Here is a 72,089-nt window from a genome sequence, read left to right as displayed (position 1 = left end):
CACTAGTCCTTGGCGTGGGGGACTACTTTTAGAAGAGCGAAAACAATCTTTTCTCGACTTGAAAATTCATGAACAGAAAAATACCCATCTATCATATTTAACCATTTATCTACGGCATCTATCTATTTGACCCTTGAATATGGGGATTTCAAAATTAACTTGTACCTTAAAGGGCGTGGCGTTTCCAGAGTAGCTACTAGAAGCCGATGCATCGGCTTTGGGTAGCCGCTGAAGGATCTGCGCAAAGCTATCCATCATCGCGTTCCTTTATCGCTCAAGAGCTTCTTTGAGCAAGATTTTGATAGGATCTCCTGCCCCCTCGTCTTTCTTCTCATCTGCCATGGGAGGCTGTCAGGATTTTCGAGGCTGGTCTTGCAAAGGTTTGACCAGTTCAAGCCCTAACTCCTTATATCCTGACCTCGTTGGGGACATGCAAAGAAAAACAGAGAAAAAGCACACCGCTCTGATACCACTGATCCGGATTTAAACAGGAACGCTATAAATTATAGAGATAACCATAAACACAGATATGTAATGGAAATAATAATTCATTTCATTAATGTAAAATACTAAAATATGCTTACAAACAGTAATGGAAATAAACTAGCTAGGGTGATGGTAGCATATCTCTGAGAAGAGATGTGGTGGCTACATGCCTCTGAACTGTGTTACAATGAGGCTTGAAGGCCTATTTATTGTTGAGAAACAATGGAAAACCCTTAACATCTCAAAACCTAACCCTAGAAGATGAAACGCCAAATTGTGGGCCCCGTTTGGGTAAATTGGTACATCAATTTCCCGGGGTCATAACTTTGGCACCCGATCTTCATTTGGTGCGTACAATAGCTCATTAGAAAGATCTATCCAAGAACTATAACTTTGGGAAGAGCAACATCAGTCCATGGACCCATGTTGCTCCCAGATTTCCCAAAAAACGTTGTTTAGGGCTTCAAAATGGCTCTCGAAGTTCAGGACACGAAAAATTGCTAAAAATAGTAAATTGTGCTACAATTGCGGAAACTGAAAAACTGAAAGACATAGTTGTGGGGGTCCAAATGGGATAGGTGGGTGGCCACTAACATCCACCTGAATCAGCAATTCTTCAAAACATCTGAATCTTTCTCACATCTTCATCAATCACAAATAACCATTTGTAGTGCTTTAGATATTCTATGATCTCAAACATCCTCATGGTATTTACATCAAGTTATCAATTGGAAGAGATTTACTTTTCAATCAAGCTCCCTCTCAACTAGAGGACAAGTCCATTAACAACTTTATTCTTCCATCCATATATTAGGTTCTTTCTTTCACATCATCATATCATCGAAGAACTTCGACCTTTTAAAACTTCATTCCTTTATGAACTTAATTCTATATCTTCATATGGTGACAATGTCATCTATCAATTATCAATGTAAACTTCAATGTCATCACGATTCTCATAGCTCGCTCTTTCCATCATGCTTAAAATCATCATTAAGTCATCATCAAGTAATAATCTTTAACATCTTGAATACTATGTACTTGCAAACTTTTAACAACAAACCAATCACAAAGATATGTACAGGAGCATGAAGTCAATTTTATTAGCGTGTCATCACAATGGGAGCAACACTGGTTATTAAAACAAGAAATCAAAATTTAGACATCCAAAACCCAAACCAATTTAGTTTTACAATCAACAAGGGTTGCATCTTTCATTCCCTAAATTTTCCCAACCATCTATGCTAGGGTTTTTGTCACAAACCCTAGGTTCAGTTTATCTATACTAAATCCTTAGATGTCAACAACTATATCATGTTATAATTTCAATCATAGCAAAAGAATTTTACATTTATGGTTTCATCATCATTCCCTACAAACTTATATCAATCTCTACTAGGGTTTTGCCATAAACCCTAGGCACAAACATAAAAACTTCAATTTTAGTATACAGCCACTCGACCAAGCCAAGTTTTCAAACATACGAAAGGACATACACCTAGGGTTTCATTCCTAGGGATTTACATTAACTATTACAAGGGTTTTGTCAAAAACCCTAAAAAACTAAGGTTTTATCATATAACCTAGACGTCAACAACAAACCCTAAAAGGACAGGGTTCCATGACATCAACAAACCTTAAAAATAAAAGGAGTAGAATTTCATCATAGGTTCTAGACTTTATCAAGAATCCCTAATTAGTCTAGTGTTTGATTATTATTATCAATATACCGATAGCATCAAAAGGATAGGGTTTTTACAGTGATCCCTAAAGGTTAGGGTTTACTAAAGTGAACAAAAGATAGATGGTATATTAAGAATTGATTTAAACCAAATATTAATCATCCTAAATAAGAATCTTGATGATTCAACACCCTAAACATGAGAGAGTTAGCAATATAAAGAAAATTTCAAAATGATCGTACCTTTTTATAAAGAATACTAGCTACATACCTTGAGTTATTTCTTTTACAAACCTTGTAGGGTTTCCTTATTGAAGGGATCCCTCTGAGCCTAGCCATAATATTCATATCTACAAGCTTAGTCCTTCCGAGGAGAATACAAGAGAAAGGATAACAAAGATAATACTTAACATTTGTAAGAGGGTGGACGCCTTTTTTTTAATGGCTCCTTCTTTCAATATTCCTATATGTACCTGCAACATTTACTTGATAGGTACCAAAGGTATACAAGTAAAATATTATGACAACAAATTCTAAACCCTAAGTCATATTTCAAGGTGTTAGTTCCAGGGTTTTGAATTCAGTTCTATACTTTACTAGTGTAACTTTTCTTTAGAATATGTACAAACCCTAAAGACTATTAAGCTAGAGAACAATTAGAATAGAGTTAGGTTTTCTTAACTAGGGTTTAGAAGAACTTAGATTTCAATAAAACTAAAAGCCATAGAATCAAGAAAATGAGATTTCAAAACCCTAATCTCAATTGATTTAATGATTGTACGTACCTTAAGGACTACTTACCTTATTCCAATAAGTCTGTTGCAATGATTTCTTGAAGTTTCCATGAAAGTTCCAAAAATGTTGAGGTCAAGGTCTTCTTCTTCCAAAGATGACGAGTTAAAGGACTATCTTAGGAATTTCTTCAAACATGATTCCTTCCATTTGAATGAAACATATTAGAGGAAATTTTAACCTAAAAGTAGCCTCCAAAGGAAAAATCGAAAAATTAATTAAAAAATGCCATGTAGATAACTTTTTAATATTATTTTATTTTTATCTATGTTCCACAATATTTATTAGCAACAAGTAAGGGGCTATTAGTTTAGGGGCTTAGGGGGTAAGGGGTTATTAGTTAAGGGGCTTAGGGTGTTAGGAAACAAGTAAGGGGCTATTAGTTTAGGGGCTTAGGGGGTAAGGGGTTATTGGTTAAGGGTTTATGGTTGAATGGTTTAGGTGTTAAGGGTTAATCGGTTATAGGTTAGGGTTTTAAGAACTTAATTAAGGGGAATGGGGTTAATTTGTTAAGGATTAAGGGGATAGGATCTAAGGGGTTACGGGTTAGGCCATATTAAAGGGTTAGGGTCGGTTAATGGTTTATAGGTTAGGGGTGGGTTAACGGCTTGAAATTAGAGGGAAAGTTTCCATGGACTTAAAATCCTGCACGGTCACCATGTGAAATCAATGAAGAATATGAAATAATGATGAAGGAAAAAAAGAATAAGTTATTTTTGTTCTGGCTATGTATTGCACAAAGTGTCTCTAGAATTTCTATATGTCAAGAAAAATAACATTTTCCCTAAAAAATTTTAACATATTCCATAAACATTCTGATAAATTGCACAAGATTCATCATTGGTTTGTTGTTTTTGTTTCTTGCTCTCACCTAGGTTGATTGATCCATCTATACTACCAACTCATAAGTACCCTTGACGCTTGGATGCCAATAACATCTTAACCCATAATGTGTTAACCTCTAATCCCTTAGATTTGAACCCCTTATAACTTAAAGTGTGGTCTCCAATTAGTTTGGTTGGGGAAAGTTTCCATCCACACCAAACTTGTGGTCTCCAGGTGAAATCAAGAAAGAATATGATATAATGATGAAGGTGAAATAAGAATATCTTGCTTTTGCTAGTTGTGAGTATATATCACACAAATTGTCTCTCTTTCTACATGTCAAGAAAAATAACATTTTTCATATATTTTTTCAACATATTCATAAACATGTTTATAAATTGCACCAGCTTCATCATTTATTTATTGTCTTTGTTTTCCTATATTATATTTTAAATTTTTTTTGTATATTTTTAATATTAGTTATTTACACTAGGATGATGGAAAATGGACGTCAGCATGAACACCTGGTTGAGGAAGAAACGGAGCCGGAGAATGCGAAACCAGCGGGCGCCGAGGAAATGACGTTTAGACGGTATGGGCTGAGGAAACGCGGACAGGGTGATGACAAAGGGGAGGACAGGGCCAGCAAGAGAGCCCGCGGTCGTAAGGGCCAGGGAAAGGAGGTTGGGGAAACTTCCAAGCGGGGCTCGGGAAGAAGCAGGAAGATGAAGGAGACGGTGACGGACCGGGTGCGCAAAGCCGAACAGGCCTTCCTTCGTTATTCAAACCAAGCGGTTCGTAAGGTTATGCAGAAGCTTGAGGATGAAGCCACTCAAGACCAGTCTGATGAGGAAGTTGAAGACTGGACTTTCCTGTTGCACGACCCGGGTCAAACCAGAGGCCGAATGTCTCTTTACAAACAGTCCCTTCATCTCTACTGGGTGATGAAGGGAATCCTGGCCAAAGCGCTGCTTCAGGTGGCGAAGGAGATGGTGAACTTATCCAAAGGAAGCCCTGACATCCGCTTGGAGCTAAGTTTTCTGAGAGTGGCCATGCTGAAACAAGAGGAAGCTATGATGAGGATGGAGGAGAACCTGCACATCATCCAGAACATGCTAATCAGGGACCAGCCGGATCAAGCGGAAGAGGCGCTGCAGCAACCTGCAAAGGACCATGTCTAATTCAAGATATGTTTGGAACTAGTTATAATTTTTGTAGTTTTAGCTCTGTTTCTGTCAAAAATAGGAGAATGCATACCCATCATGACAGTAGCTTTTGTAATAGTCGTGGCAAGATGCAGGATTGCATCGTTTATTTAGCAAACTCCATTAGACTTTGGACTTATTTTTTTTGGGCTGCCATCAAGTATTACAGATGGCATTATGACCTGGTTTCCCCTAGAGGGCAGGCATTTACTGTTTTCTGAACTGTTGTAATGTCTTTTTGATCGAAGTAATAGAATGAGCACCACCTTAGCCTACAAAAAAAAAATATTAGTTATTTACACTAATATCACTTGATTTTTTTAATTATAAAAAAACAATGCCCTAGAGCACTCGCCATGGATTAGGATGACATGGCTTTGTACACACGCTTGCTCAGGAACATGGAGCGAATATTGAAGATCAAGTTAATGATCCTGTGGAAGAAGATGACGATGCAAATAACACAATTGAAGAAGAGGGAACAAATATATTGATCCAGGATACATTTAATAATGTTGGAATCGATGATGATGATGACCATACAGATGGTGTTTCTGATAGACCTATGATTGAGAAGACAACTTAACCTCTTTATGAAGGCTCCAAAATAAGCCTTCTCTCTGCTATATTACTGTTAGTGAACTTAAAGGTTAAGAATGGTTTGTTAGACACTTGTGTCACACAACTCTTAAGATAAGTAACATATTTTGTGACATTTAGTACATGATGATAAATTGATCCATAAACTGTCGTGGATATTCCACTAGACAGTTCGTCACAATAGATTTAATAATATTATATTAAAAATCTGAAAATTCTACACTATTACAGTTTATTAAACTTTAAGATATATGGATTTAACTGTAATTAGTGCATGCATGTGAATGGAAATTATGCATAAAAGTAGGGAATGAAAAAATAAGCACACACACACACACACACACAAGACACAAGATATGCTCTTTGGGAAGCACTTTCGAGAGAAAACCCAGTTGGAAGGTGAGACCGCTTTGCTCTCTTTCTCTGTCTGGAAATATGGCTATAGGTGCAAAGAATTAATGCCTGTGGCCCGTGGACTGCTATAGTGCACATATTCTCACTGTGTGTTCTACCTCCTATCTCTCCTAGATATTTTTTCTCAGCTATGGAACAAAATTATCTTGAAAGAATGGAAGGCCTCTTCCTCTTAGTGGTTCAGTTATAACACAGTCTGATAGCCTACTAGTGGTTAAGTTTGACTACATCAACTCTTAACTAGAGTTACAAAATAAACTCTTCTAGATTATTTTACATCACAAACACGTGGCATGCCCCTTTTCCATGAATAATGGGGGCTAACGTGACATCCTCCCAAACTATAGGTGTGAAAATAGGAAGGTCAACATCTGAGTGGTATAACTTTTGCATACAAACTCTTATTGGCACGCTTCTTATGTCATTGGAAAGGTATTTGTGTGTAGAAAATAATGAAAAGGTGTTGTGCGTAAGCGCCAAATTTTTACCTCCCAAAAAACATCGTTTGATGTCTCAAAATGCTCCCAGAAGGTTTCAGACCTAGTTTCGCCAAACTAGGTCCTGCTGGTAAAAATGCCCTCGTGAGTTGATTCCTCCACTTTTTCCACTGCAAATGCATTGAGATGGATGAAAAACAATATAATGATCCAATTCAAATCACACCTCCCCATTTGGGGAGGCTTTTGATCCCCAAAATATTTTATTGAATGAGGTGAGGAAATTTTTCCTCCGCCTTCTCTCTGGTGTACCATTTAGCTTTGCATGGAATTTGTCCCTTCAACCCATTATGCAAAAGGTCATGCTACCCCTGTCTTGTAGTTCTAGACCTCTTCTAAAAAATTGTATCTTCAGTCAACTCTGTTTGAGCGTCTGGTTCCAAATCCTCCACAGAGGGTAGGACCCGTTCCTCTTCTTGATCTAGCATGGAAGGTTCATATAGTTTCAAATTCATTCACAACTGAATAAATGCACATATATGGTGGTAAACTAAGTTGATAGGCATTATCACCCACCTTTTCCAGTATCTGAAAGGTATCATACCTTAGAGCCTTGATTTTTTTGCTAGGCCCCTGCAACCTCTCCTTGTTCAACTGTATCCATACTCAGTCTCCCACCTTGAATGATTTATCTGTTTTGTGTTGATCATGCTTGACCTTATACTTATTCTGCAAATTTTGTAGTGTTTCTTGTACCTATATATGAATCTGCCTGATCTTCTCTATAATTTTTTCATCCCTCAAAGCATCTCCTGTAAGATCTTCCCTCACCCCGCCTTGCTGCCCATATGCAATATCCAAAGGTGAAGGTGGAAAATATCCAAAACAAGTCTCAAATTGGGACTTTCTCGTGGAAGTGTGGACTACTTTGTTATAAGAATGTTGTATATATACCATATTTTCATCTTAGTTCTTCGGATGCTTCTATTTGTATCCCCTCAGAAGCTGCACCAAATTCCTGTGGAATAGTTTTGTTTGCCCATCTATCTGTGGATGGAATGTTGTAGATCTCTTCAAATTTGTGTCCATATTCTCCCACAATGTAGTCCATAATGCATTGAGAAATATTGTCTCCCTCTATGAAATGATGCTCCTTGGTATCCCAAAGTGCATCTAGACTTTTCCAAAGAACAAGTTTGCTGCTTATTTTCCATTTATGATCTTTTTACAGGGCATTAGAACACACATCTTTTTGAACCTGTCAACTACCATGAACAGGCAGTCATGTGCCTTCCTAGTTGTCGGTAAACCTCCCACAAAGTCTATGGAAATTCTTTCCCAAGGACGAGTAGGTATAGGTAAGGGATGATACATACCCTATTTCATGTTTCTAGGCTTGCTGGTACTACAAATCATGCATCCTCCTATGAACCTAGTTACCTTCTCTTGCATATTGGGCCAATACACATACATCTGCAAGTTAACCATGGTCTCCCCTACACCAAAGTTCCCTACAACCTTGGAGGTGTGAGCCTCTCTAATCAACTTCAAACACTCACCTTTAGGAACATATAACTTATCCAGCCTGTACAGTAACTCATCCCAGAGATGGTAGTCAATGATGTTGTCACCATCTAACTTTGCAACTGCTAGTACACCCCCTTGAAGTCCTCATCTTCTGAATATGCCTCTATGTATGCACCATGGGTGAATGGTGCCATGTGCACAAGAGTCCCCAAAGTTGTAATCTTTGATGCAGGTGGCCTTGAAAGCATATCAGGCAACTTGTTTGTGTTTCCCTTCTTATACTTGATCACCAAATGAAACTACTGGAAAACCCCATGCACCTGTAATGCTTGGTCTGTTGTAGCTTACTTTGGGCCTACAAGTATTATAACGATTGGTGATCTATGTGTATTACTGTCTACTTTCCGATCAGATAGTGCTTCCACTTCTTCACAGCTTGTACCATGGCATAAAGCTCCTTATCGTAGGTAGGGTAGTTAAGAACTGCCCCATTAAATACTTTAGAATAGTAGAAAATTAGCCTTCCTCCTTGCATCAAGACAACTCCCATAGTATACCCACTCACGTATATCTCCACTTCAAAGGGCCACTGCAAGTTTGGTAATGCCAGAACTGGTGCTTGATTAATCTTCTTCTTTAGCTCCTCGAAAGTCTTATGCTAACCTTTTACCCACTGGAAAATCTTGCCACTTGCTGTTAAGGCGTGGAGCAGTGCTGCTACCACTGAAAATGAGGCTATGAATTTCCTCAGGCAATTTGTTCCCCCAATGAAACTCCTAACCTTAGAAACATTAGTAGGCACTGACCATTTCATAATGGCCTCCATCTTGGAATGATCTATCTTTAGCTCTCCTCCATCGATCACATACCCTAGATACACCAAGGACTACTACGCAAACTCGCACTTCTTGAGATTTGCTAGCAATTGGTGCTTCTTCAATGTTTCTAGCACCTGCGTCAAATGTAAAATATGCTCCTCTGAGGTAGCACTATATACTAGTATATCATCCAGATAGACAATAATAAATGAATCTATAAAAGGGCACAATATATCATTCATTAATCCCATAAATGTAGTTGGTACATTACATATGACAAATAGCATAATGAACCACTCAAATAAACCTTGCTTGGTTTTTAAGGCAGTCTTCCATGTATCTTCTTCTTTGACTCGGATTGATGATATCCAGACTTCAAGTATAGCTTGGAGAAATACTTTTCTTGATGCAACTGATCTAGCAGACTGTTTATCCTAGGTAGGGGGTATCTTTTCTTGAGTGTGATTTTATTCAACGCCCTATAATCTATACACATCCACCAAATCCCATCCTTCTTTGACACAATGATGATGGGTGACCCACATGGTATGTACTCGAGCGAATGACACCCTATTCCAGTAGCTACTACAATTGTTTCTTGACCTCACTTGCTTCTATAACAAATTGTCTTTATAGCCCAATATTTGGTGATGGGGAATATGGAAATAGATGGATCTCGTGCTCCACTTCTCTCTTAGGTAGTCACCCTTTAGGCTCTCGGAACACATCCTTGTATGCCTGTAACAACTCCTCCAATTTTTGTTTTTTTTTCTTAGTACACTCATCCAAGGAGGCCCTTCCCCTTATTGACTCCTTTTTAGATTGAATTTCCCTTAAAAACAATAAAACTTACTTCTTGATGGAACTGATAAATTTCTTGGCTTTGTTGACACTTCCCAATGAAATTTTCAACTTGCCTTTGTGTGAGTTGATGATTAACGATTTTCTATCCTTGATGAGTCAGTACTGGTTAACTCTCCTCATGAATATTGCATCATGCATGTACATGTATTGACTCCCAAACATGACTCCACATACTTCAAGGGGAACCACATTCATATCTACTTCATCAATAAAATTAGCATTGATAGCAAATCTAATTTTTCACCTTTTTTTTTACCTTCAATTTTGCATCCTTATTTACCCATCTGAGTGGATATGGATTTGGATGATCACGAACTTCTAGCCCCAATTTCTTGACCAAATCTGCTGCAATGAGGTCCACCTTAGATCCTGAGTCAAACAGAGCATCAATCTTTGTCTCTTGACTTGTATCTTTATATAGAAGAGTTTGGTAATTTATTTCTCTTCCTATTGATGAAAGCTACTCAGATTCACCTCCTTCTACACTGATGTATAGAAGATATTCTCATCCATGTCTAATATGCTTCAACTTCATCGCTCGAATCAGTGCCCATGAGATTCTTCTTCTTATTATCTTTATTCTTGTTCTTTAGGTTTAGCTCTGGATGTAACTTCCAACACTTTTCCTCTGTATGGCCGTCAATGTTGTAGTGCTTGCAATGGTTTCTAGGATCTTTGGACTGGTGTGTTGTGGCTTTTGTATTTTTATCTTTTCCCCCTTTTTTCTTATTCTTCCCTCATAAGTTTCATGTTGATCCTTTTGCTTCGATCCTCTTGATTTTGTTATTTTCCAGGCCTATGTTCTCCAGGTACTATTCTTCTACACAAGCATCGTCCACTGATTTGGGCTTGAAAAACATCACTTTCTCATGCAGATGATAGTGCAGACCCACCAAATAATTGAGGAGTACATCTGGGTTCTTTGGAGAGATACCCAACATTATAGCCATGTTTCTGAATTTTGTGGTGTACTACTACATGATTTGGCCCAAATTTTTCCTGAAGTAATGCCACTAAATCCATTGGTCCTCCACGTACCCAATGGGATAAAACTGTGACATAATGAGGGTTTCAAAATCCTCCCACTTAGTCACTGGAGGTTCTCCCTCCAACCTCATGGTTTCTATGTGGCTCTCCATTCAAGTTAGTGCATGGCCCTCTAATTTCAATCACATGAATGAGATATTTTTCCCTTCCTTGATATGATGGACGTTGAAATAAACTTCCAATTGCTGAAACCAGTGGTTCAGATTCAAAGCATCGATCTCACCATGGTATGGCTTGATATTGAATTTTGCTTCCATTTTGAATAGGGATTGATTCACGACACTCGAATTGGGTTGATCTTTTTCGAGTTCTTTCTTTGGCTGATTCTCCATGTCTTCCTAATCTCCAAATCCCCCCTCTAACTTGTCCTCTGCATTTGAACCCCCATCTTCTCCAAATATCCCTAGCTTATTCTTTAGGGCCTCCATGAGGAGGTTTACATTTCAGTTTATATCCACAACTTGTTGTTCAAGTTGCGAAAACCTCACCTCTACAGGATCGTGCGGTTAATTTACAAATTCATTGCCCATGATTAGGGTTTTACGATTTCCAACCTCGCTGACCTAGATCCCCTGCAAATATCCAAAAATACCCAAAGAAACCTACTCTGATACCAAATGATCCATAAAATTCCATGGATACTCCACTGGACAATTCGTCATACCAGATCTAATAATATTATATTAAAACTTTGAAAAATATACACTATTACAGCTTATTAAACTTTAAGATCTATGGATTTAACTCTAATTATTGCATGCATGCGAATGGAAATTATGTAGAAAAGTAGAGAATGAAAAAATAAGCACACACACACACAAGACACAATATATGCTCTCTGGGAAACCCTTTTGGGAGAAAACCCAATTGGAAGGTGAGGTCGCTTCACTCTCTTTCTCTATCTAGAAATATGGCTATAGGTACAAAGAAGTATTACATGTGACCCATGGGCTACTACAGTGCACATATCCTCTCTGTGTGCTCTACCTCCTACCTCTCCTAGCTATCTTTTATCATCTATGGAATAAAATGATCTTGAAAGGATGGAATTCCTCTTCCTCCTAGTGGCCCGGTTATAACATACCCTGATAGCATACTAGTGGTTAAGTTTGACTACATAAACTCTTAACTAGAGATACAAAATAGAAACTTCTATAATATTTTACATCACAAACACATGGCTAGCCCCTTTTCCATGAATAGTGGGGGTTGGCGCGACATCCTCCCGAATTATAGGTGTGAAAACAAGAAGGTCAACTTATAAGTGACATAACTTTTGCATACATATTCTGATTGATGCGCATCTTGCACTTTTGGAAAGGTATCTGTGTGTAGAATAGCATGAAAAGGTACATGCAAGAGGGTCAAAGTTTTACCCCCCAAAAAAAATTGTTTGATGCCGCAAAATACTCCTGGAAGGATTCAGACCCCGTCTCACCAAGCTGGATCCCACAGGTAAAAACAATCATGTGAGATGATTCCTTCACTTTTTCCACTCCCAATGCATTGATATGGATGACAAACAATATAATGATCTAATTCGGATGATAAATGTTTTCTTTTTTCCTCTTTTTTTTTTAGTTGATCATCTATAAAATTTGGATGCAATATGTACGATTAATATTTTTTACATTAAGCAGTACTGATTTTTTAATTATGTTGTAGATTGTTAGGTGAATTTCTATTACCATCATCAATTTTTTTACCTTCCACATACCATGATTTTCATTCCATTGTGAAAGATATTGGAATGGAGTATCGAGATATTGATGCATGTCTTGATGATTATATTTTGTATTATGGAGAACATGAGCTGAAAGAAGAATACCTGAAATTTCAAATTAGTAGATATCGAACTGATCAAGCAACAAAAATGTGCCTTTCAAGGTTATTTTTTATATTCCCATAATTCCACATTTGCGGCAATTGTTTAGGTCCAAAAACATAGAATAATTTATGGCTTACCATGCAAAGAACAAAATTAAAGATGATGTTCTTAGAATGCCTACAGATGGATCTACATTTAAGAAGATAGAGGAAATATGGCCATATTTTAAATATGAACCTTGTAATCTTAGGCTTTCATTGGCAATTGATGGTGTTAATCCATTTGGAGAGCTCATATCCACTGACTTGGTGTGGTATGTTTTTGTTATCAATAATAACATTCCTCCATGGATGTCAATAAAGAGGGAGCAAATAAGTTTGGCAATGATTCTTCTAGGTATTTTGTTTAGAATATTTTTTCCAACATGGTAACATTTCATTTTTCATCTTTGTTTCATAAATATGTTTTATTTACCAATATATGTAGTAATTATGTATTATATGTTCAATTGATAGGTAAGTACCAAGCCAAATATATGAATGTATATATCTATCCTCATATTAATGATTTACTAGAGTTATGTAAAGGAATCACTATGTATGATATCTCTAGACTAGTAGGTACGCAAAAGGAATTTCAATTCCTTGAAATGCTTATATGGATAATTCATGATGCCCCAAGGCTAACACATTTCTGTGGTATTTTGTAATGTTACATTGCACTTTAATAGTGCTTTATTTTATGAATTTCATGTCATACATAATTTTTGAATAACATACTTCAAATAATTGGTATATAATTTAAGCCATCTCTTGCAGTTCTTCAAACAAAAGGTAAATTTTCATGTCTAGTTTGTGGTCCTAAGATGAACTCTCGTCATTCTATAAGTTTAGGAAAGGAGGTTTTTGATGAGTATAGGCACTTCCTCTCTAAGAACCATAGGTATCGAAGTACCAAAAAACCATATTTTCAATGGGAAAGAAGAGACTATATTACAACCACGGAGAATGACACCTCATATATGGAAATTACAATATAATAGAACTAATTGTCAAGGTATGGAACAACAAATTGTCTATATATCATGCATGAAATGTTTGGAATATTTTATATTATTATTGCACACTTTCCACTTTACTAATTGACAAGCATTGTTGTAATATCTTTAATTATGCTTCACCTTGAAGGTCGTGATCATGAAAGCATTAACAATGGGGCACTTCCATGATGAATGAAAATTTATCCTGTGAAATTCAGTAGTATCCCCTACTATGAGCACCTGGAAAATTTTCATTTGTTTGATACAATGCACATTGGGAATAATGTAATAGGAACATTATGGAAAATCTTAGATGGAAGGAGTGACGAAGCCTAAAACTTGTCAAGATTTGTAATGACATTAAGGAGGCCAATCATACAATGCAAAGCATGATTCATTCAAATAGCAATGGAGACCAAAATATAAGTGTCCTTCCATGGTTATTGATAGAGCAACAAAGCAAGGATGTAAAATAGGTCATTGAAAAAATTGAATTCCCCACTGGATTTTCTTCAAACATAAAGAATATCCTAACAAAGAAAGGTGAATTAGGTCGGGTAAAAACTCATGATTGGCATACCTTGATTAAGGTAATTATTTTGGTGTATATATTTTTGTATTGTTGAAATGTATTGTTAGTGTTTTTTTCTACTAATTTTGGAATAAATAATGATTCATTTTTTTGTTACAACATGTTCTACCTCTATCTCTCCCAAAGAAATTTGACAACAATGTCAAACAAGTTATATATAAGCTTAGAAAATACATAATGTAAGTGGAAAATTATATGCATATTGTAATTTAATTTGTTCAATTTGTCGCACAACTTATATTTGAATACATGTGCTTTACTTATAGTGTACTTATATATACTTTTTTGTTGAAACATGTGATTTTATTGCGTCAATTGTAGATGGTTTTCATTTAGATAAATCAATAAAGAAGAAATAAAGTATTTGAGGAGACAAATTCCTCGTCTAATGTGTGAAATAAAAAAGTATCTGCCTCCAAAATTTTTCAATATTGCACAAGAATACTACCTCATGCACCTAGTTGAGGAGATTGAAAAGTGTGTACTTGTACACACAAGGTCAATGTGGATGGTTGAGAGGCACTTGAAATCATTGAAGACTTTAGTTAGACAAAGAGTGTGTCCTTAGGGTTCTATGGTAGAGGGAGATATGGTATATCAAACCATGGATTATATTACTAAATATATTCTTAAGTTTTTTTCAAGTATTAATGTGGATCACATTTGGGATGTCAACTCCATCAACAAATTTAAAGGGGGGCACCTATTGGGGAAAGGTAGAATGAGGAAAGTGACATGTAAGTAGATGGTGTAGATTTATAAAACATTTGAATTTTGGTTTTCATGTACATCATATTTATTAAATTTTTAGCCTTCCTGCATAATCCATTATTATGAAGGTATACTGTGGTGAATAATTATATGTGAATTATTTTATTTTAATATAGTTTGATGAGAGTGGGATATAATGCATTTATACATTTCAAACAATCTTGATTAGACATGTATGAATTTATAATGATGATAGCTTATCATGGAATGGTGTGGCTACATTGGTCAAAGAATCCAAATGTGAAAGAGATACCAATCTTACAGAGAGGAAAATTGATTTAGCAGACGATTTAAAAGATAAACATGCAAGCATTTCCACCCATACTATTTATTTTTTCTTAATATTATATTGATGTATATGGTGTGTTTTTTTTCTTGATTTGCATAATTTCCAGGTATAAATATGTTTACCAATTGAAAATTCATTTTTTATGTGCCTAACATATTGTAGTTGAAACACTACAAGGCTATGTGGTGCAATGGCTGCAAATTTCACATCAAAAAATTGGATGAAAAGATGAAAACTTCTAATAGTGGGATTACACTAGTATTCTAGGTTACTAATGTTTCCTCTAGAAGTGACAGACATCTGTAAGTGTTGTCACTCCAGGAAACTCTCTGAGGTTGTAAATCAGAGATGCCTGGTAACATATAATCTTCAATATTGTTCTCTGAACTATTGGAATGAAATATGGTTTGGATCAAGTCAGATAACCATTCCAGCTCTATTCACACTCAAGACATGCATGAACACCCCCAACAACACAAGGCTTTAGACTGCTAATGCTCAATAGTTTGTAGATTAATGGATAGATGGAGAACACTGACTATGCCGACAAATAGCATACATGGACCTATATGAATGGCTAGCTACAGGCAGTAAAAGAACTCACTAACTATACTGGAAGATGCACATATAATCACACATATAAATGGCTAGCCATAGGCAGCAAAGAAGTTGCAAATCTAGTATATCAAAGCAGATATAAGATGACAGTTATCTGGCCTTAAACACACAGAAAACCTGAACAAACTGTTTAAGTGCAAGCATAGAACAGAAGAGAAATGGACATTAAACATGTAGCAGTAAAAGAATCTTGTATTACTAAAGATTGCAGATGAGAAGCTTGAGAAAACAGGGGAGGACTAATCTCCAAAAGTTGAACCCTTGTTACATTTAGTTTTCTGCCTTTTATATGCCCTTTACAATCCTCCTGAGCTCTCTAGAAGGCTCAGAGTCTTAGACTTGTCTGATTTGTCCCATAACCGTTTGATTCCCTCAATAGGTAGGCATGGCTCAGAGGTTTTCCTCTTCTGACAGAGGAATAACCATATTCAGATGTTTAGGGCGGCCTATTGCAATGCATGGGAGCTCCCTCGTGCCAAATATGCTCCATCATGTTTGTTAGGATGACTGCTGTGATGGCCGGACTGTTAATGCTTCATGATTTGATTTGATTTGGGTTGAGGCGTGTAGTGGCCCTTCTCCTTCCCTTTCCGGGCTCTGTTTGTCGGCCGCTGTCTCTCCGCCGAATCCTTTTTCTGGTATGTAACATAACTGCATGATTCCTTTAAGGATGGCTTGTCGCTTAAACCTGCAATGGAGTGGCGATCGTTCCTATGAAATCCCTGCACCGGCCCCTTTCAGACAATAGTTGTGAATGTTTCTTTTCTGTTATTGTGTCTGTTTTGGGTCACAATCGTACATGATAGCCGGTCGATCCCCTGTTTCCTTCTATTTGCAAATACATGCAAAACACTGAACATCACGAAGAATTGCCTCTGTCGGATCTGAATATATATATATATTTCACTTCCTAGGCCCTTTCGGGTCCGGGCTTCATCGCTATAGGCGCTCACCAAGGTTTCCTTTGTAATTCCTTTATACATTGAAAACACACAAAAATATATTGAAAGTGGCCTAAGCGCGGACCTGAGATTTTATAAAAAATCACTTATAGCACCATCGGGTCCGACTCACCGGGTCGCAAGCATATCTTAAGTGAAGGCTCTGCCCCTTTGTTTTTTCCGATAGTGAAATGCCGACTCGCGACCTGCCGATGCGATATCCACCGATGCGATACACTTTGACTTATACTCGAAAAACATTGCAAATACGGGAAAAATGGCCGCTGGCGGAACTGAAAAAATATACAATGGAGAATATATAACCGTCGGGTCCGGTTATCGCATCGGCAACATGTATGTGCAAAAAGGCCCCGACCTCCTTGTAAGTCCTCCATTGCGACCCGCCGATCCGATCATCGGCGATCGCTGATCGGCGGTGTCCCGCGTCGCTGCCGCTGCCTGCCTTCGCCGATTGCGACCCGCCGATGTGATCTGGACCGTTGATCGGCCAGATCCAACGGCTGTCGCGAATTTGAATGTTAAGCCTGCGATTTTGATTTTTTGACTGTTTTGGAGTGTTCTTTGCCTCCCGATAGTGTATTTCCGCCTTCCCAAGGGCTTTCCTCTTGTGATGGTTTTGATCGGTGGAAGGCCTTTAACCCAAACTTGAAGATTTCAACAACATGCATGGATCCTTTTTTATCCTCTTGTATAGCAGCGCTAACAGTAAGTACCTAAAAATTGATACTATTAAGATTTGGAATATATACTTGAGTGTGACTTTAAATCCTTAAAAATATTTTATGATGGACGTCAAATGGTACATGATACGAATGAATGAATGTGATACCGAGAGAAATGTTATTGAGCATGCTAATGGATTTACCATCATTAATACAAGGAATATTGAGTGAAGATTAGAGCCCTATGTTCTTCCATGAGATTATGAACAAGTATTTTACTCAGAGGTTCCAGGTAGAGGGGTTTGGTCATATGTTGTTAGATATGATCCAAGAGGAAGGACGGTAAAGTATAATCTAGTAGAAGAAGATGATGTAGAGGAACAATTAGTTCATGTGTCAGACAAAGGCGTCAAATAATTTCAAGAAGATGTTAATAGAGACAAGTTATGGATGAGGATGATATCGAAAATGTACTATCAGATAAAGAACTTGAATAAGTCAAACCAAATGTAGGAATAAATATTCCTCATGATGATATAGACGATGATATGGTTGGAAATGATGAAATTGATGATGATGTTGATATTTTTGAGTATGTTTTCATTAATGTCAAAGCGAGTGCAATAGGTGTAGGATGTTATCATTAATGTCCTCGGTATGTTGGCTGACATGGATGAGATGATGCAGTGATGAAATCCTATCTCTAAGGTTTGGACTCCCTGGATGATGTTCATACCTCGAACTTGGAGGTTTTTGATGATGCAAATCACCAAATTTGTCTTTGGTCAAAGTTCCAAGCTCCTTGATGTGGGTAAAAACCCCAAAGGTTGTTGATGTGGCATCATATTAATGGTTGAATGATGTGGTAAAAATGGATGAACTGTTGAAGTAAACTTAATTTAATAAAGGATATATGGTCCAAATTTGAAATGTTGGAAGGATAAAGTTGATTATCAAATTTATTTAATCAAGGATATCGACCTCAAATATTATGTCTCCGGAATTAAATTTTATATTAAATGTTTTTCCTCCATCTTTGGCATGTCAACCTCATTATATTTTTGTCTCCATTTTAATTTCGAATTTGAAATTTAAATATTTCCCTCTAAACATGAAGTAGGCTTCCTTCCTATTGCATAAGTTGCCCCTTTCAACCATTATAAAAGGTTTCACTCATCTAATCACAATGACATGGATCAAATGGCTCTATAATCTCATGTGATCCTACTCAATGGAGCTGATCAAACACATGAAGAAGTTTGGGTTAAGTGCCTTAGGGTATTGGCTGGGACTTTGTTTACATAAGGGTTTCGATGGGTTTTAAATTGAAGGTAGATCATATATTCCTCCTAGAGAAAAAAACTTGAAGCACAGACATGTGGAAGCCCTCCCATTGACACAATTAAAACACTAGTTTTTCTCTGAAATATTTTGTGGTGAATGTGAATTCTGAGCGAGATCTTTCATTGGGTTTCAAGATTTTATTGCTGAGAATGAATGGTCAAGTTCATCCATTTCATTGAAGCATTGAATGCCTTCTCGTTTTGTTAAGGGTAAATCTCCAGGGCACTATTTTCTTGACTTATGGGATATGTTGGGGTTTTTGGAGAACTTCCTTATCATCATTGAACAAGAAAATTGTTGAAGTAAAATGATGCCTTCGAACCTTGAAGTCTATAATTATTTTTAGTCTCCTTCTCACCATCACCTGCAACCTTGAATACTGATGACATGTTTTGCAAGGCCCATGAAGAGATAAAGTAAAATTTTCATGAAGTTCTGAAGTAGCAATAAATGGTGCAATGTTTAAAGGTTCTCAGCATTCATCTAAGCCCTAATCTTCGCGGCCTAGTTAACTAGCGGTCGTGTTGACGATGTCTTTTGACACACTTCTTTATTCAAATATTCTTCACTATATGTGACATTTTAAAAAATATTTTGGGTAGCATTGAAGTATTCCTAAAGGACTTATATGTAGCAACAATCCTTGTAGCCCTAATGAAGTATGAATATGGCTCTTCAATTAAGAAGTTTTGAAGCACTCACATTTTTCACTCTTGAAAAATGACAACAATCAACAATTATGTATGACAAGGACATATTTTGACTATTACTACTCTAGGCCCTTACATTATTAAGTCCATTTCATGAAGCATTGATGATTTGTCTCTTCTGAAGCTTAACTTATCTAACAACCAATGATCTATGTACCTAGTATTTGTGTAAATTCCTGAGGCTAAAAATACTACTTATGTAACCTACAAGAAAGTCATCATCAACAAATTTTGAAACCCTAATCAAAGATGAGTAGAGGATAATCTCATAAAGCTTGGTTGCATGCTTTTTACTCTATTTACGCCAGGAAAATAAAACATAAAACAATATTTCCTTTGTTACTAGCTTATTGCGGTATGTTGTAGGTGCCACAAACATGAATTGAACCCAAATATACCATGATCATTACACATGTTGACGTAGACATGGTAGTGATCATGTTAACGTTAAAACAATAAGCTTGTTTACAGTCACCTATATGAGAATAAGACCATGAGGAAGTGATCTACAAGATAGTGTGACCATGACCTAAGTAACAATATTAATCTTGATGACAGTGATGACACACCCTGGGTGAAAATAACATTTGATATACAATAAAATTGGTAGTGACCTTTGTGTATTGGTGGTTGTGATTGTTTTATAGTGACATTGTATCTCTTTGATAATATCTCCTTGACAATGATTTCATAGGATAGCATGAACTTGTAGACAGTGATATAGTGAGATTTGAGGCATATATATATATGTAGCTTGGATGCATGACTATGACATATAACCAATATCTACATGATAGTTGGTATATGACAGACTCACTCTATAATTATGACTATGACAATATTTATCAGACAACAATAACGTTAATTTTCATAAGATGAAATTACTTTGATGTCAGTACACTTTTCATGACAATGACCCTGATATATGACTTGTTTCTATGATGATGAGAATGGGCAGTGGAAATAGATGGAGCAGTAGACAAACACACCAATGATTGGAAACAATAGCAACATTGGAAATAGGTGCAATAGTAGAAAAAATGGACAATGGAAACAATAGAAGTGACAATGGACTGATGGAGAAACAATAGTGGAAGTGGAAATGGATAATAGGAGTAGTGGTAGTGTTGTGCAGTAGCAAAAGTAGCGGCTTATGATGAAAATATAATTGTAGTTGGGCCATTGTCCTTGGTACGAGAGACCAAACTTAGGGAGAATTTGCTTCCTTCAAACCTTGTCAGTAAAATCCCTTGAGTAGTCTTGTACTTCCTTATAGTCAACTGAAAAAATTTGTATGTACATCATACATAGCAAAGCACTTGGTTGAAATGAAATTTATGTGTACTGTTCATGTGATGTTTTATGTTTCATATTAATGATTTGAATAATTAATGGAATCTAACTAATTGAAAATATTATAGGAAATATTGATTCACCTCCTTCTCAATATTTCCAATAATTGGTATTAGAGTCATGCCTTCTTTGAATCTTAACTTCTTGAAGGCAGATCCATAACATTCAGAATTGATTGGTGGAGACTGCAGTTGAAGATAAGATGGTTGTTGATCCCAAAGAAGATGTTAGTTCCTCAAAGAAAAAGGTCAAAAGGTGGAACGTGATATGGATTTGAATATATTTTTGTATAATAAGCTTCATGTAGAACATGAATAGTTAAAGAAGGAAAATACGAAGCATTACGATAACTGGAGACTGTTTGTAGTTGAAATCACCTAGCTTCAAGATCAAATTAAGAAACAACAAATGTCAGGAAATGATCATTAACTTGATGAATCAAAGAAGCGAGTGGATCACCTCAAAAGAATGCTCAAAGAGGAAAATAATAGGGAAAGGACTTTGACAAAATAGCTCAAGGAGAAGGAGAAATCAAATAAGTGGAATAAGCAAGATAAATAACTTGGCAAGAAAATAACTACCTTGAAGAGGGAACTTGAAGAAGAAAAAAAGATTGAGGAAGTATTAAGAAGTCAAATGATGCAGAAGGAAGATGATTGCATAAAAAATGAATAAGGAATTTTCACCTTGAGAGCAAAAGTGGACAAACTGAATCATAAATTGAGGAGCTCATAAGTCTTGGATGACATTTTTCTGCCAAAGATCACCACTTATCAAGATAGTTCTTGGATATGTTGGTGAGTTCTCATGTTGTGAGGATGAAGATGTCAAAGAGGAAATATGTCACATTATGGAAAGTAGCCTCATGAAGAGAAGCATCATTCCAAAGATGAAGAGAAGCCACTTGCCAAAGAAGAAAAGAAACCTCATGCCAAAAATGAAGAGAAACCTAAATTCAAAGTTTTACACAAGTAAACCAACACTAGAAGTTGGAAGACAAATTCCTCAAGAAGTCAAGATGATGCATTCAAGACACCAAATCATAGAAGAGTAGGAAAAAGTGGAGAGAAACAAGGCTATTCTCAAGGACAATACACCTTTAGGAGATCATCACCTTATACACCCAAGTATGCAAGCACATTTCATGGTTATTGCTATGCATGTTGTAACTATGGAAATAGACTTGGGGAGTGCAAGGAATATAATAGGTGTATTGATAGAGGATTTTATCAAATCCCTAGAAGTAGATTTTCTGGAAGAAAAGACAGAATCAGAAATGCTTATGAAAATAGAAGTTAGAACACCTTTGCCCCATTATTCAGGACATATGTAGAGTGCTACATATGACATAACTTTGGCCATCTTGCATGAGATTGTAGAATCAAAAATACAATATTGCAGCAGCTTGATGAGATTGTAGAACCAAAAAGGAAAAACATTCACCAGGTAGGAAGATAAGACCACTAGGGTCTAGCAAAGAAAATAGGTTTCACATTGAATTCTAGTGCATTTGGAAGATTACAAGCATGGAGGCAAGGGGAGCTACATCATAGGATTATATGATTCCACATGAGGGCATGTTGTCTTGGGGAGTCTATGAAATGGAAGAGATGATGTAGCCAGAAAACACATTTCCAAGGGGATCCATGTCAAAACAAGATATCAGTTAACATTTTTCAATGATGTCAAATGGGGAGAGAATATTGGAAAGGATCGAAGAAAAGGAGCATGGAGCTTATGTAGCATGTCAGTAGATGGTTGATGTGTTGACATCAATGACTGGGGGTGAGATTGTTGAGAATATTTTCATTGATGTCAAAGCGGGTGCAGTAGGTGTAGGATGTCTTCATTGATGTCCTCAGTATGTTAGATATCATGGATGAGATGATGCAATGATGAAACCTTAGCTCTAGGGTTTTCACTCCCTAGACCATGTTCATACCCGACAATTGTTGGAGGTTTTTGATGATGTTGAACACTGAATTTGTCTCGGAGAACCTTGCCAGTCGATTTTTCTCATCATAATGATTCCTTTGATATGTGGAGTGTCTCAAGAAGCCTCACAGTTAGAGGGATATTCTTGGTCAAAGGTTCAGGCCCCTTGATGTGGGTAAAAACCCCAAAGGGTACATGATGTGGCATCGTATTAATTTTTGGATGATGTGGAAAAAATGGATGAATTGTTGAATTAAAGTTAATTTAATCAAGGATATATGGTCCAAATTTGAAATGTTGGAAGGGTAAAGTTGATTATCAAATTTATTTAATCAATGATATCAACCTCAAATATTATGTCTCCAAAATTAAATTTTAAATAAATGTTTTTCCTTCAACTTTGGCATGTCAGCCTCATTATAATTTTTTATCCATTTTAATTTCCAATTTGAAATTTAAACATTTCCCTCTAAACATGAATTCAACTTCCTTCCTATTGCATATGTTGGCCATTTCAATCTCTATAAAAGGTGGCACTTGGCTAATCACAATGACAAGGATAAAATTCCTCTGTAATCTCATGTGGCCCTACTCAGTGAAGTTGATCAACATAGGGAGAAGTTTTGGATAAGTGTATTTAGTTATTGGCTAGGGTTTTTGTTTACACAAGGTTTTCGTTGGGTTTTAAATTGCAAATAGCTATTTTATTCATCCTAGAGAAAATACTTAAAGGACAGACTTATGGAAGCCCTCCCAATGACACAATTACAACACTAGTTTTTCTCTGAAATTCTATGTGGTGAATGTGAATTATGATCTAGAGTTTTCACTAGGTTTTCAAGCTTTTATTGCAGAGAATGAATGTTCAAGTCCATCCCTTATCCTGAAGTAGTAAACACTAATTCTTATTCTGTAAATTTTAAAGGCAGATATCTGGGTCACACTATTTTCTTGGCTTATGGGATATGTTGGAGTTTTTGCATAACTTTCTTATCATCATTGAAGAATAAAACTATTGAAGTAAAATGATGCCTTCAAACCTTGAAGTCTGTAATGATTTTCAATCTCTTTATCACCATCACTTGCAACCTTTAATACTGATGACACATTCTGCAAGGATTGTGAAGAGATAGCATACAATTGTCATGAAGTTTTGAAGCAGTAAAAAATGGTGCAATATTTAAAGGTGCTCGACCTGCATCTAAACCCTAAACTCTATGACCTAGTTAACTATAGGCAAGTTGGTGTTCACGGTGACTTTTGGCACACTTCTTGTTGCAAATATTCTTCACTATTCTATGACACTTTGGAAAATATTTTGGGTAGCATTGAAGTATTCTTGAAGGAGTTATATGTAGCAAAAATCCCTGCAGTCCTAAAGAAGTATGATTGTGACTCTTCAATTAAGAAGTTCTGAAGTACTCACATTATGCACTCTTGAAATATGACAATAGTCAACAATGATGTATGACAAGGAAAAATATGGACTATTACTTCTTTGGGACCTTGAAATATGAAGTTTTCTTCCTGAAGTATTGATGCTTTGTCTCTTTTGAAGATAGACTGATGTAAGAACTAGTGATCTGAGTACCTAGTATTTGGGTACAATCCTGAGCCAGAAAATACTACTTATGTAACCTACAATAAAGCCATCATCAACAAGTTTTGAAACCCTAATCAAAGGCGTTGAGAGGCTAATATCATCAAGTCTAGTATCATTCTTCTTACTCCATTTACCAGAGAAAAATAAAACACAAAAAAAATATTTTCTTTTTTACTATCATATTGTTGTATGTTGTAGGTACCATAAACCAACCTTGAACCCAAATCTACCATGGTCATTGCAAATTCTAAGGTAGACATGACAATGACTTTGTTAATAGTAAAACAATAAGATTTTTGATAGTCACCTATATGACTGTAAGGCCGTGGGGATGTGATCTAGAAGACAATGTGATTATGACCTAAGTGACAATATTAATCTTGATGACAATGATGACACAATCTGGGTGACGATAACCTTTGATATATAGTAAACTTGGTAGTGACCTTTGTGTATTGGTGGTTGTGACTACTTTAAAGTGGCATTATATCTCTTTGCCATTATCTCCTTGGAAATGATGTTGTATGGTTTCATGAACTTGTAGACAGTGGGCTTGCATTATTGTGACTTATATATATATATATATATATATATAGATAGCTTAGAGGCATGACTATGACATATAACCGAGATCTACATGATAGTCATGCCTCTAAGCTATATATATATATATATATATATATATATATATATATATATATATAGCTTAGAGGCATGACTATGACATATAACCGAGATCTACATGACAGTTGGTATATGAACAAGACACTTTATAATGATTATTGTGACAATATTTAGCAAACGGTGATGACAGTGATCTTCATATGTGATAGTGTTGTATATGTTAATATGACAGTGATCCACAACCTAGAAATTCGACAGTGACCTTGACATCTGGTAGTGAACTTGTTACATTGTTGTATATGTGTTACCTTTGCTTTAGCAGAACACTGTGAGGTAAATTAATTAAGTCAATAATGCTACAATATGAAACAATAACGTATGACTTGACTGCGACATAATAGTGATGTATGACTATGATGTTTGGATAGTGGCCTATGGAAAATACTTTCTACAGTGACACATGGCAATGATGCTTGTACTCCTAACAATCATTCATGACAATGTGGGTCTTGTAGAAGGCTTGCTATATATGAGAGTAGTTGAACTTCATAGGATTTTCAGTCAGGGGTTAAATGAGAACTTTATGTTGACCTTGATGACAATGACGAAATGCATTTGATGTCGGCACACTTGGCATGATAGTAACCTTGATATATGATGTGTTTTTATGATGATGATAATGGGAAATGGGAGAAGATGGAGAAGTATATAGAGGAAACAATGAGTGGAAATAGTAGCAACAAAGGAAACAAGTGCAACAATGGCAATAGTGGACAATGGTAGTAGTAGAAGTAATAATGGACAAATGGAGTAGCAACAATAGAAGTGACAATGGATAATTAGAGTAGTGGCAATGTTAGTGCAACAACAGAGGTAGCAACTTAGGATGTAAAGCTAATTTTAGTTGGGCCATTGTCCCTAGTATGGGAGCCTAAACTTAGGGATAATTTTCTTCCTTCTAGCCTTATTGGTAAAACCCCTTAGGGATTCTTGTACTTCCTTCCAATTCAACTAGTAAATTTTTAATGTACATCATGCATAACAAAGCACTAGGTTGAGACAAAATTTTGTATATTGTTCATGTGATGTTTTATGCTTAGTCTTATTGCTTTGAATAATTAACGAAACCTAACCAATTGTAACTATTATAGGAAATATTGATTCACCCCTCTTTTATTATTTCCAATATATATGGCCTATCCTTTCAACACCAATTTTGAATTGGATGATACAAATATTGACTTGGATGAAGAATAATATTAATGATATCAAAATGTTAAAATGTACGAGGCATGTGTTTATATGTTTTCAATTTATTTTTTCTCTTTCATTTACCTTAAATTTTTGTTTTCTTAGTTTGTAGCTATGCTTTATTTTTACTATGTTGCTTTCAAATATTTTATAGTAGATAAATTAGGTATTGGGGAATTGAGAATGATGTGAGGGGTGGGGGATGGGCCATATGTGATTTCACCTTCACGTGGTTGACCTTTTCCAGTAGATAATATATTATTCTTGAAACCAAGAGAAGCTCATTCAAGTTTATACCATCAACTTCAATTGGTCGAGCACCCATTGTTAAAGCACCTTAATTTTCCAACGAGAGGTCGTAGGTTGAATTATCTCCATGCTCCGAGGGATTAGATAAATGTTCAATTCACTTAGCATTTACCAATGAGTGGAAATTATGCTTTCATTAAATGACCCCACACAAACGGGGTTGTGAATGGGGCCAACATTGAAAAATTTTCAATTTATGCTTGTATGCACTAAAATTTGACATGGTTATAGTAGATGCATGCATTGATGGTATGGGAGGGTTTTGGGACTCAAATATAACTCACATGAATAATTTTACAATCAAAACAAAAAAATTGTAGCATAAATGTAAAGGAGGTGAAATTATTTATTATTTTTTAGTGTCCTTATCATGTTATGTATATATCCCCGATGGTTAGCTCAATTGGTCGAGTACCCATCGTAAAAGTAGGTTAATTTGCTATTGAGAGGTCATGGGTTAAAGTATGTCCATGCTCTTGGGGTTAGGTAAATATTCAATTCAATTAACATTTACCAATTAGTGGAAATTATGTTTTCATTAATTGACCCCGTTCAGAGGGGGTTTTCAATGAGGCCAACATTGGAATTTTTTTAGTTTGTGCTTGTATGCATTGAAATTTGACATGGTTATAGTAGATGCATGCATTTACAATATGGGAGGGATTTTAGGCTCAAATACCAATCACTCGAATAATTTAACAATCAAATGATAAAATTATTACATAGATGTCAAGGAGATGAAATTATATATTATTTTTTAGTGTCCTTATCATGGTATGTATTTAGCCCTAAGGGTTAGCTCAATTGGTCGAGTACCCGTCATTAAAGCGCATTAATTTGCTAATGAGAGGTCATGAGTTGAATTCTCTACATGATCTCGGGGTCAGGTATGTTATAAATTAATTAACGGAGCAATGAAATACACAAAATATTGCAGAAACATAAATACAAAAATGCATAGAACAAGAGAGACACATATATGCGTGGTTCACCCAATTTGGGCTACATTTATGGAGAAACAACCAGTCCTTCCTTTTATATTATCCAGCAAAATGAAGAGATAAAACCTACAAAAGATCCACTGTAATTTCCTATTCGCTCTCACACAGTATCCTCTCTCTTTCTCACTTAGAATAATGATACCTATCCGTAAAACAATTCCCTTGTATAAACCAAGGAGTTTCCTTCTAGGGAAAAAAGCCATAAATTAAACATAACTTCTACCATCGGATCATCTGCCTAATGAACGAACCAAATTTATTATGAACTTACAATATTTTATAAGGAAAATTTTCATTTATTTCTAGCTTCATGGGCACTGCCATCGAACCCCCGTCGGACCCCCCAGAAAATAATAGTGGGGGGGAAAGCCACCAACACACCCCCCCTGATGGGGATTGGGATCCAAACGAGGCTTAAATAAGACCTATGAATTAGGAAGATAATTAGTCTCCACATCCAACAATCTCCCACTTGGAGACTAATTAAATCAACTCCATCGTTGCTTCACTTACCGGAAAATGCTTCCACTTTGGACCTAGTTGTTTCTCATCGTCATCATCATTCTTAAAGGCCAAATGAAACTAAGAATCAAATCAATTTATCCTTTGTTACAACTTTTGTCAACATATCTTCAGGATTTTGGATAGTGTGTATCTGTTTCATCTTCAACTAACGATCATCCAAAACTAGCCGTATGAAATGATACCCGAGTTGTATATGTCTTAGAATGAAAGGCTGAATTATTTGCAAGATGAATGGCACTTTGGCTACCACTATATAACCTACTCATCTCTTTATTCTCTCCTAACTCATCCATAAAACTTTGTAACCAAATCATTTCTTTACTAACCTATGTAGCAGAAACATCTTCTGCTTCTGTTGTTGAAAGTGCAATAATGTTTTGCAATTTTGAAACCAAACTGACAGTTGTTCCACCTAAACTAAACACATATCCTATGGTGCTCCTCCTGTTATCTCTGTCATCTGCCATATCTGCATCCACATATCCCTGTAGATCAATGTTCGAATCTCCAAAACATAATTCTTTATTTGTGGTACCTCTCAAATACCTGAGAATCCACTTCACTTCCCTCCAATTCTCTTTTCCTGGATTGTTCATATACCTGCTTACAACTCCCACTGCATGTGTAATATCAGGTCTTGTGTAGACTATTGCATACATTAAGCTTCCAACAACGTATGGAACTTTACACATATAATCCATCTCTTCCTGGGTCTTGGGACACATGTCCTTACTTAGTTTGAAATGGCTAGCTAACGGTGTATTGATTGGTTTTGCATTCTAAATATTAAATATTTCCAGCACCTTTTCTATGTACTCACTTTGAGAAAATGTTAATTTACGATTTTTCCTGTCTCTAGTCATTCTCATACTAAGTATTTGTTTTGCAACACCCAAATCCTTCATTATAAATGAATTTTCCAGTTTTCCTTTGAGTACATTTATTTCCTGCATGTTAGACCCTGCAACAAGCATGTCATCTAGATACAATAGAAATATAATATAGTTTCCATCATTTTTCCTTTTAAAATAAACACAACGGTCAAAGTGACATCTAGTATAAGCTTGTTCAGACATAAACCTATCAAATTTTTGATACCACTACCTTGGAGCCTGTTTTAAGCCATACAAGCTCTTCTTCAATTTGTGCACTAATGTCTCCTTCCCTTTGAAATGATACCCTTGTGGCTTCTAAATATATATTTCTTCCTCCAAATCCCCATGGAGAAAGGTTGTATTTGCATCTAACTGCTTAAGATGCAAATTTTCTACTACCACTAGACTTAAAATAGTTCTGACTGAAGTCATTTTAACAACAGGAGATTTTTTTTATCAATGTTTATACCTTTATTTTGTGCAAATCCATTCACCAAAAGTATAGCCTTATACCTCTATTTACCTACTTGTAAACCCATTTATTCTGCAATGTTATTTTACCAGTAGGCAACTTGACTAAGTCCTAAGTCTAGTTATGCATCAAGGAGTCAATCTCTTCTTCCATGACTTCCTCCCACTTCTTCTTGTTTTTTATGTGAATTTCTTCTTCATATCTTTTCGATTCAACTTCTTTCCTGTCTCATTCTCAACCAAATCTTTCCATTTCTTGAAAGTATCAAATACATCCAATTTATTTTGAACACAATAAATCTAGTTTTTCCTAGTTGCATCATAAATAAAAGTAACATAATAGCGAGAACCACTGAGAGATGATATCTGAGCAGGTCCCCATACATATGTATACACAAGCTCTAATTTTTTCTCTTATTTTCCTTCCCAACTCTGATAAATCTGACTCTCTTTTGTCTTCCATAAACACAATTTTCATAAAAATACAAATGAACATGCTTTAGACTTGGCTACAAATTTCTTGAGTGAAGAATTTGCATCCCCTTCTCACTCATGTGCCCAAGCATATGATGCCAGAGTGTTGTATCTGCTCCCCTGGAGGTCAAAGCACTAACATAATTAGAGATAATATTGCATAAATACAATATATCAACCTTTTCTCCTTTTTCTATTACCTTGGCTCCTTTTTCTATTACCTTGGCTCCTTTAGTAACCTTCCAAGTTTTGTCTGTAAAAGAAGTTACACAACCTTCACCTCCCAACTGTCCTTTTGAAATTAGAAACAAATTATTATTATTATTATTATTATTATTATCTTCAGATCTCAAATGTGCCCTTCCTCCTTAAATAGCCATTGGTTTCCATTATGTTTCTTTATAAAACCCTTATCCATTCTAATGATTTTACTTTCAATAGCCATTGGTTTCCATCATGTTTCTTTATAAAAACCTTATCCATTCTAATGATTTTACTTTCAATAGCCATTGCTTTCCATTATGTTTCTTTATAAAAACCTTATCCATTCTAATGATTTTACAAGGTTTTCTTTTCTTTTCTTTTATTTTTCTTTTCTTTTTTCTTCATATCTAGAACATGCCCTTCCTCCTTCAATATCCATTGGTTTCCATTATGTTTCTTTATAAAACCCTTATCCATTCTAACGATTTTACTTTCAATAGCCATTGGTTTCCATTATGTTTCTTTATAAAAAATTTATCCATTCTAATGATTTTACAGGGTTTACCATCACCCAAACGAACCTATCCAAAATCTCCTTGAACATAGTCATGAAAATGTTTCCTATTAGGTGTGGCATGGAATGAGGTCCCTGAATATACCTCCAAGGCATCAATAATATTCTCGAATGAAAGAATCAAATCATATTGCAACACATAACCTATCACATTCGATTCATGAGTGTTCTCTTGTTGTCCATCTCCTTCTTTTCCCTTCTAATATTTGTAGTCTTTCTTCAAGTGTCATTTCTTCCCACATTTCTAGCACATTATCCCTGATCTGGATTTGGATCTTCCTTTTCTTGACTTACTATGATTTCCTGGGCTCCTTCCTCTTTCCATTTTTCATCCCCCCAGTCTCTATTGTCAAATCATTATGTGATGTCTCATCGAAGCTTTTATGTTGAATTTCCTCGCTAAGGATGACCAACAACATCATCAAACTTTAAAGTACTAGATACATAGATAGAGTTACTAATTTCCATAACTAAACCATTCCAACTTTATAGTAATGAGCACAGAAACAATATATCCCTAACTTCATCATCAAAATTTACCCCTATAGAACTTAACTGGCTAGTAACCATCTTAAACTCATTTAAATGATCAACAATAGATCCACCTTCTGACATATTCATATTAAACAAACAATTCATAAGAAATACCTTATTCGAGGTTGAGGGTTTTTCATATAGTTTCTCCAAGGCCCTCATTAGACCTTCCATTGTTGTTTCCTTTGAAATATTGAAGGCTACCAACACCGCCAGGCACAACCATATTGTTCCTAATGCTTTTCTATCAAGAATCTCCCATTCTTCATCTGACATACTCATTAAATTCTTTGTCCTTCTACCCAATGGTAGGTAAAAATCTTTTTTATACAGATAATCTTTCATCTACATCTTCCACAACTGGTAATTTTGACCGTTAAATTTCTCGACCCTAAACCTACCATCTTCTGCCATTGCTCCCACTCAAAATAGGAACCCTTCTCTTGTGCGTGTTTATCAGCCAAATAAACCTTTGAATCTGATACCAATTGTTGGAAATTAATTAATGGAGTGATGAAATACACAAAATATCACGAAAACACAAATACGTGAATGCATACAACAAGAGAGACACAGATATATGTGGTTCACCCAATTTGGGCTATGTCTACGGAGAAACAACCATTCCTTCCTTTTATATTATCCAACAAAATGAAGAGATACAATCTACAACAAATCTGATGCAATTTCCTCTTTGCTCTCACATAGTCTCCTCTCTCTGTCTCACTCAGAATAATGATACCCATCCACAATACAATTCCATCATATAAACCAAGGGGTTTCCTTCTAGGGAAAAAAACCCTAAATTAAACATAACTTCTACCATCAGATCATCTACCTAATGAACGAGTCAAATTGGCTATGAAATTATAATATTTTACAAGGAAAATTTTCATCTATTTCTAGCTTCGAGGGTGCTTCCCCCAAATCCTCGCCAAGGGGGGGCTCCAAACATGCAGCCGCCCCCCCCCCCCCCCAACCCCCCTGCCCCCAAGACCCCCTCAACAGCAATAGTGGGGTGGAAACACCCCCCACACTCCCCCGTCGGGGATTGGGATCCAAACACAACTAAAACAAGACCTATGAATTAAGAAGATAATCAAGCTCCACATCCAATAAGTTAAATGTTAAATTCACTTAATATTTACCAATTAGTGGAAATTATGATTTTATTAATTCACCACTTTCAGAGAGGGTTGTGAATGGGGCCAAAATTGAAATTCTTTTATTTTGTGCTTGTATGTACTGAAAATTGATATGGCTATACTAGATGCATGTGATGATGGTATGGGAGGGTTTTGAGACTCAAATATGACTCACATGAAGAATTCTATAATCAAATGAAAAAATTATAACATAAATGTCAAGGAGATGAAATTATTTATTACTTTTTAGTCTCCTTATCATGGTATATATTTAGCCCCTAGGGTTAGCACAATTAGTCGAGTACCTATCATTAAATAAAATTAATTTTCTAATGAGAGGTCATGTGTTGAATTCTCTCCACACTCGCGGTTTCAGGTAAATGTTTAATTCACTTAACATTTACCAATTAGTGGAAATTATGATTTCATTAATTTACACCTTTCAGAGGGGGTTGTGAATATAGTTGATGGTATGGGAGGGTTTCAAGACTCAAATATGACTCACAAAAAAAATTTTACAACCAAACAAGAAAATTATAACATAAGTGTCGAGAAGATGAAATTATTTATTACTATTTACTATCCTACTTATCATGGTATGTATTTTTCTTGGATTAGTTTATGTCACCTCATGTGCTTGCACTAGATCAAGGTTACCCTATATCACCTTCATGCTCATGATATCCCAAGATTAGTAGGCCACCACTTTTAGTATAATTGGCTCGTATTCAACGTATGCCACCTCATGATGTTTGCAAAAATATTTCTAGTGTCACCTCATGCTTTTTTCCAATGCCATGCCAATGTTGCCTTCTTATTTCTCTTTTTTTTGCTAGAATCACGCTACTATGATCACTTCCCATATAACATTTTTTATCTATCCTGCATCCCTTATCTATGAGTTGGTGTTGCTATCCCTACTCCACCTTGAGGAAATTCATTAACCTCTATGATGTAGACATCTAGCTCATATCAACATGTTCCTAAACTTTCATGCCTTGCCTATAGATTAAGTATAGGTATGGTCTTCTTCTCTCTTGTTGATGATTTTATAATCAAGATTCTATTATTATTATTATACTTGATCATGATTTACTTGCATGTTCAATTCATTGTATCACTTACGTATTAATCATAAGATATTGTACTAATATCATAGTTCAGTAATTGCATCACCTACGTGGTAGTTAGACTTATTGATCATAATTTCATATTTAGATTTCATAAGTTAGTTTTTGTAATTATTGTGTAGTAATCAAACATGTTTTTCCCTTATCCCAATATTAATAATAAGATATTGTACTAATATCATAGTTTATTTATTGCATCACCTACATGGTAGTCAGACTTATTGATCAAAATTTCATATTTTAGATTTCGTAATTTAGTTTTTTATCATTATTGTGTAGTACTCAAACTCGTTTTTCCCTTATCCCAATATTCTTTCTTGCTTGATGTTTCTTTCTCATTTTTCTTATGCATGCCTCACGTCATACCCAGCTTGCAACTTTGACTTGGGTCAATGCTCAAGGTATGTGGGCCTTCACATGTCTTACAACATATGTAAGCTTGACTAGTGGAGGATTTCCTCATGATATTTGATGGCTTCCAAATTGATATATATATATATATAAACCTAGGGGAGAAAAAATTTCATTGTATGTCTATAAAAACCTACAAAGCCTCCAAATGGTGAAAGAGCCCCTGGCATTGAGCCAAAATTATATCACATAGGAAGAACCTTACATAGGGGTAGGAGGAGAAGTCAGAGGTATGAGAAGCCAGAGCAATGATAAGCTAGAGGAGTAATAAGCCATGGTAAAAACCCTAATTTTTTCACCCTTCACATGCATGGTAAAATCCCTAATTATTTTACATTATGTGTGAACAGACAGACCCAAAATAAATTTCATTAAATCATAGCATTGATATGTTAGACGGGCTTATAGATATGCTAGCAATAGACCTACTGCATTAACCTAATGCTCCCTAAATTGACTTACTTAGAGGTTTCATATCATTCTATTCCTTTTATTGCTCTGGCTTGTGGTACTTTGCAGAAAATTATAAAGCACAAACTTTAGACACACCATACAGTATAAAAGAAGCAACAAGACCAACACATTTAGAGAAAAAATGGGTGCTTGGTAAAAACCCTATTTTTTGGAACAAAATATTTGTTTGCATATTAATTTATTTGTTATAATGTAGCCATGAGAAAATAGCTATTAAGGCCACGACTCAAGCCCTTAATTTTAATTCTCTCAGAATGGACAATTCGGCCTCATTGTCTGTATATAATGATTTATGGTTAATACATTGAATTATTTGAGTTAAATATTTGAAGGGGGTCATTTCCCAATTGTTTGTCTCAAACATTTTTCAAGTTTTCTTCAATTATATATTTATATTACCCTTGCTTGGTTTTGCATGGCATATATGTACACGGGATCTTTGTGGATAATTGTTGTCATTGTATTATCCATTGTCTCACTATACAAAGACTAGATTTGATACTGTTATAAATTAAAAGGATTTACCCTAATTCCTTACTGCGTCATTTTTGTATATATTATTCTTCTAAGACTATACTACGGGAAATACGTAAAGGTTGAAATTTTAATATTTACCTTCCCAGAAACAATATTTTATTAATGTACTTCCAATGTATGTACATATATCTCATAAGATACAACTCAATTTCTAGCTAGCTATTTCAAATCTTTAATACCTGAGGGTACATTAAAATAGACCATAGTTTTGAAGAAATGATTCATTTATACTAGTCTTTGTCTCTAGTTCTACTCGGCCACATCAGAATGATAACATCACCCTTATCATCTAAGTACAATTGATTTTTATGTTTTATGTCTATAAATATTATTTTTTATTCAAAAAATTAGCTCTCCTTTCAAGATGTTTTGTCCTGAAAACATAGTTAATAAGACTTCCTATAGTTGAGCATGCCTTGTTAACACATCATCTTTATCTTGTTGCAAGGGTTTGACCCTATTCTTAATCAAATATTGACAACTAGTAAGGTTCATTTATAATGTGTTCACCATACTTTGAATTTATTCGACCTAGTTATGTAACACGAAGCCTTGATACTCATTCATATAATGCATTCTACCTACCTTAACGTTAGAATCATTGAGTTGATTTTTATATGTCCTTTGATTTCCTTTTTGTCTATTTCCTTGAACTTATCCTTTAAATTATGAAGACTCTGCTTGTATAAAAGGTTTTCAAGGCCATATAATTAAAAAAATTACGTCTCGTCAATAAAATTCCATTAACTATTCTTTTTTAATGGTGGTGGAACCACCTAATGAAACAAACATTCAATTCTTCATTCAGTATCTATTCCATATAGTAGTAAAGCATAAAACCCTTTTTTTAATTCCAGATTTTGTATTTCTATAGAAATTTGATCACATATATTTGTCTCCTTGACCTCTTCTCCATTAGTTACAATAATATTTACATCCTTGGTAGGATACACAAAAATGATTTAAATTCTTAATGAAGTTGATTTCTACATAGTTATGACTACTTCCAAAAATCAACTAGTATCATTACCTCCTATTTTCTATAATTCCTCTAAGTTTTAGGGTTATGGTTTATAATATTTTTTTTAACATTGTTACGAGTGAAACTCTAGGGTTTCATCCTCATTTCCTGTTGTCTTAAACAATATGAATGTTCATTAATTTATGTGGAATGCACTTTGCATAATTTAGGTTTCGTTTTTCTTTTCGAGTAATAGTTTCTTCTTGAGTTACGCTTCCTTCATTCATGTTTTGTTGGGACCAAAAGATTGAGGTTGATGATATTTTTCACATGGATTTATCATTATCACATTCTAATTTCAACCCATATGTGACTTTATTTTATAAGTATAATATTTCCTTTTTTACTTTCAATTTATAACTTTGCAATGATGTAGTGATTTTTATCTTCTTCCTAACCTTTTTCTTCAAATCCAATCTTTAACTCATCCTCTTTTTCTACCTTTATATATGTTTTTTGATATCTTCTTTCTTGTATCTATGCCTTGGATCCCATTTCTTTATAGATTTCATGCATTTAACTCATTTTGTCTTTAATCTTCCAAACTTTGTTTACTTCCCTCTCAATGATGTGTGAAAGCCATCTTGATTTTTTGGTGTGTGGTTTGGGAGGATGTTTGACTTGAATAAACATTGTGATATTTTTTATATGACTGACTTAGTTTCACTTCCTTCATTTTCACCTTATATACATCTCTTTTCATGGTTTTAATAGCAGGCACCTCTAATGTGAGGCTTTATCACAAAGAAATTAATCTATAATTGATCTCATAATAACTCAAGCACTCTTGTCATAAGTGTTTCTCGATCTTGAATGTATTGGTCAACATCTCGTTTTGGATGTAATCTAGTAAGTTTTTTCCAATTTTTTCTTGTATACTATAGAATCTTTTAAACAATTACAAATATTCAAGTTGAATGAGATACACCATTGAGGATTTCCAACACACATACCATTTTTATGTTCTGTCATTAAAGGGCATGGATGATATTTGATTTTTTCTTCTTCATTTTGAACCTTATATATGCCAAAATTCTTCTCCACCGTTTATCTTTTCCACTATCTATTTTTCATTTTCATTAAGTATCAACAATTATACCTTCATGATTAATAGTTGAATGTACCTCGGTGGGTTATTATGGCCTATGAGGATCGTGATGGAAATTGTGGATGAATTGGGAAAAATAACATTTTGGTTGGATCCTGTGCTCACTTTGACAAGCAATTTATGTATTTGGAATACGGTTGATTTTAAGTATCATTTTCTTGTTTTATGTTTTTATTTAATTCACCTTGGATTTGGTTGATTTCAACCTTGAATTTCTCTATTTCTAACATGTTTTTCCCAAATTGCTCTTCTCTCTTTTAAATTTTAGTCTTTATTCTATATTAGTGACCATTTTATTTCTTGTAGTGTCTAGAGTCTAGAACCCCTAAACATGATGGTTAATTGGTGCTGCTATTGTATGGAAAAGCTACTAGCCTCCAAAAGTCATAACCTCCACAACTTTTGGGCTCCACAAAATGAATAATATGTATGTAAATGTATAAAATTATAATAAATAGTGATATACAATATTTTGGTTTAATAGCAAGATAATCATAATACTATTTTATTTTTTGAACTTATAATGATAGTTTCATGTATATTATGATTTCAAACTTGAAAAATCTGATATAAATATTTGTTTCATAGAAAAAAGCAAATATATAATTATATATGAATAATGATTTGCATGAATGGGATAAATGAGGCCATGGCTTTATATGCCCATGGTAAGCAAATAAATTTTAACTATTACCTTCCATTTACATTATATCCTAAATATGATTGTGTTCTTCTGAAGGAAAATGTGAAGAACTATGTTTCTTAGTTGACTAGGGTTTTCAACAGAATTTCTTCCCTTATTCAACAATGAAGTAAACAGTGACAATATTAATGAATAAGTATAACAATCCTTAAACCCACAGTAAATTATGAATGACCATCCATTAACAAGAATTGCAATTTAAATATAATACTAGCATTTGCACCAGATGTTGCAAAGGAAACGCCGTAAGGCATAAAATGCGGAAATTCATTATCCATGCAGTGCGTGTGTTATGTCAATGACCTAAATATCAACATATCTATTCACTTTTTCTAAATGTTGTAAACAACCAGAATTATAGAAATATTCTTAAATGTGTACCAATATTTATAGGCACACTCCCTATACCTTAAGATTTTTGGCTGCAGCTTCAGCATTGGAAGCCTTGAGATTTACCAAAGCTTCAATTCTTGCTTCTTCTGGCTGATGTTTGAAATTTACAGAAAACTTGAATGCTCACAAATTTTGCTATGAGAATTATAGATAACAAATGCTAGCAATCTATTAATTTAGAAAAAGCTTTGTCGGAGATAAAGGTCTTATCGTAAATAAACATGTTTATGGATACATAGCATTGTAGGCTAGAGCTCATTTCAACTTTAAAAACTGGAAATTGAAACTAGAAAAAGAAAAAGGAGAAAACATAAAAGAAATTTCACAGAATTCATTAGTAGAAGAGAATTCTGGAATATTTGCGTTTTTACCAACTGAGTTGATGTTTCACACTACCAATCAAGGGCCCACTTACAAATACAGTGGAGAAAACTGTGTTGGCTAAAATGAAAGAAAACCTAAACCAACACCAAAGATAAAAAGTCAAGCTAAACAAGCTTAAAGGAAGGAAGAAAATGATAAACAAGAAGCTAAAAAAAATTAACACCTAAGCAACAAGAAACAATTAAAAGTTAGAGCAGCGCTAGGGGATTGCTCAATCAATTGAACCAAAAATCTGAACACCTAAAAAGAGCCCCAAGGGTCAGCTCAATCATTTGAACCACCTGCCCAAGTATTGTTGCAGATAGGATAAGCCATAAGTCACATGATCAAATACAGTAGAGTCCCTCAGGGTTACCAGCTGTGGTGGCTCACAGTTGAGTTGCCCTCTATTTTGATATTCTAGGGAAAAGGGGGGAATCATGAGAAGTTTTCCATAGAAAACAAATATAGAAGCTAAAGGAATAAAGGCTAAACTTAAAAAACAAATTAAGTAAAAATATAAACTAAAACTAAGAAACCAAACTCTAAGGTGGCAGGTGTAGTAGGGATCGTCCTTGATCCCAGAGGAAATCAAGAACTAAGTTTAAGAAAGGGGTTTAGGAGAATCCACCAAACATCAAGCAGAGGTGTGCCATTGTTTCAAGGGTTGAAAATTCCCATGCCAATGTTTCAAGGGTTGAAAATTCCCAAGCCAAAAGAAATAAATTGACTTACAGTACTTGGGGACTCTACGGTTATAGTTCAGCATACACAAAACCAATCAAGCCCTCGAGATATGTGTCTAGGTAGACTCATTCGTAGTGCTCAAATGCCAGCAAGGAGCTTCAAAAAAATAAAAATCTACCAAGTTTAAACCTTCAGGAAAATGAAGTAACTTTGATGGACAATGGAAAGTTATGAATAAATGGGCAGGCTCCAACTATTTCACATCTTCTTTTAACATTCAAAATACACAATATATCATAAGAATGAAGGAAACACGCATATTCAAGAGAAGTGGAGGAGAATCATTATGGTGAAAGAATGGGCACTAAAGCCCTCCCAGTGTCTGGTAACCTGTCATTTACTCTAACGCATGGTGAAGTTTATCAATTCCAAGTGATGGATTAAAGGCTGAGGGTGGGATTCTCAATCTCTGGAGAAGTCGATCACTAGTCAATGATCAACTGACCTTGTATCCATGTGTTCTTTGTGGCATGGTTTGGGTTTCTCTGGTATTTGGTTCCTCCGTCTGTGGCAGGACATGGTTGGTCTTAAGTATCATTTGGCTCTGTGTTTTCAGATTTTGCAGTCCAAAGTTGGATTGAGTAATGTTGGAGAATGTAACTATGTTCAGTATTCATAATATTATTTTTTTTTAAGTTACTTTTGAATAATTAAAATTATTATTGACAAGCATGTTCTTCATGCTTTGTATTGGTCAAAAGAAAAATATAGAAAGGCATGTTCATCGTGACCCTTTCAAAGGAATAAAATTGAATTTTGTTAAGTGTCATTTACCCTGCCAAGTGGCCAAGTAGGCCCTCCTAACCCTCATGTCGGATCAGCTTAAGTGGCACCCTTTCGCATGGCTTGGAGACCATACATATAGCCCTCTCGCATTCATCATTTGATACATCTCACACACATATATTTATGATCTCAGAGGCCGAAATCAGAAGTAAAACATATCTCTGATCTGCCCTTGCTCAAGGAGACTTGCAAGGTCAAGTAGAAGACAAAGCCTGAGGCATAATTCGCTGGGGTATTGTGGCTCCTTCTTATGGAAGTAAGTGTGAAGTCTGAGTGAAATAATGAGAAGTGGAACCATCTGAAGTTTGAGGCTTTTATTTTGAAATATAGTGCTAAGGTCTGTGGCATAATCTGAGGCTGAGGCAGAACGAAAAATTCGGCTTTTGGAGAACTGAAGCAGACCTCCTTTATGGATAGATTTGGAAGCATTTTCTCTTGGTATGCTCGAGGGTTGGTATGCTCGAGGGTTGAGTTGGCACTTGGAGGTTGGTTATCTTAGCTACATTACTGGTTGGTTTGTATATGACTTGATGTCTTGTTGACTTGATTCCATAATGAAAGGATTGCTGGGTTTCTCCCCTTGGAGTGGTGTTTTCCCGTGTAATTTCTTGTGTCCCTGTCTCTTCATGTTTTTCTGTTGTACTTCTCTGTATAATTGTTTTATGTTGCATAATAAATAAGAGAAAATATCAACCTGAGTATAAAATCATAACAAACAATTATTGAGTTAAGAGAACTACAAAAAATTCAATAGGTAAGCTGTCCTGTGGCAAATTGAATTGATTTAAGTGAAGGTCCTCTTCTCAGCAGGTAACACAATATCTGTTGGGGAGATCTAGAAAAGAAAGGTGGGACACGATCATTTGGGTCGGTGTATTCTTTGCGAGTCCTCAGACCTTTGAAGAGCCCATATAATAAATAATCACCAAGTTGAGATACGCAAGTAGCCCTTTCATACCTCAACAGTAGACTGGCTATTCTTCTATGTGCATATAGAGAAGTCACGCAGAGATTTCTGGGAAATTGACATGTCAAAGTAAGCAAATACAGAAGGTGGAAGCAAATTGTATGATACTCTATGAGCTGGCTCTAGGCCTAGCCAGAAGCTCACACTTAAATGAAGACACTACACATTCTAGGGTCATCCCTCAAAAGGCATCCATTGGCTTGTTTTGCATTGTAGTGAAAAATGAGGGAACTGTTCAGCAAACTTCTTGTGACACGGAGATCAGAAATACAGCTCTGGAATTCAATCTTCCGGCAGCCATCAAGCAAGAAACCCTTGGCAGACATGATTTCATTTACGTTCAGGTTTTTATTATTTATTGCAAAGTAGTTTTTTTACCAGTTCAGTATGCTGGACAACTCCTTAGCATATCATGGATTTTTAATGGATGGAAGTATAACTATTATTGGTATCCCAATATCCACATATCCTACCTATATTTAAAGTTGTCATAAATTAAAATTTCTAATTTGAATAATATAGTTCATTTGAGCCTACACCATAAAGACAAGAATATGATTGACATCAAATGTGTCCTAGTAAAAGGTTTAATGATGATATATGATAAGGTAATAAATAAGTCTATATTGGTGTGTAAAGAATATGTGCAATTTGAGGGAATGTTCTTCGAATTTTCAGGTTTGAAAACTTCAAAGTTTATCAAATGGATTTCAAGCAAATTTTTCGTAAAGGAAATTTAGAAAAAGAGGTAATTGTTAAACAACCATAAGGATGCTAGCTATACATATAGCCCTCCGCAAGGCTTGGAGACTATACATATAGCCCTCTCGCATTCCTCATTTGATACATCTCACACATATTTCTGATCTCAGAGGCCGAAAAAAGAAGTAAAACATATCTCTGATCTGCCCTTGCTCAAGGAGACTTGGAAGGTCAAGTAGAAGACAAAGCCTGAGGCATAATTCTCTGGGGTTTTGTGGCTCGTTCCTATGGAAGTAAGTGTGAAGTCTGAGGCATATTACTCTGTGAAATAATGAGAAGTGGAACCATGTGAAGTTGGAGGCTTTTATTTTGAAATATAGTGCTAAGCTCTGTGGCATAATCTGAGGCTGAGGCAGAAGGCAAAATTCGGCTTTTGGAGAACTGAAGCAGACCTCTTTTGTGGACAGATTTGGAAGCATTTTGTCTTGGTATGCTCGAGGGTTGACTTGGCACTTGGAGGTTGGTTATCTTAGCTACATTACTGGTTGGTTTGTATATGACTTGATGTCTTGTTGACTTGATTCCATAATGAAAGGATTGCTGGGTTTCTCCCCTTGGAGTGGGGATTTCCCGTGTAACTTCTTGTGTGGCTGTCTCTTCATGTTTTTCTGTTGTACTTCTTTGTATAATTGTTTTATGTTGCATAATAAATAAAAGAAAATATCAACCTGAGTGTAAAATCATAACAAACAATTATCGAGTTAAGAGAACTACCAAAATTCAACAGGTAAGTTGTCCTGTGGAAAATTGAATTGATTTAAGTGAAGGTTCTCTTCTCAGCAGGTGGCACAATATCTACTGGGGAGATCTAGAAAAGAAAGGTGGGACACGATCATTTGGGTCGGTGTATTCTTTGTGAGTCCTCAGACCTGTGAAGAGCCCAGATAATAAATGATCACCAAGTTGAGATACACAAGTAGCCCTTTCATACTTCAACAGCAGACTGGCTATTCTTCTATGTGCAGATAGAAAAGTCACGCAGAGATTTCTGGGAAATTGACATCTCAAAGTAAGCAAATACAGAAGGTGAAAGCAAATTGTATGACACTCTATGAGCTGGCTCTAGGCCTAGCCAGAAGCTCACACTTAAATGAAGACACTTCATATTCTAGGGTCATCCCTCAAAAGGCATCCATTGGCTTGGTTTGTATTGTAGTGAAAGATGAGGGAACTGTTCAGCAAACTTCTCAGTGACATGGAGATCAGAAATACAGCTCTGGAATTCAATCTTCCGGTAGCCATCAAGCAAGAAGCCCTTGGCAGACATGATTTCATTTAAGTTCAGGTTTTTATTATTTATATGAAACGACATGAAGCTTCTATATATGTGTCAAACACCTCTATATACGAGTGGAAGTGCATGAGTGTTTTTTTACATATCCATGAGAAACTACTTATATGTGCATACACATATATGGGAGTGCTTTTTACATGTGCGGAGGAAACAATTTCTATGTGATTCATTATATATCCATGTATGGAAACACTGTACATATACCCTTCTATATATGTGGAGATAAATCCTACTTAAATACACATACACTTGCAAGTTACAATAAAGAGTGGAGCAAACTCATAAACTAAATTACTCTTTACATCAATCACAGAACCTAAATTAGTCTTTACATCAATCACAGATGTGGTTGCTTCAAAGTCTGTGCCGCCTCATCCACGGGTGGAACTATATTCTTCCAAAACCAATGCTTTCTCCATTGAAAAATCATTTCTTCGATGGGTACACCCTTAGTTACACCCTTAGTTTCTGGCAAGAAGAGGTATACAAAGATACAACCTAAATTAGTCTTTACATCAATCACAGATCTGGTTCCTTCAAAGTCTGTGCCCCCTCATCCACGGGTGGAACTATATTCTTCCAAAACCAATGTTTTCTCCATTGAAAAATCATTTCTTCAATGGGTACACCCTTAGTTTCTGGCAAGAAGAGGTATACAAAGACAGTCATGATACAGATCCAGCCTGCAAAGAATAGGAAAATCCCATACTTGAAAGTACATAAAAGAGATAGGAAGGCCTGTGCAATTGCAAATGTGAAAAGAAAGTTCACAGAGACAGTTATGGCCTGTCCAGCAGAACGGGTTTCTAGTGGGAAAATTTCACTTGGCACAGTCCATCCAAGAGAACCCCATGACCACCCAAATCCAGCCACAAATAAACAGATAACTGTTACCACCAATGCTGAGAAGCCTTTGGATAGTTGTTTGTTTCCTCCGAACTTTACACTCAAGATTATGCCAACAGCAACCTGTCAAAAGATAGGACAATATTGTTACTGACGGGTCCAACAGGAAGCAACCCAAAAAGAAAGGCCAAAAAAACTTTCCATAAGCTGCTACTAAACTTTTCTTAAACAGACAATAGTAATTCGAGGGCTTTTCTTCCCAGTGCAACCAGTTGTTGGGATTAAATAAGGGGTTTGGAATTTGGAACTTTGAAAACAGGTTCGCATGTCCCTGTTACACATGGCATGGCATATGAACTTGGAGTCACTACAAAATCCCTCTTTACAAGCTACTTAATGGATGTGGTCACAACTACTAATTTAATTAGAGAGATTTTACAACCAATTTCCCCCTAACACTTACAGCAATTCCTATCCTTTTAAGAAGTCATACAGGCTTCCATGCCGAATAAAAGAAACCAGGAATACAATTGAAGCATATTTATTCTAGCTTTCCTCTCACTTACTCGGCTCATATAGGCAAAACTCAGGATTCCGATTCAACTCTGCAAATGTAAGTGGAACAGGCCACAAAAGCACTCAAGCACAGATAGCAACAATGGTTTCAACCAACCCCTAAAAGAGAAAGCATAATATCGGGAGCTTTGTTTCCCTGGTGTAAAAGTAAGGGACTGATGCACTTCCCACAGTTCAAGCCTTATTTTGAACTAATATTCGATTAAAAATCATCAAGTGCATTTGGCTCCTAGAGTTGAAACACAGGAATCCTCCAAAAATATAGTTTTCCTTCATGGGGGCATCCATAGCTCCCTAGCTATGGTGAAAACATGGGTGTCTATTATCTAATAACCCTGGGTTTCACCATCTGAAAAGCCACATACATCGAGGATGTATGCTGACATGCTTGAAAACAAGATGCAACAAAATTAAAAAAGGTCTGCCGTGTGTCAGCTTTGCTCTTACCTGACATGATATCAGAATACCACCACCAAAAAACAAGGTTCTGCGGCCCAACCTGTCAACAGTTGCAATTGATACCAGGGTGGAAAGTAGAAAATTTCCTCCATCTAAATTACAGAACTATCAGTCCAGTTTTGTATATTTTATCGATGCCAACAAAAAGGTTTTATTTACCTTAGAAAAATAATTAGACAAATTCAAACAAAATAAATTTCTGTGTTTTATTTACCTTAAAAAAACAGTAGACAAAATCAAACAAAATAAATTTATGGGATGTCATGATTGAGGTAGCCAATCAAAAATAAAGAAAAAGCAACCAGATACAAAGTACTGCAGTCTCGTTTTGGAAGTCCAAAAGAAATTAGTTTATATTTGAGTTATGCTTTGAAACATAATAATTTTCATACGTAACTCAGTTTTGGAGAAAGGCACAATAACTTTATGTGTAATGATTTCAGATATAGTTGGTTTGTAGGTTATTTGTTTTTGGATTTGAACCAGTGATCTATCGCAAGGAGTGTCTTAACAGTGCACTCATTCACCATCAATCCAAAACCCCTGGACTACTGTAGGCTATTATTAATCACAAATCTGATCCAGAATAATTTCCAGACATACTATTGTTAATCACAAATCTAGTCCAGAATATTTTTCTAGCATCTAAATCTCAGAAGTAATAAAACAATTCTGTTTTATAAATTTCCTTCAATGTCCATAAAATAAAGTTTATAACCGGAATGCCATGATTGAGGTAGCCAATCAAATACAAACAAAGTACTATTGGAAAAGCAACCAAATACTACTCCAAAAATGAATACAGAATACTGCATTTACATTTCCAGTGTTCTTTCTGCAGCCTTTCATTAAAGCAGCTGGATAGCAATAGAGATATTTACAACGTTGTAAGAATAATTTCCAGACATACTATTGTTAATCACAAATCTAGTCCAGAATATTTTTCTAGCATCTAAATCTCAGAAGTAATAAAACAATTCTGTTTTGTAAATTTCCTTCCATGTCCATAAAATAAAGTTTATAACCGGAATGCCATGATTGAGGTAGCCAATCAAATACAAACGAAGTACTATTGGAAAAGCAACCAAATACTACTCTGACAAAAATGAATACAGAATACTGCATTTACATTTCCAGTGTTCTTTCTGCAGCCTTTCATTAAAGCAGCTGGATAGCAATAGAGATATTTACAACGTTGTAAGTCTGATAAGTAAAAGAAAATATGTATAAAAATCCAATGAAATTTAGCTTATACTTTAGCTCTGCTTTGAAGCATGTTATATACATAATTCAATTTTTGGATAAAGCCAAGCTATCCTTTGAAACATAGTAACTTTGATACACATTCTTCTTTTAAAAGGGCTGGATACCAACAGAGATATCCACAAATGTTGTAAGCCTGATAAATAATATCAAATATATAAAAAAATCTAAGAAAAAATAGCTTATAAATTATAATTTAATTATGCTTGGAAGCACAGTAACTTTGATACACATAACTTAGTTTTGGATAAAGGCCAGTTATGCTTTGAAGTGGATGGATACCAACAGAGATGTCCACAAACGTTGTAACCTGATAAATGATACCATATAAATGTGAAAAAATCGAAGAAAAAATAGCTTATGGTTTAGTTCCTTTGAAGCATAGTAGCTTTGATACACAACATTTAGTTCTGGATAAAGAACAGTTATGCTTTGAAGCACAGTAACTTTGACACAATTTAGTTTTGGATAAATGTCAGTTATGCTTTGAAACATAGTAACTTTGATGCACATAATTCACTTTTGGATAGATCTGAAATAATGAACTCGGATATTTGTCTAGAAAATAAATGTTAATCAGCCATATGCTCCTCACAAGGCTAGTCCAGAAATTTTTGGTCCATGAACAAACAACAGTTACAGTTCTGTAAATTTTCCTCAATGTTGATAGAGTAGTATAATCAAACAAAATACATTTGTGGGATGCCGTGATTGGGATCGGCAACAAAAAATACAAATGGAATACTAAGGGAAGAACAACCAAATACTACTCTGCCACAGAGGGCCACAGGATACTGCATTTACATTTACAGCTTTCTTTCTGCAATCTCCCTTGAAGGCGGCGGAATGAATTTATATGTGGAGATAAATCCTACTTAAATACACATACACTTGCAAGTTACAATAAAGAGTGGAGCAAACTCATAAACTAAATTACTCTTTACATAAATCACAGAACCTAAATTAGTCTTTACATCAATCACAGATGTGGTTGCTTCAAAGTCTGTGCCGCCTCATCCACGGGTGGAACTATATTCTTCCAAAACCAATGCTTTCTCCATTGAAAAATCATTTCTTCGATGGGTACACCCTTAGTTACACCCTTAGTTTCTGGCAAGAAGAGGTATACAAAGATACAACCTAAATTAGTCTTTACATCAATCACAGATCTGGTTCCTTCAAAGTCTGTGCCCCCTCATCCACGGGTGGAACTATATTCTTCCAAAACCAATGTTGAGATGTCCACAAACGTTGTAACCTGATAAATGATATGATATAAATGTGAAAAAATCGAAGAAAAAATAGCTTATGGTTTAGTTCCTTTGAAGCATAGTAGCTTTGATACACAACATTTAGTTCTGGATAAAGAACAGTTATGCTTTGAAGCACAGTAACTTTGACACAATTTAGTTTTGGATAAATGTCAGTTATGCTTTGAAACATAGTAACTTTGATGCACATAATTCACTTTTGGATAGATCTGAAATAATGAACTCGGATATTTGTCTAGAAAATAAATGTTAATCAGCCATATGCTCCTCACAAGGCTAGTCCAGAAATTTTCGGTCCATGAACAAACAACAGTTACAGTTCTGTAAATTTTCCTCAATGTTGATAGAGTAGTATAATCAAACAAAATACATTTGTGGGATGCCGTGATTGGGATCGGCAACAAAAAATACAAATGGAATACTAAGGGAAGAACAACCAAATACTACTCTGCCACAGAGGGCCACAGGATACTGCATTTACATTTACAGCTTTCTTTCTGCAATCTCCCTTGAAGGCGGCGGAATGAATTTATATGTGGAGATAAATCCTACTTAAATACACATACACTTGCAAGTTACAATAAAGAGTGGAGCAAACTCATAAACTAAATTACTCTTTACATCAATCACAGAACCTAAATTAGTCTTTACATCAATCACAGATGTGGTTGCTTCAAAGTCTGTGCCGCCTCATCCACGGGTGGAACTATATTCTTCCAAAACCAATGCTTTCTCCATTGAAAAATCATTTCTTCGATGGGTACACCCTTAGTTACACCCTTAGTTTCTGGCAAGAAGAGGTATACAAAGATACAACCTAAATTAGTCTTTACATCAATCACAGATCTGGTTCCTTCAAAGTCTGTTCCCCCTCATCCACGGGTGGAACTATATTCTTCCAAAACCAATGTTTTCTCCATTGAAAAATCATTTCTTCAATGGGTACACCCTTAGTTTCTGGCAAGAAGAGGTATACAAAGACAGTCATGATACAGATCCAGCCTGCAAAGAATAGGAAAATCCCATACTTGAAAGTACATAAAAGAGATAGGAAGGCCTGTGCAATTGCAAATGTGAAAAGAAAGTTCACAGAGACAGTTATGGCCTGTCCAGCAGAACGGGTTTCTAGTGGGAAAATTTCACTTGGCACAGTCCATCCAAGAGAACCCCATGACCACCCAAATCCAGCCACAAATAAACAGATAACTGTTACCACCAATGCTGAGAAGCCTTTGGATAGTTGTTTGTTTCCTCCGAACTTTACACTCAAGATTATGCCAACAGCAAGCTGTCAAAAGATAGGACAATATCGTTACAATATCGGGAGCTTTGTTTCCCTGGTGTAAAAGTAAGGGACTGATGCACTTCCCACAGTTCAAGCCTTATTTTGAACTAATATTCGATTAAAAATCATCAAGTGCATTTGGCTCCTAGAGTTGAAACACAGGAATCCTCCAAAAATATAGTTTTCCTTCATGGGGCATCCCTAGCTATGGTGAAAACATGGGTGTCTATTATCTAATAACCCTGGGTTTCACCATCTGAAAAGCCACATACATCTAGGATGTATGCTGACATGCTTGAAAACAAGATGCAACAAAATTAAAAAAGGTCTGCCGTGTGTCAGCTTTGCTCTTACCTGACATGATATCATCAGAATACCACCACCAAAAAAGAAGGTTCTGCGACCCAACCTGTCAACAGTTGCAATTGATACCAGGGTGGAAAGTACAAGAACAGCTCCGGTTAAAACAGACGAATACAGGGAAGCATTTGAACCAAAGCCCAAACTTCCGAAAAGAACAGGGGCATAGAACAATATGGAATTGATTCCAGTCAAGATCTGAAACATGGGCAGGCAGATGGCCATCACTAGCTGTGGCCGATTCCTCCTCTCCAAAATATTCCTGAATGGATGTTCGATGGCGTTAGCCAATGCACTTGCATCCAGCATATCCTCATACTCTGCATCTGCATGCTTGGTGCCCCTGGTCTTCTCCTCATACTCTGCATCTGCATGCTTGGTGCCCCTGGTCTTCTCCAGGATAGCGCGCCCTCTCTCTAGATGCCTGCGTTCTATCAGACTGTTGGGAGTCTGAAAAGGTTTAAGGCTCAACCATTACGGGGATATGTTTCCGATGATTAGTATGTTTCCCTTTCTTCGCGATAAGCAAAGGAGGAATACTTACCTTCAGCCCAGCCATACCGTCTAAACCATTCAATCAAAGGATTGACTTGAACGAGTCATACCAGAACGAGGTTAGCCTTCCAGACTGGAGAAACCTTGGACGGATGGTTGAGCCTTAAAGCGTAATGACATATATAATAGATGCATTGATAAGAAAGCGTAATGACATATATAATATATGCATTTTCTGGTGTAATTAGTGTTTTTCTTTTCTTTTTTAGACCTCATAGAATACCTCCGAAGAAGAAAGAATGACCTTCCCCCGACATACCTTAGCAGGCCACTTCTTTCCCCAGGCAGGCCACTTTCTAGAGATGGAGACAGGAGATAAGATCTAGATATGTGGAGGCAGACCACTTATTTCAGGCAGGCCTCTTGGACAAGCCTCTATCACTCTGTCTCTTGGTGCCCCTGGTTGATGGGAGCACTGCACAGAAGGAAGTCATCCTCTTCAATTTGATCTAGGAAATAAATGTTAATCAGCCATATGCTCCTCACAAGGCTAGTCCAGAAATTTTCGGTCCATGAACAAACAACAGTTACAGTTCTGTAAATTTTCCTCAATGTTGATAGAGTAGTATAATCAAACAAAATACATTTGTGGGATGCCGTGATTGGGACCGGCAACAAAAAATACAAATGGAATACTAAGGGAAGAACAACCAAATACTACTCTGCCACAGAGGGCCACAGGATACTGCATTTACATTTACAGCTTTCTTTCTGCAATCTCCCTTGAAGGCGGCGGAATGAATTTATATGTGGAGATAAATCCTACTTAAATACACATACACTTGCAAGTTACAATAAAGAGTGGAGCAAACTCATAAACTAAATTACTCTTTACATCAATCACAGAACCTAAATTAGTCTTTACATCAATCACAGATGTGGTTGCTTCAAAGTCTGTGCCGCCTCATCCACGGGTGGAACTATATTCTTCCAAAACCAATGCTTTCTCCATTGAAAAATAATTTCTTCGATGGGTACACCCTTAGTTACACCCTTAGTTTCTGGCAAGAAGAGGTATACAAAGATACAACCTAAATTAGTCTTTACATCAATCACAGATCTGGTTCCTTCAAAGTCTGTGCCCCCTCATCCACGGGTGGAACTATATTCTTCCAAAACCAATGTTGAGATGTCCACAAACGTTGTAACCTGATAAATGATATGATATAAATGTGAAAAAATCGAAGAAAAAATAGCTTATGGTTTAGTTCCTTTGAAGCATAGTAGCTTTGATACACAACATTTAGTTCTGGATAAAGAACAGTTATGCTTTGAAGCACAGTAACTTTGACACAATTTAGTTTTGGATAAATGTCAGTTATGCTTTGAAACATAGTAACTTTGATGCACATAATTCACTTTTGGATAGATCTGAAATAATGAACTCGGATATTTGTCTAGAAAATAAATGTTAATCAGCCATATGCTCCTCACAAGGCTAGTCCAGAAATTTTCGGTCCATGAACAAACAACAGTTACAGTTCTGTAAATTTTCCTCAATGTTGATAGAGTAGTATAATCAAACAAAATACATTTGTGGGATGCCGTGATTGGGATCGGCAACAAAAAATACAAATGGAATACTAAGGGAAGAACAACCAAATACTACTCTGCCACAGAGGGCCACAGGATACTGCATTTACATTTACAGCTTTCTTTCTGCAATCTCCCTTGAAGGCGGCGGAATGAATTTATATGTGGAGATAAATCCTACTTAAATACACATACACTTGCAAGTTACAATAAAGAGTGGAGCAAACTCATAAACTAAATTACTCTTTACATCAATCACAGAACCTAAATTAGTCTTTACATCAATCACAGATGTGGTTGCTTCAAAGTCTGTGCCGCCTCATCCACGGGTGGAACTATATTCTTCCAAAACCAATGCTTTCTCCATTGAAAAATCATTTCTTCGATGGGTACACCCTTAGTTACACCCTTAGTTTCTGGCAAGAAAAGGTATACAAAGATACAACCTAAATTAGTCTTTACATCAATCACAGATCTGGTTCCTTCAAAGTCTGTGCCCCCTCATCCACGGGTGGAACTATATTCTTCCAAAACCAATGTTTTCTCCATTGAAAAATCATTTCTTCAATGGGTACACCCTTAGTTTCTGGCAAGAAGAGGTATACAAAGACAGTCATGATACAGATCCAGCCTGCAAAGAATAGGAAAATCCCATACTTGAAAGTACATAAAAGAGATAGGAAGGCCTGTGCAATTGCAAATGTGAAAAGAAAGTTCACAGAGACAGTTATGGCCTGTCCAGCAGAACGGGTTTCTAGTGGAAAATTTCACTTGGCACAGTCCATCCAAGAGAACCCCATGACCACCCAAATCCAGCCACAAATAAACAGATAACTGTTACCACCAATGCTGAGAAGCCTTTGGATAGTTGTTTGTTTCCTCCGAACTTTACACTCAAGATTATGCCAACAGCAAGCTGTCAAAAGATAGGACAATATCGTTACAATATCGGGAGCTTTGTTTCCCTGGTGTAAAAGTAAGGGACTGATGCACTTCCCACAGTTCAAGCCTTATTTTGAACTAATATTCGATTAAAAATCATCAAGTGCATTTGGCTCCTAGAGTTGAAACACAGGAATCCTCCAAAAATATAGTTTTCCTTCATGGGGCATCCCTAGCTATGGTGAAAACATGGGTGTCTATTATCTAATAACCCTGGGTTTCACCATCTGAAAAGCCACATACATCGAGGATGTATGCTGACATGCTTGAAAACAAGATGCAACAAAATTAAAAAAGGTCTGCCGTGTGTCAGCTTTGCTCTTACCTGACATGATATCATCAGAATACCACCACCAAAAAACAAGGTTCTGCGGCCCAACCTGTCAACAGTTGCAATTGATACCAGGGTGGAAAGTACAAGAACAGCTCCGGTTAAAACAGACGAATACAGGGAAGCATTTGAACCAAAGCCCAAACTGCCGAAAAGAACAGGGGCATAGAACAATATGGAATTGATTCCAGTCAAGATCTGAAACATGGGCAGGCAGATGGCCATCACTAGCTGTGGCCGATTCCTCCTCTCCAAAATATTCCTGAATGGATGTTCGATGGCGTTAGCCAATGCACTTGCATCCAGCATATCCTCATACTCTGCATCTACATGCTTGGTGCCCCTGGTCTTCTCCTCATACTCTGCATCTGCATGCTTGGTGCCCCTGGTCTTCTCCAGGATAGCGCGCCCTCTCTCTAGATGCCTGCGTTCTATCAGACTGTTGGGAGTCTCGGGAACGAGGATCCCTCCAATTGTCATGAAAAGTGCAGGAACTGCAGCCAAACCCAGAGAAAGGCGCACTGAGCATCTGCACACCCAGGAGTCTGCACGAACGTTTCTCTGCACGCTTCTCTGCAGGTCCCCGCCCTCCTCTGGAGCGACTCCGCCTGCGCCCTCCTCAACATCCCCGCCCTCCTCTACATCAAACGTTGATATCCACGCGTCATGACGGGTTCGATAACGGTTTTTTTTAATGTTTTAAAATATTTCTTATTAAATTGGACGGCTGATTTCACTTCAATCGTCTAACAGAAGATCCGACGACTACGCTTAAGACAGAAAGGCATCTGGGGGAGTTTATCTCAGAGGGAAACGCCTTACGGCGTAACTATATACAATGATTCAATACTAAAACGAAATTCAACTAAGTAGTGTCAGCTGCAATTTAATCCTGGATGATTCTATATTAATCCGCGGCCTAAACAAAACAATACGGTTGTTGTCCTTATGAGGGTCATAGTTGTTTATTTATCGAGGGATACTCCGAAAACACCTCAAAAAGAAGCCCCTCTGAAGCTACTTCGAAACCGAAAATACTTCATAGTCTGGTACAGATGTGGTCGAGCTACTCAAACGTTATCTCATTGCCTCAAGGTAAGGTTGAGTTGCCTCAGATAAGCCAAGCTACCTCATAAATAATCTAGCTACCTCGGAAATGATCTAGCTATTTCAGGACACCCTTTTGATCTATTTTCTCAAGAGCACCGAATTCGCCTTAGAAAACCTTTGGGTCTGTCACAAAGTGTAAATAGCCTTTCGAATAGCCTCAGGAGAACCCAAATTATACTTGGAAGACATCCATCCAGCTTCAAAAATTCTCGTTCTTCCTAAGCGATTTCGTTACTGTTTGGCCTCAGAGCAAACTCACATAGCCTTAGTGTGATTTAAATTGACTTTTCTTTAGATCTCTCACCAAACTTTTCTCATTGTTAAATTCTAAGAACCTAATCTGATCTGCTTACTGAATTACTTAATAATTCGAACAATAAATACAAGGCTCTTTTAACATATACTTGCAGGGGAATAAAATATGAAATAAATCCCATAAAAATATGCATGAGACACATAACCTACCGAAGAAACCCTAAAGGGAAACCTGCCTTCTTGTTATTATTTCTTATTAATTTTTGGATCATAAATTCTTCACTTATAGGGTGGTTTTTCCTTTGCCAAATTCTCCCTACAAGGTGTTCAATAATGTCTCTCTCTTCGGTGAATAATCAAACAAAAACCTAACTTACTTATTTAATTTTTGAAAGTGTATGGTTGATTGACATATAAAAATGATGGGATGATTTTTTATATCTCATCACATGATGATGATCTTTATGAATTTTGGGACCTTTAACAAGGGTTTTTTTTTAGCCACTTGAAATAACATTATTATAACTCTATCTTTGTTCGAGATGCCTTTGTGTTTTTGTTAGGAGTCAGATTAGCTGGGATTTTATTTCTCAGTTATTAAATACTCTTTCATTCTCTTTTCAAAAACTTTTTGCTTCAACCATTAAACTCCTCATGGTTCCTATAATATTTGTATATGGATCTTGTTGGTTTCAATGTCCATGTCCATTAGATTGTATTCAAAATCTCCAAAAAATCAAATTTTCACCCATCGGATGTTGAAAAGTTACTTGAAAATCCTAAAATTCTAGTATGGGTTTCAACCATGAGCTTACTTTTCTCATTGACACCTTTTTCTAGAACCTTGCTACCCTCTTTGTTGGAGAGATATAGACATTCACTATCTCTAATTTCATATCTAATTTGCAAAAATGTCCACAAAAGAAAGTTTGTTAGATAACATTATCATGGATATTATTTTGACATTTCACAACATTGTGGATGTATATGTCCTACTTAAGCATGTGGAAAATTATCTTCTTATCAATTTCATTTGTCTTTTCTATGTCCTCTCTCTTTGAGTCCATTTTCTTGTAGCATGAGAACATGTCCTCAATTCCCTTTGTGGACTATGACCTCCAAGCGAACATTGTGGGACTTAAGGGGGAGGAATTCCTACTGTGGCATTCTTTTTTTAAGCAAAGTAGGTTTCCCCTTATGGGGTGCAAGGCATGATACCCTCAATGTCAATGATATTTTGACTATGTCTTGACTAAATTTGTATTGCTTCTTAATGTTGGCATGTCATTGAGTCATCAAGTTTTTGGTTCTCTAAAAAATCCTCTACATTCAAGTGTTCCTTCCAATTTTTGGTGTCTTGTCATTGTCACTCATAAAGGAAATGTCCCATTTAACACATCCCATCCAATGGCTATTGTTTGTCCTGTCACATATAAAATGAAAAATTACTAGGTGGGACATGTGTCCTCTAAGTTTTTTTATTCCCCTTGTCTATTATATACCTACTAGGATTATCCTTTATTGAGTGCATTTATTTTCCATTACTTCACTATTATAAAATTTCATATCCCTTGGTTGAGTATCCTATTTCTTGTGCAGCTAAAAATACAGGTGTGATATGCATCATCTAATATTTTAACTTTCACTATCCATAATTCGCTCACTTCTATCTTCAAAATTCAATTTTTTTCAGGCTTCTCCAACATTATGTTGTAGATTTCAATGTAACCTCCTATATTTTGTGCAATGTATTGAAGTTAGTTTGGATACATTTCTACACACTTTTAGCCTCATAAAGATCAACACAAATAAAATTGTTTCTTAAGAAATACCACCCAATATCCTTATTTTTTTTTTCTAAGTAATGCTAATTCTAATAAAAGAAACAATAAAAATACAACTAGGCTCCGGCCTCTGCAGTGCGGAACAAAGTTATGTCATGATTAGTCCATAAAAACTGAAACAGGACTGCCCTTTGAGGGGAAACCAATTCGAGTAAACTCAAAAAAATACCCACCCAAGGGTCCCATTTCAAAACCAACATAAACATCTAAGCAGTTTTACCAAAATTAACCACATAGTTTGAAAAAACATTAAAAACCCCATGAATCATCGAAAAAGAAACCTGGCGTCTTGAATAGTTGGTTGCATGGAACCTCTTGGGTAGGTGTCGCTTGGTGGAGGCTCTTCCACAATGAGACATTTGTACTCATCCCGATCCTCCACCACTTTAGACGTGCCACCAGGGAGCTCCCTTTTGCTTGCGTGCCACCCAAACTGCCTTCGTCTGCATGCTTGCCGCCAGAGATGTCCTCATCCTGCGAAATGTTGTCATGGCCATCTTTGCGACCACACGAAGCCAACCTGCTGTTCGAGTAATGCCATCCTATGATGGCTTGCTTCTCCTTTGCCTTCTTCTTCTTGTTGTTATCCTATGTCTCTGGGATTGGATCATGGGTCTAAGCATCCTGCTTATCCTGTGGTCGAATTTATCACTGAAGGCTACTGTGCCAGTGGCAATGATAACAGGCCGATTCAAAGTACTGTAGAAGCGGAGTTGGGTTGAATGGTGCGACAGATGGGGGGGACAGAGGAGTTAGTCGCTTGATATGTTGCGTTCCTTCTGCTTGCACTATAGGCTTGGGCTCGACCTCTTCCACTATGGGTGGCGGTAAATCTGCCAGAAGAATGACCTTTGGACGGAGAAGACGAAGGGGAGGAATAAGGGATTGTCAGCTTAGTAGGAGGCGGTGTGGGGGGGGGGGGGGGGGAATGTTTCGGCCTTGGCTGTTGCCTCTCCTGCTGCGCATCCAGTGGCGAAGACGCGTCATGGCTCCCTGGGCAGGATGGCTATATATGGTGTGGGTCGAGATGACAATAGTATTGGCACTAATTGCAGATGGTGAGGCAGAGTTTACGCTGGAGTTGATAGAGCTATTCAGGCAAGGAACAATGGTATTCTGTGAAGAATTCAGAGCACAGTGATTAGTATGGGAGAAATGGAAGCCATTCCCCAAATCAACATAGCTGAGCAGCCAAAAATGCCTCCCTGTTGTCGTGCGGGAGCTCGGCTCTGCAACATTAGGGGGCCAAGAGCAATTGAGAGGGGAAGGGGTGAAAGAATTCAGGCTTGCAAAAGCCATAGCTTTAAGTCTGTCGCGAGCGTCTCGACCTGAGCACCAGCTTAATGGCGCTTGCAGTTTGATGGTGGCTCACCATAAATTGGCATGGATGGGGATGCAGGTGGCCATGTGGCTTGGCCGTCTGCCATCCTCATGTTTAATCTCCATTAAATTCCAATTAATTACCCACATTCGGGGGTGCATTATCGTTTTGTACCAGTTCATGATATTCCTGTAACTGGGAAGCATTGGTTATTATGTTGAACGAACCTGTGCATAGTGTCCAATCGCTATCCACCCCCAAATTTTCCAGAAGATCAGCCACTTTGTTGCCTTCTCTTCTGATATGTTTGAAAGTAATTTCTCTATTAGTTGTGAGCCATTGTTCAATGAGTTCTAAACATTCTGCCAATCTCTAGCTACTGACCACTTTGTGTGCAGGGGTCCCCTAAAGAATCTGTTTAGCCATATTGATAAGAATCTGAGAGTCTCCTTCTATTACTAAGGGAAAGAAGCCATGATGTTGAGCTAGAAGAAGCCCTTGCCACAGCCCCTCTAGCTCAGCAGAATTGTTCATATCCCATCTAATTGAGCCCAGAAATACTAATAGAGGTTTGCCTTTGTGATCTCTAAATATTCCTCCATATCTTGCCCTGCCTGGGTTGCCTTTGGAGGCCCCGTCGAAGTTTAATTGAATCATATTATGTGGCAGAGGAATCCATTTTCTGGGAGTATGGTGATGTGAAGAGGATTTATTGTGTTTTGCTTGTACCTGTTTAATCCGAAGATTCCAATTTGTCCATATATTCTGCTCTTGTGGAAGGGTGGGGAAATCCTGTTCGTGCCAAGTTTGGATCATTAAGGTTTCCTGAAGATTATTGTAAAAGTTGCTCCATATGAACTCTATTGGTGTGCATTGATCTTTGAAGATGCGGCGATTCCCTTCTTTCCATATAGACTAGGTGAGAAGACCTGGGATGATTTTCCACAAAGATTTTAGCAATTTTCTCTTGTACGGATTGATTGGCAAATTACAGATGGTGTTGGTAATGTCCTCTTTAACTCTGCCTTCTTTTTAACATCTAAAGCTTACTTTTTCCCAGAGTCTATTTGCCAAATTGCATGTGATCATGAGGTGTTGGATGGTCTCTTCCTATTGTTTGCAGTTGGGACATATTGAGGACCCGTGGAAGCTTTTTTTCCGCAAATTGTCCCAAGTGAGGATTCTTTTTTGACTTAATAGCTAGAGGCAAGTAGAGACTTTGGGCCAGATATTGGGTGACCATACTTTATCCCAAAGAGGATCCTTGACTATTTGATTTCCAATCAGTAGTTTGTATCCCTCTTGTGTGGTAAAGGTATCACGAGAATTATATCCCCAATGTATTATATCCTTCTTGTCATAAAAATGAATTTTCTGATTGGTAAGCTCTGTCTCCAATTCATTATGTATAGACTCTGTTCCTTGCCTGATGAATTGGGCCACATACAGGCATTATATATATCCCTGATTGAGGGTAGGCATCCAATGCTGGCTGACTTTATCCATCTGAGGCTCTTCCCAATCCTCTATTTGTTGAGGTCTAATCAGATTGCTTAGCTTGGGTCTTTGCTGCCAGGAGTCTCCCCAAAAGCGTGCATTGTTGTCGTCCCTTATTTCCCAGAAACTATGTTGTTGGATTATAGCTTTGTGCTGACTGGCCGCATTCCAGATTAAGGAACCTTTTTCCGTTTCTGTGAGTTGAATTAACTCATCTGGCAGTCGGTTGTTTGCGTATTTGGCAGTCCAGAGGATGGCCCAAGGTGTGTGCGGAGCAGAGAGCCATTTCCACCATAATCTTGCTCCCATAACAACATTGCTATGTTGAGGGTCTCGGAGGCCAGTACCCCCATAATTTTTTGGAAGGCACACTGTTGTCCATTTGACCAGTGCCCATTTTCTATTTTGTCCCGAGGATCCCCATAAAAAATTCCGCTGAATTTTTTTATTTTCTTAAGCACCCATTTTGGTGCTACCAAAACAGAGAATAGATAAAGAGGCTTTGATTGTAGCACAGCTTTGACTAACACTAGATGACTAGCCATATTTAGGGCTCTGAAAGTCCAGGAGGAAAGGCGAGCTTCAAATTTTTCTAGGAGCACTTTCCAGGAGGAGTGCTTTAATGCAGAATCGGTCATGGGGGCACCCAGATATTTAGAAGGGAGAGAGGAAATCGAGAAACCAAGAATACAAGCTATAGATGATTGAGTGATGGTGGGTGTATGGAAGAAGAAGATTTTGGATTTGACATTATTTATGTTGGCTCCAGATGCTTCAGAGAACTCATTTAGAAGGGATTTGAATTTAAGGGCCTCATGAACCAAGGGGTGACCAAACAGCATATTATCATCCACAAATTGTTGGTGAGTGAACGCAGGGGTATTGGGGAGGGAGATTCCTCTGAGCTGTTGTGTTTGAAGAGCATTTTTGATAATTCGACCTAGCCCTTCCACCATTAGGACAAATAGAAAGGGGGAAAGGGGATCTCCTTGACAGATGCCTCTAGAGGGATGAAAGGGGGTGGAAGGAATTCCATTGACGAGAATGGAGAATAGAGTAGAGGATATAAGACTCATAACCCATCTAACCCATGGAGGAGAGAAGCCAAAGGCTGTTAGCATCTTCTGAATGAAAGTCCAACTTAACTTATCGAATGCTTTTGAAAGGTCAATTTTGAGGAGCATACCTGCTTTTTTGAGATGCTTCAAGGAGTGTATGATCTCATGGGTGAGAATGATGCCATCTGTGATTTGCCTCCCTTCCACATATCCCGATTGTTCTGGCGAGATGAGCATGGGTAGCAGCGGCTTCAGGCGGGAGGCGATAACTTTAGATATGATTTTGTATATAACATTATAGAGAGTGATAGGCCTGAATTTGTCTGGAGTTATAGATTTCTCTTCTTTAGGGATGAGAGCAATAAAGGTTGCATTCAGTGATGGAAGCATACAGTGAAGAGTCTGTGATTCTTCTACTACCTGCCAAACTTCCTCCTTAATGAGATCCCAGAAGTTATGAAAGAAGTTTGAGGTAAAACCATCTAGACCAGGTGCTTTTCCTTCCTTGAGTTGTTGCATTGCTGATTCGACTTCCTGTATAGGTATCGGATGAAGGAGTAGTTGATTGTGTTCCTCTGTAATAATTCTCAGGATATTCTAGATAATCTTTTCTATAGCTGGTTTTCGATTGACTTGTGGTTGTTGATGCACTTTTTTGAATTGTGTAAGGAGCTCTTTTTCAATATCCTCATGTGTTTCCAGTCGGTCTCCTTGCTGATTCTGAATATGAGTGATATTGTTGTGCATTCTTCTCTGTATGGTGGTGCGATGGAAAAATTTTGTAATCTGCTCTCCCTCTTTTAACCATCTAACTCGAGATTTTTGTTTCCACAGTATCTCCTCTTGTTGTTCTCTTTTTGCAATCTTATTATGAAGGAGCTTTTCCCGCTCTGAGAGGGTTTTAGTTCTTCCTTCAGTTATTATTGTCTGCTGGATTCTTTTCATTTCCCGAGCTAAAGCATTATGAGCTTGAAAAATGTTCCCAAAGGTCAATTGGTTCCACTGCTTGATGTCTTGTTTGAGATGTTTGAGTTTTTGTTGGAATTGAAACATTTTTGTTCCTTCTGGGGGACTGAAGCTTTTCCATGCTGAATGTACCAGATTAAGGGATTCTGGATGCGTCAGCTAGAAGGCTTCAAAGCGAAAGGGTCTTCGAGTGGTGTTCCCAGGTCTTTTCCATTGAAGCGAGATGGGCCAATGATCTGAGCCGGACAGAGGTAAGATCGAGGCAGAAAGATCTCCTCCAAGATGGATAGCATTGTCTGAAAGCAGGAATCTGTCAAGACGGGAGGCAATCTGTTGGGTACCTTCTCTTCTATTATTCCATGTGTAGATGCCATTATTGAATGGCATATCAATAAGCCAGTTGTTTTGTATGAAATTCTTTAAGTGGGTACTTTCACTATCCAGTTTGTTTCTGCCTCCACTTTTTTCCTCCATTTTAGTAATCATGTTGAAGTCCCCTCCTGTTATCCAGAGCAGATAAATTCTAGTGGAGTTGAGCAAAGTTAACGTATTCAGAATTGTTAACTTATTTCTTGCTTCCTGGGGAAAGTAGACATTTGCAAGATGACCATGTACATTGGTCCCTATAATATGGAAGGTGGCTTGAATGAAATGATGATTTGCATGGATGTTAGTGAGCGTGATAGCTCGTTCATCCCATGCTATTGCTAATCCTCTTGAGGCTCCCAAGGCGTCCATGGTGACTGATTGATTGCCAGGCCAAGCTTTGGAGAGAGTTTGGCCAAGTGTGGTAGTATTGCATTTTGTCTCTTACATGAAGAAAATTTGAGGTTTCTCCTGCTGTATCATATTTTCTATCATCCTGTACTTCTCAAGGCTATTTAACCCTCTTATATTCAAAGATATGAGCTTTATGATTTAGTATCAGGGAGGGGACTATAATACTTTGTTAGCTTGGAATATTTTCCTGAGTCCACCAACATTTCCCCATTGCGGATGGTTCTTTATAGGTCTGTCTTTCTTCCACGTTTCTTGGTGTCTTTAGGAATATTTTTCCCATCCCATTGACTCCCTGGTTGTATACCTAGAGTTCTTTGCTGATGTGATCTGGAAAGAATAACTTCCAAACTTTCGAGTTGTTTGTCTGGGATTTTGTCAAATTCTTTGTTCTTTCAAGCTTGCTCTAGGCCCAATATGTCCATATCGCCTATGTCTATACTTTCAAGCTCTTCTTCCATATGCTTGGGCTTACTGCTTTCCACCAGATATTCTGTAGACGCATTGGGTTCTTGTTGAAAGGTGTCAATGTCCATACCATGAGGTTTCCAAATTGGAGCCACATTGGGAATGAAGGTGGTGAATTCTTTGACCTGCGAAAGCTTTTGAACATGCCTTGAGTCTGTGGGATTGAATTTAGAGGGCGACTTGAGTGGCTCTATGGAGGGCATGGGGGACTCAAAGTCAAGCGATGTAGGTTGAGCCAAAATGTCGAAGCTATTGCTAGTAGAGGGCAATAAGGTATTGACGGGAGGACTTTTAGGGTATGAAGCAGGTTTTTTGTGATTCTTTTCTCGATTTTTTACCTTGGTATATCCTTCAGAATCAGGTTTCTCTGTGGAGGTATAAGTTGGGGGTTTTACATTTAACGGGTAGTCATGAAAGAGATGGCCATGGGCATGACATTTTCTACATCTGAATGGGACATGTTCATAATCTATTGATTGAATCCACTCAAAATCATGATGATATAGACTTACCATGTTTGGAAGAGCTTTACTGAGATGCATGTAGACACAAATGCGGGCATAGGAAGTGTATCTTCTAAGTTTTGTCTCTTCCGTAATTTTTATGAACTCCCCCAAGCCATTTCCAATGTCTTGCAGAGAATCTTCATCCCAATACTCTAGAGGAAGGGAGTATAGACGTATCCATACTGGTGCCTAGCTTAAATCATCTTTGTTCGAGTTGAATCTTTCAATCCAGTCTCTTAGGTACAGACCCGTAGCATTGAAGAAATATGGTCCACCATCTATAACCCTATTCTGGTCTTCTATGCAGTTAAAGACTGCCGTGAAGAAACCTTTTGGTCCCAGCTGTAGGGTGATGTGCCCTTTTGGTTTCCATTTGGCTGCAATCCATCCCTGCAGAGCTTTCTCCGTGGGCCAGAAGCCAATAAATTTCCCGATTAAAGCATGATCCTTCATGAACTGGATTTGGGTGTTGATCCTTTGACTTGGTAGTTCAATCTTTGGTCTTTCTGCTGCAACAGGTTTGCAGGTTCCCGAGGTTGCTTTAGGAACCTCATCATTTCCTGCATTATCTGTCTGCGTATTCTGGTTCGTTTCCGTTGCTTCCTGTGGCCTTTTCTGTTTGCCTTGGTTTATCTAGTTTGCCTGCTTTGTCCTAATGGTAGTCTGATCCAATACTGATGTCCCTTCATTTCCATTCTGAGTCTGAGGTTCTCTATGAGCGTTGGGGGGAGGCTCTGAGTCCCCCCCGGAAGGTAATCCATGACGAGTGTGCTATTCGTTGTCGTATGTTATTGCCAGTGGTGCAGAAAAACTATTGCGGATGCGCCGTGGTCTAAGCAGGTCTGTTGTTGCAGGGCCTAAAAAAACCCTAATCCGCCATAGTTCACTCTCCCGCTCCTGTATCCTTGGCTGCCCACCTAATATCCTTATTAATGTACACAGGAAGAACATAATAATATTTCCTCAAGATATAGAAACTACTACCCTATATTGAGATTGTATTTCATATGTTGTTTTAAGGAAGGCAAGAATGGTGATACAAAGGTGACCAAACAATCCTTCGTCGATTTCAATAGGACTCACTTTGCATTCAATGCAGGATTTTTGTACTTCATCAAATCTTTTGGATTCATAGGAAATATGATGGTCGTCACCAAATGGTACCATAATTTTATTGCTTTTTGGAGGTTTTGCAATTTGCACTTGTATGATAAAAATTTGGAATCTATCTCCACAGTGTCATACTCATTCATACTAGAGTGGCAATTTCTACAACTCTACAAGAATAACTTCAACAACAAAAATCAGTCAACATAAAAAATAAGATCAATAACTTGCCCTAATTGGAAAATCAACTCTCTGGACAAACTCAGCCTTCCAATAATTGGAAGATCTTGGTTATCAACAATCTCTAAACCATTATCCAGTCTACACATGCCAATATCACCAACACATATTTGTTTCAACCCTTGAAGAAATGTTTGGAGATAATTCTACTCTAGAGTAAGTCTTTCTGTAGATAGAATATGGAATATTTCTTATGCATGGCTTTGATATTATGTTGAAATTCTCGGCACATGGAAATAATGGAAATTCTTCTAGCCTAGGTGATTGTTGTGTTATTGTTCTTTAATTAAATGGCTCAAAAACATAATTTATTTAACAACAGGAAAATAAATTTCTAAACATTGCATCACTTACACATTAGTTGAAAAATGAATAGTGGAAGAAATAAGTCACATACATAGGGATTTGTCCTTATCAACATTTCATTATTTTGGTAAAAGCTTAGAAGGTGATATCTACATCTTGATTTTAACCAACAATTGTATGGTCAATAAAATAAACTCAAACAAAAATATACTCCCATATCGGAGCGTGTACGACTTGAGCATGAAGAAAAGGCTACTAAAAAAGTGGTGTATCCTATATGGTAGGTTGTAATTGTTGGCCACGTCAACTATGTACTCCTTTTTTTCTCCTTGAATGCACTCTACCCTCTTCTAACTCTCTTGCTATCTTTTTCTCCCTAAACCCACTTTTCCCTGTTTTATCTTATGTTATTTATGATTTTAGAGAAGATATCTAATACCTTCAATCTTAGTTGTCGCCTACCTCAATCTTGAGATGTACATCTATGTAGAAATTAATGTGTAGATTCAATACTGCTCATGAAATTTACTAAATCAAAAGAATTGAAGCTACTCTACTGATATGCCGAAGTTAATTCACCATCTAAAATAATAATTATAGAGATGCAAAAGGAAATATCACACATGCACAAATATTTATCTAGGGGAAAGCAATTGCTCACAACCCCTTACTATCTATATTACATTAATCATAGAATATAGGAGAAATACAATGCTTTCTCAAGCTTGAGCACACCCTACAAGTGTATAGTATATCCCCCTGCCTGCCTAATTAAACCTAACCTAACACTTGGCCAATTTAAAGCCTTCCCAAGCTCTTATTTCCTTTCATTGTTCCCTTGGGAAATTTCCCCTATTTTTTTAGAAATTGCACACCAAGGAATTGCACAATGGCCTTAGGTCAATCTCTAATTGCATGCACCACATGGAATATAATATAATTGATAGTACATTGCCTTGGAATCTCCATCTCAACTTGGTATCTCGAATTCTCTGCATTCAAAAATTATTTTGGGTTGATTGATTAGTTAACTAGTTGGTCACTGAGTGTGGTTGAAGTTCCACTTCCACAACTTGACCTCCACTAGTTCTTCTAACAGCTAAAACTAGTTAAACTGAAAATAACTCAAAATAAATGAAATAGATTGCTACAAATTAGCAATCAATCATGTAGAACTAAACTCAAGCTTCTCCAACTCTAATTTACATATTTAACTGAGTTACAAGAGCCATGTCACCTCAGTTAACTGCCTCCAAGTATTATGCTAAAATAGAAATTCAAATTTTAATCTAGTTTGACCAAGGCAAAGTCAAAACTAGATTTTCTTACTGAATTTTCAACAAGCTAAGATTAAATCCTAATATGAGTTACTAATTTTCTATAACTTCTAGAAACTTACAATTATATTTCTAATATTAGTCGACCTCAAAACATAAAACTTTCATTTTTCCTTTTTTTATGTGAAATTACAAGATAGAATTGTTTCCTACTTTTCTTAAGTGGTCACTATTAAAATTCCTCAAGCAAATTTTTTCATGTTCAATTGAGCCTTGTGCAAGAAGTTCATGCTTAAGTGCTACCTTTCTTTATAGGTGATCCTAGAAATTTGATCTAATCTATTGAGGAACAACAAAAAACTAAAAGTAGTATCAAAACTGAAATTTAATGTTTACAAGGAATTGAAACATATTGAATTGAAAATCAGAACCAGTATAATGGATCTAAGGTTCAAATCATATCATTTTTTATCACCCTAAAAAAAAGAAATAATGGAATCACTCATCATTTAATCCAAATTAATTTGGCACCGATACCCTTGTTGTGAATCATTTTCTAGCACTCGTCCAAAAACATTCACAAAAGTTCAATTTGATTCGCAAAACTTACCAATACCAAAAATGTAGACTTATGATTGTTATTTTTTATGGATGTTTTGAGATTTATTAACTCCTTCTTGTCCAAAGTCTTTCAGGGGGATCCTATTTTTTCCTTGTTGGGTAATTGGTCAATTCAAGGTAGTAAGAGACATACACATGTTCATGTTTCTTTAGATATAAGATAAATGGAACCTTGGATCTCCTCCCAAGCTCCTCGATGGATTGGCCTACTTCTTGGATTTGAGAATAGACTTCAGTGGACCAATAGTTAGAATAATTTTAGGAGGGACCATAACTAGAGATAGATTCCATATACATAGAGTACTACTTTTTGGGTTTTATCGAACAATCAAATGATCCAATTAGAGTTTTTTCCCTTGGCCTTTCAGTGTTAGGTGTGTTGGGATCCCTTGATTTAGGGCTCTATCTAGGATCACAACCAAGCCTCTTTAACCTTAGGTAGTAGGTGATGTTAAATGAACTTTTGAGAGGGTGCATTGATACTATCACATTGATCAAGGGAAAATATGAGGAGATTGCATATTCTCCTCCTTCTATTGACCTTAGGTTATAGTTCCAATTACAAAACCCCTTGACATGTTCTTGATGGTTTTGTGCCTTTTTATTCTTATTACTATGTCCCATTCTTTTCCTGATACATTCCTTCAACAATGTTCTTGGATATTTTTCTTTCATTGTTATCATATCTTTAGAATTTTCTTATTCACTTCCATTATATGACAATGTTTATATTGTTGTAATCAATGTACCATCAAGTTTTTAGGACAGTGGGACATAGGAATAGGCAGATGCATAGTGGGGGACGTTTGGGAACACCCCCAAATTTTATCAAAATTTAGGGGGGATGGGGGGATGCAGTAATGGGGAGATTCATAGTGGTGATGAATGGGAACACTCACAAATTTTAGGGAAAGTCAGGGGGATGGGGGGACGTTGGGGTATTTATATGTATTTCATTATATACCTATCCGATATTGAGTAGATAAGAATCCATCATAAAATCATGAGTAACCCCTATCATATGTTGACTCTTATATCCTTGAAGTGAACCATAGTGCATCCTATTTTACATCCTAGTAGTAAATTTCATCCTTTTTATATGATTTTCTGAGTCTTCATTTCTCTTTGATAAAGACCAAAAAACAATACATAGTGGAGAGGACTATCAAACAATTATGAAAATTTAGATATTAGAAATGGAGGCCCATTTGGTCGAACTATTTTCCATTAAGAAATTATATAATGCAAAAAATCCCAACGAGAATCGCCAAGGCCTCTTTCAAAAGAGCGTTTTCTTTAGTATTTAACTCTTTGAGCACATGAGTGAAGGAGGTTCATTTGAAGGACTACATCAGTTCTTGAACGTCTTGAAGCACAAGATGGAGGAGAACATTCTCTCTAACCACCTTATTATTTTCCCAATCTATTACCATCTTAGAGTCTCCCAAACTTGTAACTTCTTTAAATGTTTCAGAGAAGCAATATATATAAGAAGGTTCATATTGTTATAAATTATGCCTTCTTATTTGAGATATTTCCTTGGAGCATATGTCACTTGCAAAAAATGAGTTTGGGATGGAAACGAAACCACACCCACTTTGTATCTAGGCATAGGGCCCTTTGTTGCACCATCAAAAAATCCCTAGGGAATGTCCCAAACAAATAGAGGCATAATCAAGACTCTTCTAATTTTAATCTTTGGTGCAACCTTGAATTCATTAAAAATCTTAACAATTAGATCAACAATGATTTCTATTGGGATGTTTAGTAAGAGAAAAATACTTGTATTTCTTTCCCATCATATGCTATTGATCAAAATGAGGGAAAATATTCAAAAATAGCTATAGAGTGATCTTCTTTCCAATATTTTAAAAATTCCACTAGATCAAACTAGGCCCATGGGACTTTTGTAATAAGTTCTTCAAATACCTTACTGCAAGCCTGCATCATATAAGGACACGTGATAAAAATATGAGAGATATTTTCTATCGAAAATTTGCATAATGAGCATTTTCTTGGGGCTACCCAATGCCTCTTTAATTCATTGTCCCATGTTAATGGTTTATTAATTAAGGTTATCCAAAATGTTTGCATCTCAAAGGAGAGTGGAGTTTCAATATCATACTCCACCTCCACTTTTTTCACTTATGAAAGAAGATTCTATGAACAAATCATAACCAATTTTTGCAATAAAGTTCCCATTTCTAGGATTTTTTTACCAAACCAGATCATCTTTGAAGTCATCATTTAACCTTATGTAGTTTGAAACTGATAGGTTCAAGTAAGAATCCCATTCTTTTGTTTTTTTGGTCAGAGAGTCACATGTCTGAGGGGGATTTCTAAGCATATTGACCCCATAATTGTGGGGTTTGAGCCTTGATATCAACTTGAAAGAAGTATTCTCATTGATGTAAATTGTTGATTAGAGCATTTGAAGGAAGAAATATTCCCTGACAACTTTAGTTAAGCCATACTCAAATCAATCTTTAGATAGAAACAAAGGTTTGGCAACATGTGGACGCTTGCAAGTGGATATCATGTTTTTTTATACACCAGATCGAATGTACAATGGTGTTTTATATATGGTTTCCATCTATCGGATTTTCAATGTATAATGGTCAGACATCTCTCACCAAATGTACAATGGATCCATCAGATTTATGATGCATATTGGTTGAATGTCTCTTGTCGTATTTTGTACATATTTGTTGAATCTGCAATGCCACAACATGGGATAACCCTCACTATATTCTATAATTATCCAGAGGTGAAAGTCAAAATAAGAACTTCACCAGGCATTTCTAAAAGTTTTAGAAGCGATATCGGGGTCAAGCAAGGTTGCCCACTTTCTCCTACCCTTTTTGGTTTATATATTGACAAGCTTGAGGAGTGGTTATATTCACAAGGGGGTGATGGTATCTATTTGTGCAAGTTTGTTATCAGGCTTCTTTTGTATGTATATGACCTTATTCTAATTGCTAAATCGGCTCTTGGTTTGCAAGAGCACTTACTATCCCTTGAGCATTTTTGTAGAAGTGTGGGGATGCAAGTCAATATCAACAAAACAAAAGTAGTGGTCTTCTCTAAGAAAAGAAAACATAACCAGCATAAGTTCTACTTTGAAGGAAACATTTTGGAAGAAGTTGCAGATTACAAGTACCTCAGAATTGTCTTCAACAAAAATCTAAGCTGGAATGGTTGTAGAAAGAAAAGAACTTTGCGGGGTTGGAAAGCATTTTATGATTTTCAAAATACGTGTAGAGAGGTAGAGTTATGGGACTGGAAGACCACTTAAACTCTTTTTGGGCTTCCAATGATTCTAGTGATTCTCTATGGTTGTGAACTGTGGGCTAGCAGTACCTCCGACATGCAGTGGAGACAAATTGAGAAAATTCAAAAGCGTTTGATTACAAACAAATTTAAGATTAAAAGTGCAGTTCCTTATGATATCTTGTTAAGTGAAACAGGGACTGCTCCTATTGAAGCAATTGCTATGGTGCGAGTCATAAGGTATTTAAAAAAAAATGAGCAAATGGAAGAGGGTAGATGGCCTAAGTTTGTCTTTAATGATAGATTGTGTAAGAGAAAAAAATCTTGGTTGCAGCAAAATAACAAATGGTTTAGTAAATGGGGTATTTGCTTGAACGTGTGTCCCATAAATAGTAAAGAGATAAAATATTTTGTTATGGAAAAGTTCCACAAACATACTTAGGATAAGCAGCTAGGAAGAAAGAAAAAATATTATATTGAAGTGTTTAATCCCACTCATAATCATCAACCAAAAGCATACATAGAGGCCAATATCTCTTGGAGAGCCAAAATTCTCATGGCTCAATTAAGGACTAATTCTCATCAACTCTGTCGTGAAACAGGGCGCTGGAAAAGACCAAAGGAAGTGTGGGAGGAAAGGGTATGCATTTTTTGTTCTTCTGGAAAAGTGGAAACAAAAAAACATTTCATTTTAGAATGTGAGGCCTTCAAACACAACTGGAAAGTTATGCAGATATGCTGGCAGCTAGCTCTTGGGATAATCTATTTAGTGAGGGGTTTGTTGAGAAGTTGGAAGCATTTATTATGAAGCTTCACAGAAAAAGGGTTGAATACATAAAGTAGATGAAGAAACAATATATCCCATAGGCTATCTTTAGCCTCGTGGATGTTAAAATAATTTCTTTCTTTCTTTCCATCGAAGTTCTGACTTCAGATCATTTGAAAACTCTTGTCATATTTTATACTCTCTAATAGCCTATCTTCGGAGAACACTTATCAGATTTTACACATACCTATCAATTCTCCAATGCAGTTTCATCGGAGAACTCTTGCCGGATTTTTTATTATCTAATGAATATTTGACGTCATATCGTCAAGTGGCATGTCGATTATATGACATCATTTCTGTCACATTACATTGTAGATACTAATGATTTGGCATTGAAAATATGACCTCCATGTCCATTGTTTATTTGATGATGGAGGCGTCAGAATGTCAGCCAATGATTCATCCCTTATTTTTCAGTTATCTTACAAGGGACGTGAGTTGGATATTCGATGACCATTTTTTCATCATATTGTTCGACTGAGTTTCACCAATGAGCCTAGAAAATATGTGAGAGTGACGATACAAGTCTGTTTAATAACTGATGAAAGGCTTTCGGATTTTAGTGCACTATGCAGTAGTGAGGTATCCATATGTACGAAAGAGTGAGATTGAGTGTATGGTTCAAGAAATGTTAGAGATTGGCATCATTCGACTTACCTATAGTGATTTATTTTCACCAATGGCGATGGTTATAAAAAAGGGCAGTTCATGGCATATGTGTTCAAGTTACAGATAGCTCAATAAAACAAAAATCAATGATAAGTTTCATATTCCTATCATTGATGAATTATGAGATGAATTGCATATAAAAATATTATTTATTAAATTAGATCTCTATTCTAGATATTATGAAACCAAAATGAGGAAAGAAGATATTCCTAATACAACCTCTAAAACACACAAAAGTCATTATAAATTTTTGGTTATGTCATTTGGGGTTACAAATGCAACTTCAACATTTCAAATCTTAATGAATTTTATTTTCAAACCCTTTCTTATAAAATTTATTTTAGTATATTTTGATGAAATAGTAGTCTACAACAAGTCTTGGGAAGAGCATGTACAACATGTTGATAGGGTCTTAACACTATTAGAGGAGAAACAACTATATGTAAAGTCTTCCAAGGGTATATTTGGTGTTCAAGAAGTGCAATATTTGGGTCATATTGTATCCCATGAAGGTGTCAAAGTGGGTCATACCAAAATCAAATTTATGATGGAATGGCCAGCCCCAAGACCCTAAATGAACTCAAAGGATTCTTATTTTTGATAGAATATTACCACAAGTTTTTCAATAATTATGGTTAAATAGTATCACTTCTAACAAATTTATTGAAGAAGGAAGCATTTTTTTAGACTAAAGAAGCAACCAAATCTTTTGAAAAACTTAAAGAGGTTATCTACAAAACTCTCATCCTGGCTACACCTGACTTCACAAAAACAATAATTGTGGAGTGTGATGTCTTAGTCCATGGCATTGGTGCAATTTTTATGCAAGAAGGAAGACCCCTTTCATTTGAAAGTAATGAACTTAAAGGAAATAACTTACTCATAACCATCTATGGAAATAAATGTTGGTCATACTACATGTAGTTAAGAAACATTATTGATACCTAATAGAAAGACACTTGAGAGTAAAAAGCAAATCTTAATAGTTTGAAGATATCATTGGAACAAAGACCATATTCAAAAGAGAAACAAAAATGGGTTACAAATATGTTGGGTTATGAATTTCAAATTGAATACAAAAAGGGAAAAAAAAAAAAAATTGGCATATGCACTCTCAAGGAAAGAGGAAGACACGAAGGGTTTACTATGCACTATTTCCATTCCATAATCTAACTGGGTGGAACAAGCAAGGATATAATGGAAGTAGGATGAGAAGGTATGCAAGATCATTCAACAACTATCGGAGGATCCTAATGCAGTAGAAAAATTTGTGCAAGAATTATTTGTTGTGGTATCAAAATCGCTTATGCTTATGGAAGGATTCTTAACTCAAACATAAGATCCTTTTGGAGTAACACACTTCTCTTATAGGAGGGAATTCATGATTCTTGAAAACATATTGTAGGATCAAGAAAGATTATTTTTGGGAAGGTATTAAAGAAAATGTGAAAAAAATTATATT

At 36.4% G+C, this 72,089-nt stretch overlaps 3 protein-coding genes and 1 pseudogene across 4 annotated transcripts; all 4 read right to left on the bottom strand.

Moving 5' to 3' along the window:
• Positions 1-43,281: 43,281 nt before the first annotated feature.
• On the bottom strand, positions 43,282-44,804 carry LOC149143611 (sugar carrier protein A-like). Its single transcript, XM_089450345.1, has 2 exons — positions 44,498-44,804; positions 43,282-44,054 (listed from the first exon to the last, which is right to left on the bottom strand). The coding sequence occupies exons 1-2, from the start codon at positions 44,504-44,506 to the stop codon at positions 43,605-43,607; spliced, it is 459 nt and encodes a 152-aa protein (XP_089306471.1). The 5' UTR covers positions 44,507-44,804; the 3' UTR covers positions 43,282-43,604.
• Positions 44,805-47,706: 2,902 nt separating this feature from the next.
• LOC149143610 (sugar carrier protein A-like) lies at positions 47,707-50,780 on the bottom strand. The gene is made up of 2 exons (XM_089450344.1): positions 49,140-50,780; positions 47,707-48,788 (listed from the first exon to the last, which is right to left on the bottom strand). Exons 1-2 carry the CDS (start codon positions 49,452-49,454, stop codon positions 48,339-48,341), a joined length of 765 nt encoding a protein of 254 aa, XP_089306470.1. The 5' UTR covers positions 49,455-50,780; the 3' UTR covers positions 47,707-48,338.
• Positions 50,781-51,068: 288 nt separating this feature from the next.
• Positions 51,069-60,110, bottom strand: LOC149143609 (sugar carrier protein A-like; annotated as a pseudogene). The gene is made up of 3 exons (XR_016265118.1): positions 59,720-60,110; positions 52,501-53,192; positions 51,069-52,149 (listed from the first exon to the last, which is right to left on the bottom strand). The product of XR_016265118.1 is annotated as a sugar carrier protein A-like (transcript).
• A 606-nt stretch (positions 60,111-60,716) lies between these two features.
• LOC149143608 (uncharacterized) lies at positions 60,717-61,295 on the bottom strand. The gene has a single exon (XM_089451892.1). It carries the CDS (start codon positions 61,293-61,295, stop codon positions 60,717-60,719), a length of 579 nt encoding a protein of 192 aa, XP_089308018.1.
• Positions 61,296-72,089: the final 10,794 nt, after the last annotated feature.

Source organism: Pinus tabuliformis, chromosome X (assembly GCF_031772625.1).
Source record: "Pinus tabuliformis cultivar Carrire ecotype Pingquan chromosome X, CPIR1, whole genome shotgun sequence".
Classification (NCBI taxonomy): domain Eukaryota; kingdom Viridiplantae; phylum Streptophyta; class Pinopsida; order Pinales; family Pinaceae; genus Pinus; species Pinus tabuliformis.
Note: the sequence above shows the minus strand (reverse complement) of the source record. Positions and strands in the feature narration are given on the sequence as shown.

Coding starts and splice junctions, on each gene's coding strand:
- LOC149143608 (XM_089451892.1), bottom strand. CDS start 61,295: ATGGACGCCTTGGGAGCCTCAAGAGGATTAGCAATAGCATGGGATGAA.
- LOC149143610 (XM_089450344.1), bottom strand. CDS start 49,454: ATGCTGGATGCAAGTGCATTGGCTAACGCCATCGAACATCCATTCAGG. Junction 48,789..49,139: donor TTCTGATGATATCATGTCAG/GTAAGAGCAAAG, acceptor ATCTTTTGACAG/CTTGCTGTTGGCATAATCTT.